At 38.3% G+C, this 72089-nt stretch overlaps 3 protein-coding genes and 1 pseudogene across 5 annotated transcripts in view; 2 read left to right on the top strand and 2 right to left on the bottom strand.

The window, feature by feature from the left end:
• The window catches only part of LOC117424766 (potassium voltage-gated channel subfamily G member 4-like), a 20540-nt gene extending 19824 nt beyond the window's left edge, over nt 1-716 (top strand). For both annotated transcript variants that reach the window (XM_058992553.1, XM_034041466.3), the window contains one exon: nt 1-716. This exon is cut by the window's left edge and continues 1997 nt beyond it. The gene's annotated coding sequence lies outside the window, so the exon portion shown is untranslated.
• A 13913-nt stretch (nt 717-14629) lies between these two features.
• Nucleotides 14630-50677, bottom strand: LOC117424230 (solute carrier family 66 member 2-like). 2 transcript variants are annotated; one of them, XM_058992552.1, is made up of 5 exons: nt 50607-50677; nt 43925-44194; nt 37649-37782; nt 26727-26943; nt 14630-16379 (listed from the first exon to the last, which is right to left on the bottom strand). In XM_058992552.1, exons 2-5 carry the CDS (start codon nt 44140-44142, stop codon nt 16205-16207), a joined length of 744 nt encoding a protein of 247 aa, XP_058848535.1. In that variant the 5' UTR covers nt 44143-44194; nt 50607-50677; the 3' UTR covers nt 14630-16204. The 2 variants fall into 2 exon arrangements, with proteins under 2 accessions (XP_058848535.1, XP_058848533.1); XM_058992550.1 differs by lacking the exon at nt 50607-50677 and adding an exon at nt 45388-45452.
• Nucleotides 50678-55440: 4763 nt separating this feature from the next.
• LOC117974081 (heat shock factor-binding protein 1-like) lies at nt 55441-64338 on the top strand. The gene is made up of 4 exons (XM_034928506.2): nt 55441-55657; nt 61458-61524; nt 61950-62047; nt 64035-64338. Exons 1-4 carry the CDS (start codon nt 55613-55615, stop codon nt 64044-64046), a joined length of 222 nt encoding a protein of 73 aa, XP_034784397.1. The 5' UTR covers nt 55441-55612; the 3' UTR covers nt 64047-64338.
• Nucleotides 64339-68783: 4445 nt separating this feature from the next.
• Nucleotides 68784-72089, bottom strand: part of LOC117424821 (DNA topoisomerase 1-like) — a 19868-nt pseudogene continuing 16562 nt past the window's right edge.

The following is a 72089-nucleotide window of genomic DNA, read 5'->3' as shown; positions in this document are numbered from 1 at the left end:
TTTGCTCATGTCTGTGGGATCTACTTTCTCTGTGTTGTTGAATAGTTGCACACGGCTCTAATGCAACTTATATAGTGGATCACACCACATAAACCTGTAATTATTGCACAACAGGGGATTATCATTATTTTTGTCTATCTGTGTGACAAGTGCCCTGCTATTGGTCAAATAACGGATCATTTCCTTGGTAATTTTTTGGTAAAACTAAAATAAAGGTTGACCTGAACTTTTGAAAAAAATCATCTGAATGTTACAGTGTTTAAAGTGCACTTTGAACGATAGTACTCTTGAAAACCAATGACCCCCTGCCGAATCTACATGCACAAAAGGGCATTGGGCTGGAGAGACTTCAATGATAAGAATAAAAAATGATCAATAGAGCTCACTTACCATGAAAGTAATTGGTTTAGATCAAACTGAACTAGAACAGAATGTGCCTGGAAAACAACAACCCATCCTAAATGATCTGACATAACGCAGACAGTGTCACTGCAGTGACAATGCAGTGTCGCCGCAATGACATCACAGACAGAGAGTGTCACTGCAGTGACAAAGCAGGCAGACAGTGTAGATGCAATGGCAACACAGACAGTGCCACTGCAGTGACAACGCAGTGTCGCTGCAATGGCAACGCAGACAGACAGTGTCACTGCAGTGACAAAGCAGACAGTGTCGCTGCAATGACAACACAGACAGAGAGTGTCGCTGCAGTGACAACGCAGACAGGCAGTGTCGCTGCAATGACAACGCAGACAGACAGTGTCGCTGCAATGACAACGCAGACAGAGAGTGTCGCTGCAATGACAACACAGACAGAGAGTGTCGCTGCAGTGACAACGCAGACAGAGAGTGTCGCTGCAATGACAACGCAGACAGACAGTGTCGCTGCAATGACAACACAGACAGAGAGTGTCGCTGCAGTGACAACGCAGACAGGCAGTGTCGCTGCAATGACAACGCAGACAGTGTCGCTGCAATGACAACGCAGACAGTGTCGCTGCAATGACAACGCAGACAGTGTCGCTGCAATGACAAAGCAATGGTTCTGTGCTAAGAGACAATGGTAGAATAAGGGCAGCTATGGTTTGTTGGGGGGAAAACATATGACATACAAATTATATTCCCTTATGTCTTTAGGAAATAGCATAATTGAAAACTTATTTGCCAACATAAATAGACATGCATTTAAAATTCTTACCCCCAAAATGTTAAGTCCTAAATTTTTGTTATTTGGCCTGGGTTCCAGGTAGTCTTGGCAGTGAAAATCAGAATGGGATGATCATCACTGAATTTAACCCCAAACTGTTGAAATATGTATATTCCTGACTACTTGGAAAATGCTGGTGGTTATGAATCTGAATATGAATTTGGTTTCAGGCTCAGCCCTAGTTCTGAATGTATTTTTACATTTCAAAGACCTTTTTTTATCACAATTTTTTGCTCTCATCTGATTACCGGGGGCATACAGTTGCAAATACTCACAAATAAATTCCCTGTGGTGATGGGATCAATACAAGACAAACACACAGTTTGTGAAGTCTTGGCTTATTTATAAATCCAACATTTCAAAGAAGTAGATGGCAGAGCAGACGTGTATGAATCCTATATTGTTAAAACATTTGTATTCCTCCCTAAAAAAGTTTGTTTAATTAACATAATCCTTTGTGTTCAGATTTGACTGCTGAATTCTCACATGTAAAAAATTATAGTTTTTCAATTATTGATGCAACTTTTTAAATGCTATGTCAGAAAAACGATCTGCAAAAAACAGCTGTAGTGTGGGGCTGCCACGGTTAACTTTGGAAAGTAAAAAAAAAAAAAAAAAAAATTAAACCTTGATTTAGTGTTCTGCAACATTCCACTTGTCTCATTTTGACAGCTAGGACGGGTGCAGCAACAATCACAACGGTCAGGGACAAGGAAAAGCAATTTATCAGACATTACAGACAACTTTGAATTCTCTATTTTCAAAACTCCTTTATTTAAGTGCCTGGAAGTACCGTGAACTCTTGAGTCTCCAGGAAGACAGAGGAGGTTCACAGTAACTGCTGCTGAAAATGGTGATACATAGCAGGTACCAGGGAGCATAGGTTTAAACTTTAAATTTGTAGTGTTGTAAAATGTCGAATCAAATAGTACAACAGAAGTACTGGGTCAGTGGTAGTGTTGCAAATTAATAAAGTGTAGAAGGCAATAATAGATAGATATTATAATTAGGGTTTTTGTATTCATTTTTTCCCTTTTTTGTGTATTTTGTAAATGTTCGGGATTTTTGTAGATGGTCAATATGCAATGTTTATTAGGGCACTTGCTTTTTTAGATGGCTTGCTATTGCCCCCCAAAATACTTTTGTTGCAACAAAAAACACCCACTTTGGGGTTCTACTATCCCTATATCACTTGTAATACCAGAGATGGTGTGCACTCTCATGCTTTCAATGAAACAGTGCTTTCTTAGGGAATAAGACTCACTGAAGTATACCACTAAGTAGGTATTTACCCCCATTTCTCTTGTTCCCACATTGGGAACATCTCTGCTCCATTATTATTTGACCTTCCAAACAGCACTGTACTGCCTGAGCCTGAATAACTTGACCATATTCCCCTTGAGCATGGAGAGCTGTCAGACTGATGTTGTGTTCTTGTCTTATTCTGTGTCGGGTTCCAGTATTTTAGCAAACATGCTACATTTTCACTTAAATTCAAGGGTCACTGATTTTCCGTTTAAAGTAAAAGAGAAGCTTATGAATTTCTAAGGTGTCTTCCTTTGAGCTTTCAGCTACTTCCTTGTATCAGACAGACAAGCACTCAAGTAAAGTGATAAGTGACAACAAGAACTTTGACAGTAAACTATTTTTAGTTGATTGTTGTTCTGAACTCCCCAAAATGGCTTGAAACTCAGTAGAAACAAATAATGTATTGCAGTGCAGGTGACCTCCTTTACTCAGAATGCAAACTGAAAAAAACAGGGTTGACACACATTGTGTACAGTGTTTTCTTCCTAGAGCTAAATCCACAGCTGGCAATTGACTTGTAAGTGTCAATTTGACTTGTCATGTCACACAAACAGTTTGGGATTAGAATGCAACCTGATAAAATGATGGTAATCTTCCTATTTTACTGAGGGGATCATGCGGTAACTCAAAACTGCACATACAGTACTTGAAAATCAAACACGTCAACGGGTCGGGCTCATTTGCATGTTAGCTTCAGATTTATTTTTTCAGTTAAATTGTTTTCAGATTTAATTGCTGAATGATAACAGATTTATCGCTTAGGTAAATGTTGCCAGATATTTATTTGGGTTGTCTCTGCCGGTTCTCAATGTTCAAGAATGCACAGACACAGAAAATGTTCCTTTTTTTTTTTTTTTTTTTGTTTTTTAAAGTAAACATTCAATATTTTTTAACTATCTATCTGAAGGGAGTGACACAAATAGTTGTGTCACTCCCTTCAGATAGATAGTTCAAAAATTATTACGCACATTATTGCTTTGTAGTGATAGCTTGAATTCTGTACTGCCCTTTTAGTTGAACAAACGTTTAAAGTATTTTGTGAAGTTCTTACAGTTTTAGTTCATGAAATTGACACTGTGCTTTAATTAAGCATTAGAACCCTGAACTGCTTAGTTGCACAATTAGCTTTTTTTCTTTAATGAAGGTTCTATTACAATGAGAAAATGGTAAACAAGCCCAGCTACATGGATATTCACAAAACTGTCCCAGACTGTTGTTAAACCAACAACCATCTAGAACATTTAAATGAATATCAAGCATTGTTTAATAAATCAAATGCAGTTTGACAAAGTTTTTTTTTTTTTTTTTTTAAGAGCATCCAACTATTTAATCAAGCCAACCGAATTTCCAACCAGCTGGATGTAGACAAGCTGCAGGGTCTAATCTGAGCTCACCGGAGCCTGACCAGGAGGGTCCAGTGAAGAGAAAGTCTGTGTCTGTTTTGTTTTCTTAACCCATGCCAGACTGACTGTATCACTCTCTCAACCCTTACAGCAGTGTAGCATGCTAAGGCTGCAGTTTTCCCATATTTTCCCCATGGTTATAATATGCATTTACCATAGTTTACTATGGTATGTCATGGTTTTAACATCTCAGGACTTTACAATGCTTGCCTATGCTTTACCATGCTTTCACAATTCCTTACTACACTTTGCTATTAATTTGTAATGATACACTAATATCGCAATACGATATGTATCACGAAATGCAGGTCATAATACAATTATGTATCATGATGCATGTGACAGTCCATATTTACTTGTGTGATGCATAATAAGATCAAATAATTTAACGATGGAAAATTGTTAAAAAAATAATTAAATGAGATAAGGAGGGAATCTAATCATACCAACTATACAGCATACTTCATTCAAGAACCAACTGGTCAACTACAATGAGCCAAGTTGTGGTTTTGTTCTGGTATCACAATACAAGCGATATGATATATAATTTAAAGAAAGTATCATGATTCATTGATATGTGATGAATCGTTACACCACTAGTATTTACTACAGGAAACTTTTAAAAGGGAGCACACTGTGTTTGCTTTCCCTGTGGTATTGCACACATGAAGCATGGCGTGCAAGTTATCTAAATGATTATCAGGGAACAGTGTCAGTACTGTATGTAATACAGCATATGCTTTCTTCCTGTCCTTTCTTGAATACTAGAAAAATGGGTTAAGAGGCTTAGGAAAACTGCTAAGTTAAGAGGTAGAAACTATAAATAATAATTTAAAAATCTGTGTGTTCACTGCTTGTGGAAGATAATACCATAAGGGTGTGTGACCTCAATTCCTTAAAACAAACAACAAATGATAGAAATACGTCTCAAAAACACATTCCTATGGCTTTGGGAAATTTAGATCATACTCCCTAATACCCACAGTGAAGATTAGATTGTCCCAAATCTCCAAAACAAACAGAATGCTGCAAATTAATAAAAGACTTCCCGGTATATCATAGGGCAATGTTGTGAGACTGAGTTCTGATGGTCTATCTCCAAACTTTTCACCCAGCATCAGTAATCAGTTGGTAACAAACTGAATCTTTAGGTCCAATGGTTGTTTTACATAAGAACATAATGACATGCTAGGGAAGTATAGATTAATTTTATGTAAGACATGGATGAGGCAGATGTGTACATGTTAGCAGATTTCATATCTCCACAATTTATCAGTTGGTCCTGTATTTGTAATTATCACCTTCCAAACTTATATGGATTTACGTTTAGAATTCAGTTCAATTTCAAACTGTAAATTATTCTCTTGATCTTTTGAGACAAAGGGCTTGAAGAGCAATATTAGATTTATATTAAATATAAATATTAATGTGTGGTGCTACTCCCCTTTAAAAGGTAGAACACTTAATGCCACTTCCCCTGTTAACCACGACTGCCAGCAGATCACAACTTTGAATGAATGTTGTTCATAATATTGAAATAGATGGTGTTGTCCATATTATTTGTCAGCGCCCATATAGTGAAGCTGCTTGCAACAGATTTTGATGGAATAAATAGTGACCATACATAAGTGGAGTATGGTGGACACTTCATTGACAAAAATATCTTTGCATTCCATATCACCCTGCAGTGGTTTACACAGTACATGATGAAAAATGATTACAAACAAGGTATTTATGAAACATTGAATAAGAAAATTCTTCTTAGAGAAAAAGTTAATCTGTTCTGCTATTTGTAGTTCACTTTCACAGGTGAAACCAATTGTCTTGCAAGTTAATGGAGTGCTTGAGGTCCTCTCTACATCAACTTCCTGTATAACAAGTAATAGGACCCCTCCTGATGTCACAGTTTATGTGTACCACTGTGGCAATGTGCCCCGTCCCTGTGTGCATTTGTGTGTTGCGTGCGTGTGTTAATGTTGGTGTATAGATTGGTACACGGGATATAAACGGGTCTGTGTTTCACGTGTATTTAAAAAGGTAGATTTGTATTTAGGCACGAGGAGGGCACAAATCACTTCACGTGCTGGTTAAATGTAATATGTGAGCACGGGCTTGCACAGAATTAATTCACGTGCTGGGATTCAAGTGAATAATTAATTAGTAATTGAATCTCAGCACAACAGTATATATAGATGCACATTTTCATTCAGTCGGTGTTGGGTGTTCGAGAGTGGAGAACGGGAGAGAGAAAGAAGGAGAAAGAAAAATGTAAACGTAAAGTGTTTGTTCTCACCGTGTTTGTTTGTCTCCGTGCACCGTTTGTTAAGTGTTAGTTCGTTTTGTTCGTCTATTTATTTTGGCCTCAAGTGCCGTGTCCTGTTTTGTGTTGTGTTTAAAACCTTTTATTTTCTGTTCTGTTTATTAAATGCTGAGCGCGATCACGCGCTGAGCCTCACCAAAACCCCAAGTCTCTGTTGTTTATTTCCTGGCTCTGGTCTGACGCCACCCACTCCGGCCGTCTTTGTGACAACCACCCAGAACCAGAGTGTAAGGCTCAGGCAGGGTTCTATTACCTGTAACACAGGAAGTGAAGTTAGTGTTGTGGTGTCTGGAAAAATTGGAGTCACCGTAGAAAAAAAAGTATATAAAACAAAGGTAAAAAAATGAAATTTTTTTTTAAAAAGTGTAGATTTATATACTTTAATTAAATGAAAAGTAGCATGGTAACAACATTTATATATATAAAAAAAATACATAAATAAATAAAACGCAAACCATGAATAATATTAGTCGATTTTGTGTTTGTAACATTGTACTAAAGACAGCTAATAGCCCCACAACTACCTCCTATTATTTTGACACCCAATTAAAAATGCATCGATTGCATCTAATGGAAATTTGTTTTCCAAGAACTGGGCCTAGCACTTTCACTGCTTTGGCAGAGCCCCATATGTCTGAATTAAAGATTAGCCTGGGTGACAGAAGATTTATCTTTATTATTCAAAAAGCCACGCGGGCTGGGAAGTCTGAGAGAGACAGACTTCATCTGGGAGCTAATCTGCCACGACAGTGCCACTCTACCAGAGCAGAGCTGGAATTAGAAACCTTCGCTGGGACAGAGGGCAACAAACGGGAACCATAAACTGAAGAAGAGACCTTCAGTCATGCATTACTGAGGGGGAGCAGGTTCTCTGAGGAAAGGGTGCAACAATATAGACTTTAACTTCAATCTAGTGTCACAGCAAAATAAATTTAAAAGGGCCAAAATAGGTTACCAAATAAAGTGTGTTTATTACCACTAATGGTATCAGAGAGGGATTCAAAGCCAAAACAAAAATGAAACATAAATAATTCAGGATGGCAATAGTGAAAAAAAAACTAGTAATAACAAAAAATACTTATAGTCCCAACAAAAAGAATCAAGAATCTCTCTCTCTCTCTCTCTCTCTCTCTCTCTCTCTCTCTCTCTCTCTCTCATATATATATATATATATTATAATAATCAATAAATCAAGAACACAGTCATGGAATGTATCCAATTGCCAAAGTGCTCAAAAATAAAAATACAATCCAAAAAAAAAACCCAGAGAAAAAAATGGACAAAAAACTAAACATGAATGGCCATTCAAAAACTGTAAATCCCAATAGAAAAGGATGAAAAAATGAAGTTGATCTCACCCAGACTGCTCCAATAAATCCAGGTGCTGATCCCTTTTCATTGTAGTTTGCAGTTTGTAAAATCCTTGGATGCAAACAAACTGACAAAAAAAAAGGAACCCTATCCAAAAACTTGCAGGGGAATGTGGATGAGCAATGCAGCCTTAAAACATTAGATCTGTTGCCAATAAATTACTTTGGAATACTTTTAATGAAATTAGAAAACAAAAGAAAGAGATACCAACCAAAAGATCTAAACAAACAAAGGTGAGCCTAACCTCAAAATGGCTTCCCTCATTGCTTCCTTCTTCCACTATTTGAACTAACTGCAAACTGGAAACAGCCACACCCCAGGAAAAGCCCATCCCCTTTAAGGTAAGTAACTCTAGTGAAAAAAAATCCCCCAAGAAAGCATTACCGTAAAACCCTGCATAGACAGGAAACAAAAGAAAAACAAAAAAAACCCATACGAATATATATAAGCCCTAGAAGTTCTAAATAAGAAACAAGGGCGTAATAAAGTATACAATAAGAAAAAGGGAGCTGTGAATATTAAAGAAAAAGGATTGCCTGGCCAGGCTCTCTGCTATTCAATTTTAGAATAAGCAGGTGATGTTTTCACTGCATCACATTATGTGGCCACTGCCTCAAGGGATGTTTTCAGATTCCACAGTTGAGTGTACTTCCTGTTTTATTTTCTTGGAGGGAGGGTATTCTGATACTATTCCTTGAAGGACAGTGATTCTGTGGCTTTCTTCTTGAATGATAATGTTCACTGCAAACAACAACTCCCATGTCAATACTTGCATGTCGTTCATTCTTAATGTTATGCATCCCCCTATACTGAGATTCCTATTACGTGCCTGTGAAATGGCTGATTGAATTGAAGGCTTGCCATGGTTCTAAAAGACACTGTGCCAAACTCTCAAAGCTTCTACTCCAAATGATTATTGGTGCTATTTTTAGGTAAGGTTCCTTTCTGAAAATATGTGCCATTGATGATTTTGAGCATATAGCTTTGAAAATCTACCCCACAGAGACAACTATACTGTACCCATGTTTTTTAATCCTCCCTTCTCTCCAATACATTCTAAAAGTAGTACAATTCTAGTTCTGTATTTTAATTGCCCCCCTTTGTGGCTCCATCAATGTTCTGACACTGATGGATTCAGTTCAACTATAGATTAAAGAACCAAGTCATCAAATCAGCAGTCAAAATACATTTCTTGGAATTTACAGGGAATATAGATGGAAAACACAAAGCAATAATCAGTGCCTAAGCATTAAAATATTTTTGCAATAAAGTATAATTGTTCAACCATTTTGATTTCTCAGTATCACATTCAAACAGAAGCTTAAATTGTATTTCATGGCTTAAATCCTTCAGCCTCTAGTCTGCCAGGGACATTATGAAATTTGTATCAAACTTTTATCCATGTAGGTCTCTAAGTGATCTGTCAACCATGCTATCTGAGTTAATAGCACCCTGAATGGCAGCCAAGATGAAGGATTTAATATCAAACAAATGAAAAATGTCCACTGCTTGGGCTGCTGATAATTCTAGTCATTTGATAGATTTTGCCTCATAGATTTCAACTCTTTACACAACTGGTCCAATTCAATAATAGACACACCATATCGTGCATGTTACATGTATTGTGAGTGATAATTTAATGTGCGCGATAATGTCAGAGACTTACCTGTTACCACCGTGATATCAAAAGCCCCAGCAGTCTTTTGGTCAGTAGCTTATTGTGAAGGTGGAGGTGGCTCACATTGACCGAAAATGAGAGTTCAACAGACAAAGCACTCAGCAGGGGACAGGCAGAGGGACCATAAAGTGAAACTGCACTTTTTACCTTTTACTTTTACTATGTATTCCTTGTCTGATGTAAAAAAAAAAAAAAGCATTTTTCCTTTCTCCTATAATGCATACAGCCCGTCCATCAGTTTCTAAAATTGCATTGTACTGTACCTGCCTCTCTAATATAACACACATATTCAACATGTGTAGTCTGCATTGTACGAGTGACATTCCCATTAAGCCAATCACAGCTCACAGAAGTAGTAAAATAGCCAATCAATTAGCACACAGGATCCATTTCCTCACGCACACAGCACACACAATTTTGATAAGGGTAGCGAAGCGAAGGCTTGTTTAAACTATTTTACTTTGTGTAAAATTTTAAATCAGTAGCAAAAAAGGAGTTGGAGATGTCATGGAAGCGAAAAGTGAAGACGGAACACAGAAGATTCCAAAATCGTTAGCCAGATGATTATTTGTTCAATTAATAATTTTGATGGAAGGCAATATGTCTGATTTGCAGTTATGGATGCAGTTATGAAAGATTATAACATACAATGTCACTATGACATGCTGCACAAAGCAACATATTTTGAGTTTACTGGAAATGAAAGAAGCTATGGAGTCAACGAAAGGTTTTTCTGAAAAGTGCTGTGGATGCCATGAACAACACAACCACAGGAAAGGACTCTTTTTTAACTTCAGGAAACCACAGAAAGTGCAGAAATACCTTGGAAGACACCAGCTGGGATTACAACATATGATGGACAAAAGAGTGGACTGGCTAGCAGTGCTGGAAAAAAATCAAAGAAAGAAATGCAGAAGTACTAATTTTCTTTCACTGGATTTTGTATCAACAGGCATTATGTGGAAAAGTTGCAGAATTAGAACACGTAATGAGTATTATTATCAAGTGTGCCAGAAAAGAAGTGCCATGTGTCCGTACAGAAGTCATAAAAAGGTACATTTCATAGGGGCGCTGTTCACTATTTTGCATTTTTACAGCTTGTCAGTATCTTTTTTTTCAGTGCTGTTAAAAATGTTATGTTTTGGAATATAAGTTAAATATTGAGACTTAGTGTTATACATTATTATTATTTCTTAGCAGATGCCCTTATCCAGGGCGACTTACAATTATTAAAGATAACACATTATATTTACATACAATTACCCATTTATATAGTTGGGTTTTTACTGGAACAATCTATGTAAAGTACCTTGCTCAAGGATACAGCAGCAGTGTCCCCCACCTGGGATTGAACCCACAACCCTCCGGTCATGAGTCCAGAGCCCTAACCACTACTCCACACTGCTGCTGCCTCTTTTTTTTTACTGTTTGATATTTCCATTGAAATAAAATACCTGTCTCCCATTATATTACATTTGTGAGTGAGTTTTTTTTGTCTGTTCTCGGAAAGCTCTTTCTAGTTATATCTGCCTAGTTCTGTACTATAAAATACATTAATATGTTGATTAATTGATTGAATACATGCCTGCATACTTATTGATGACTAGGAATCGTGCAGTGGGGGTAATGTGTTTTGAGTAGTATATTTGAGTATTTTGGCCTACATACAATTTATATAGACATGTTCACGTAATCTGGCTGGAATTTACATTGCTGTTTGAATCGTTGTTGAAATAGGTAAGTGGATTGTAGTTTCTTTTTTATAATCGTTGCTTGCTTAGGGAACCAGCCTGCACTTAAATTAAAAATTTAAAAAAGTAATTAAGTGATCCAGACTGTGTTGGGCTGTGTTGAATTGTGAGGTTGATGCAAATTTAGTATTAAGTATACAGCTCCAGGCCTACAAGATAGTATACATTGGCAATCAGTGTCTTAGAATGCCAGCCGTTCTAAGCACCAGCCAGTCTAAGGGCCACAAGTCCAAGGGCAGTCTGAGCTGTAGCATGTCCGAACAAGGACAGGTAGAGCGAGGACCTTTTCCAAATTTCTCCCAGTGGCTACTAGAGGCCTCATTCCAACTCTTTACATTAGCTATATTTAAGTAACATTATTAAGGTGGTGTTTTAATTGGGTGATCCACTGTTGTGATTAGTACCTGGTGAGTGTGCCTGCTATAGATAATATAGGCTAGATCTGCCAATATGTCTTTATATTTGTAAGCGCCACCACCATCTAGTGCACTGCATGTATTGTCAGCAAAACTGAAAAACTTGTTTGCAAAATGGCAGGATGTCTCCCACTTCTATAAATACACGATGGCTGACCAATTTAGGTTACATATATCCTAAAGTTAACTAAAGAGCAGCGCCTGAACTCAGGTGAATCGTCTTCACAAAGATGTGCTGTACAAAAAATTAAGAAAACACAGTATTTTAGTAATTGCAGTAAGGGTGAACAACTCAGCAATTCTGTTCACACGGTTTTATTATTATTATTATTATTATTATTTATTTATTTATTTATTTCTTAGCAGACGCCCTTATCCAGGGCGGCTTACAGTCGTATAAAATCATCATTTGTATGATCATTTGTGTTTATATAAATCTTCCTTCTGCTACTGCCAAATATGTAAAGACTTAACACACAGCCTGGATCAGCACAGTCAGATACTGCGTATGAACAAAGTGAATGCCATTTCACAACAATCAATAGAAATGTCTCAATTGCCATTGAAAAAGAGTGCTGTCGTCTTGAAAGCTAGGAGTTTTTAAACTCAATAATGCTGATTTAATAAAAGAATCACAATATAATTTGTGCCTCCACATCAGAAACAATATAGCTTCAGATTTCATTTTTACTGCCCCTTATATTTGTATGATGTTTGCAGTTATTCCGTGTGGTCCTTGTTGCTACTTCTGCATTAAGTCTGCTTTAAGGCAAGTTTGGGAGCTGTTCTTTAGTTCTGGTTTCCTGTCATATTGTCCAGTAGCACATTCCACCAAACAGTTTATGTATTTAAGTTTCATTCTGTTCAGAGATTAAATAATCCCTGTTTATTACATAACACAATCTATGTCTTATCTTTTTGCTGGTTATAAGGCTCAGATATCTCTATATGACTTCATATAACTCCTGTATACTTTACTGTATAACACTAAGTAAACATTAATCCGATTTATAATCACCCTTGTGGTGGAGCATGTTGTCCACGTATTCACTCGGTGTCTTGATTGAAAGGCTGAACAAACGCCTTACTTAAATAATACCTATCTGAGATGGTGCAACTCTAAACTGTACATTAAAAGCCATCTTTGCAAGCCATCAAAAATCATTAAATAGTCATGAATACAAGAGTAGACAATGTCCCAGAGAGTTGTAAAAGGCACTTTTTAATTATAGTACCGTGGCACTTTACAAAAACACATTTGTAACTGTCTCAAAGACACAGACATTTATACTTAAATGCCCTTATGAAAAATGTGGTGAAATAAAAGCAATGATACAACAGACCAATAAACCATTTCTCTCTACAACAGTTTTACAGTTTCATAATCAGAAAATGCTTTGTTATTTCATTCACTAACAGTAAAGGCTTAGTCATATATATATATATATATATATATATATATATATATATATATATATATATACAGACGTGCTCAAATTTGTTGGTACCCCTCCACAAAAAACGAAGAATGCACAGTTTTCTCTGAAATAACTTGAAACTGACAAAAGAAATTGGCATCCACCATTGTTTATTCCATATTTAATAGAAATCAGACTTTGCTTTTGATTTTTTATTCAACATAATATTGTAAATAATAAAACAAATGAAAATGGCATGGACAAAAATGATGGGACCCTTAACCTAATATTTTGTTGCACAACCTTTAGAGGCAATCACTGCAATCAAACGTTTTCTGTAGCTCTCAATGAGACTTCTGCACCTGTTAACAGGTAGTTTGGCCCACTCTTCCTGAGCAAACTGCTCCACCTGTCTCAGGTTTGATGGGTGCCTTCTCCAGACTGCAAGTTTCAGCTCTTTCCATAGATGTTCGATAGGATTCAGATCAGGACTCATAGAAGGCCACTTCAGAATAGTCCAATGTTTTGTTCTTATCCATTCTTGGGTGCTTTTAGCTGTGTGTTTTGGGTCATTATCCTGTTGGAGGACCCATGACCTGTGACTGAGACGAGCTTTCTGACACTGGGCTGTACGTTTCGCTCCAGAATGCCTTGATAGTCTTGAGATTTCATTGTGCCCTGCACAGATTCAAGGCACCCTGTGCCAGGCGCAGCAAAGCAGCCCCAAAACATAACCGAGCCTCCTCCATGTTTCACTGTAGGTATGGTGTTCTTTTCTTTGAAAGCTTCATTTTTTCGTCTGTGAACATAGAGCTGATGTGACTTGCCAAAAAGCTCCAGTTTTGACTCATCTGTCCAAAGGACATTCTCCCAGAAGGATTGTGGCTTGTCAATATGCATTTTAGCAAATTCCAGTCTGGCTTTTTTATGTTTTTCTGTCAAAAGTGGAGTCCTCCTGGGTCTTCTTCCATGGAGCCCACTTTCGCTCAAAAAGCGACGGATGGTGCGATCAGAAACTGACGTACCTTCACCTTGGAGTTCAGCTTGTATCTCTTTGGCAGTTATCCTTGGTTCTTTTTCTACCATTCGCACTATCCTTCTGTTCACTCTGGGGTCGGTTTTCCTCTTGCGGCCGCGCCCAGGGAGGTTGGCTACAGTTCCATGGACCTTAAACTTCTTAATAATATTTGCAACTGTTGTCACAGGAACATCAAGCTGCTTGGAGATGGTCTTGTAGCCTTTACCTTTACCATGCTTGTCTATTATTTTCTTTCTGATCTCCTCAGACAACTCTCTCCTTTGCTTTCTCTGGTCCATGTTCAGTGTGGTGCACACAATGATACCAAACAGCACAGTGACTACTTTTCTCCATTTAAATCGGCTGAATGACTGATTACAAGATTGGAGACATGTGTGATACTAATTAAAGAAACTAATTAGTTTGAAATATCACTATAATCCAATTATTTATTATCTTTTCTAAGGGGTACCAACAAATGTGTCCAGGCCATTTTAGAATATCTTTGTAGAATAAGCAATAATTCATCTCTTTTCACAGCTTCTTTGCTTTATTCTATGACATACCAAAGGCATGCAAGTATACATGATAAAATAGCTTTTAATTTCATCACTTTTCAGGAGGAATGAAGCATTATTTCAATGAGCTGTAAGGGTACCAACAAATTTGAGCACGTCTGTATATATATACACACACACACACACACACACACACACACACACACATATATATATATATATATATATATATATATATATATATATATATATATATATATATATATATATATATATATATATATGTATATATGTATCTCTGCTTGGAACAAAAGCTCCAATGTTTGTTACTGACGACAGAGGTGTTCTTTGTACCAAAGGCCTGTATGGTGCAATATGTTTTCTTCGAGAGCCTTACTCTGGGAGCAACAACTGTAGATCAGTGGTTTTATAGGTCAGGCAATCACACTTCCTGAGAACATACTTTTTAAAATTCGTGGAGAAAGATTTTGTGGTAGAGTGGCTTTGATACTCTGTATTGGTTATCCTGCTATACCTTTTTAATGGCATCAATAACACATTAATGTGCACTTTCTTTGCTTTATTTTTTTTAAATGTACAGTGCTTGTAGTGATTGGCACACATTATATGGCATATATCATACTAAGAGCAGTGACTATGAACTGTACAGCAGTTTTAGTAGCAATTTATATTCTAGGGCATGAATAGCCATGTAATTACATTGTAATGGCTCCTGTTCTTAACTACTGTGCAATTACTTGGCACATACTTTTTGATGCAATTATACACTTATTTCACCAGTAGTTACCATGTGATAGCAAAAAACATTTACCCAGTTATTACCATGTTATTACATGGTGATGTTTGCCACGCAATCTAAAGTGCTACCACATTTTCTAACCGTGAACAAAAAACATCAAACTGTACAAAGTTACAAAAACTCCTTTGTTTACCCTTGGTTGTACAAGGTTGTATTTGGTTGTTGTAAAAAGAAAATTATTAGGAAAATAAATATCTGGCAGTGCAGGGCCCTGAGATAAACCTATATTAGGTACAATACATACAGGGGCTGGACAAAAAAATAAAAACACCATCTGTAATTACTAGTTCTGTGACTGATTAATTAGACATGTATTCTGTTATATATAAAAACGCTCAGACTTTGAATGAGGGTTGTTAGTAGATGGTCAGTTGGCAAGTATTTCCCTATCCAAGACATCACAAATGATTAATGTTTCAGACTATACACCAAGACAACAGAATTACACCCTGCTGACACTGTTATGGCAGGTTTTTCTACTTTTTTGGCCATTCCCTGTGCACATGACCATGACATGAACACATTTAAAGAAAATCTACGGTCACGCTTTATTTTAAAGGACGTTTTTTTGTTTATTAACTGTTAACAAACAGCTAATAAACATGTTAATGTACATAATTTATTTTCTGTTAACTGTTAGTTAATAATAATAATATATAATAGGCCAGCTAATACTGCAAACACCATAACCCTATGGTTGATCAATACCCAGTCAATCGTATGCTTGAAATCGGTTCAAATTGTTACTGTAGTAGTGTTTAGCGAATTAAATCAGGTTTTTATTAACCCTAACACTAACCCTAACTCTAACCCTAACCCTAACCCTTAGCTAAAATTTAACAGTTTTTGTTAACAGTTAATAAACTAAAAAAACGGCACTCAAAATAAACCGTGACCAAATCTACAAGCAAAGTTTTCAGACTGGTTTGCCGACTATAAATGATGTGCAATGTCTTTAATTTGGTACTTGGTGCTGTCACCCATACTTGGTGTGGGTCTCCTGTCCGTAGACGGACACCTGCAGGAGGATGGCTATATCAATGCAGATCTGGGTTATGCCACACAGCCAGAACTGGGATGGAGCCTCGTTCACTAGGAAATAGGTCGTCTTGAAAAGGTCCCCTCCTGTCCACAGCAACACCATCTTTATGCTAAAAGATAAAAAGATTGAGTTAGTGGTTTTAAAGGGGAGGAGCTTTTTAATATGTTTGTTTTTTTAACAATTCCACTTTTTTCTTTTCTTTTTTTTTTTTTACAAAACAGGTACAATGAGCAGAGCTTAATTTGTGCCTGTGCTTGCTGGGGCACAACGCCGATACCTCTGGGCTTGCCGGGACACAGCCCCGGAACCTCTTCAGTTATGAAAGTTAAAAATCTCATACAAAATTTTGCTCTCAAATGCATTTTCTTAATTTTCAACACAATTCTTGCATCTGCGCTAAAAAGAGACAGACCATTGTATAACATACATATCAGACATGTAGTCCTGTAATTCACAGTGAGGGGTGGGGCAGTTGCATTGTCAGTGGCAGTTATTTTGCATTTCAAAGGTGGCAACCCTACTGTGTATGCAGGCTTTTTTTATTTATTTATTTTTTGTCCAGCGGTTGCCTTGAATTAATTTCTGCACGTACCACTACTTTATATATGAGTGATGTAGAATATGTGGTTGTAAACATCTAACACTAGTACATACAATACTCTTTCAAATAAACGTGCATGATTTTGAATGTGCGGTTCTTAATCCTCTATGGAAGTGGTTCTCAATCTGTGGTCCGCTGGCTCCTTTCAGGTGGACCATGGAAAGGTTACATAATTATGGAAAGGAAGCAGCAGCATAGTTTATGGGGAGATGGGGAGCGACTGCGGGAGGCCTACGCATTGGGGAGGGTCCTGGGACAGGTCATGGAGGAGGGGCTCTGGGGCTCCAAGAGCCGTCGACGGTCCAGCCATAGAGGACGCGGAGCTCGCCGTTGTGCTCCTCTCCAAACAAGCTTCTTTTACCTGGGGCTGAAAAGCCTCACAGATACTGCTGGCCACATCCCTCTCAAGGGCCAAGGTGGCATGTTGGACGCCCAAGCACCGCACACAAAGGGTATATTTATCCACTAGCGGGATATTGGCATTGCAGGCCGTGCAGGGGTGGAACCCTGACTTGCCTGACATGGGCCTGGTGTTTGCAGTAAATACATTATACTCTCCTGAAAAGCACAATTGTAAAACAATGTGTTGTGCATTATACTGAAAAGATTAAACAGTAGGATAAAACCCTGCTTCGTTAAAAGGGCAGGATGTCTATGCTTTGTAATTAGAGAGCTTTTAAAAATTGATTTTTTTCTTCCTAGTAAGTGCATGCTTTTATGTTTCTAATTATAACACAAGAGAAATCAATGGTCTAAAAACCAGAAGGATGCTCTGATAATGCAATCCTAATTGACCTTGAGAATCATGCTTTAATCTGCTGGATTAATCATCACATGCAAGATGCAAGTTGAATGGATGTAGACAGTTGTTCATCTGTACTTCCACCTGTTATTTAAACGTGCAGTTTTGAAAGAAACACATGGTATAGTAAACCTGTATTTACTTATTTATTTTTTAACAGGTAATACACTAGAGCAATCTGTTTGCAAGCCATGCTTTCAGATACAGTTGCACTTCCTTGGCCATTTCGCCTGGAGAGTGAAATTGTCCCCACCGCTTTAAAGGCTTCTTTCCTGTCACTAGCCAACCAGCTGCCTCCCCTTCTGACTGACATGCTTTCAGATACTACAGAGGTGAAATGACTTGGGAAGTGAAGGAATGACAGATTTCCTGTTAGTAAGAAATGTCTTTAACCTAGGGTAGTACCAGATACATATTTTGAAAATGAAAATACATACAGTATGCTTCTTTCAAAACTGTACATTTGAGATCTATGTAGCTAATGGATATGCCAAATAGATGAGATTTATGGAATTCTTTTGTTAGCTACGCATTCAGAAATACTGTCTTCTGGTATAACATGGTGAATTAAATGGGAAGCACTGGAATCAATTTAACAGTCCCAGGTGGAGGGAGGAAGGAGTAGACGTGAAAGAGCAATCATGTAAAATGGCACTTTTAAGATTGTAGGACTGAGAATTGGAACATCTGTCATAGTGTCTATAATAATGGATGGCATTCCTTGTGTTGCCCTGTCCTATGAACATGATAAACAGCCTAGTCTGAGGTGGCCTCCAGGGAGCACAGTGAGTAACAACAGGCTTTTAAGATGCTAGCTTTTTATAATTCTCTTCATTTGCCCACTCCTATAAAGTACAGACTCTATGAGTCATTTATTACAATTGATGAGATTTATAAAACTCTATTTTGTTTTTTGAGGGGGCTGAATGTAAAGTTGAAATGTTGCAGGGAGGAAACTTTACATACACCTTCGAAAATGGTAATCTGATTGACAGGAAAACCCCTGCAACCATCACCAAATGTTCAGTAGACATTGGATCAATTCCTGCCAACCTTCAGTCATTGGCAGCTACCAAAAGTATTCTAGCCTGATACATTAAAACCAGTGCCGTACTTTGAGTTTACCTCCCCCACCCAACTACCTCATGTCAACTGGTTTTGTTCTCTAATAAAATGTCTTAAGTTGCAAGGCTGAATTCAGTGTCCATGAAAGATGGGGGAGAATGGCACAGCCACCATCACCGGGTGTAGTTTTGTTGTGAAAGGAAACCACACCAGGAATGTTACAAAACTGTGAATTAAACATCAATATTCAAAAGATATATAAGCTGTCTATTAGAAAACAGTACCACAGTTTATTATGGTTCAATAGTAGCCATTAAACAATAGTTCAGTGCTTTATAAATTTGGGCAGCTCTTTATGTTAAATTAAACGGCCTTAGAACCATTGAGCTTTTCTTTATACTGATCTTCCCTTAACTGAAATCTTATACGAATATTTTCCATCATTCATAGTCTTTCAAACTGTGATATATAGGCCGGATACATAAAAATGTATTATACCAGTCTAACCATCTAGATCAGTCTTAATCCGGTCACTGAAGCTGAGGGAACATGAAGCCATGGTGGTTTGAAACTTGGTTTCAGGAGACATGGGGAGACTTGGGGTTTCATACAGCAAAGTCTCCTGGTCTCTTAGAACCAGGCTTCACAGCACTGTTCCTGAAAAAGTGGCTTTGTGTTCCCTCAGCTTTAGACTAGTCTAATACAAGTTAGCCAGCTGCATAAAAAGTTAGGCAGACTAATTCTCAGCCTAAAATGTTAAAACTCCTTTCACCCAAACTAACTCACGGTTTTACCTTAGATACTGCTAACTTCCAGACAAATCATGGCTTCCTATCATGTGCTAAACCCTTGTGCCAGAATGCCTTGAGGGTTTAGTTAGGTACTGTAAGACTCAGCTAAGACCAGCCTAGAGTAAGCCTATTTTATGCAACCAGCTTATCTGTGTGTCTTTAGCAAGACTGACTTACCAGTAGACAAAGCCTTCAATACTAGTCTGTCTTTATGCAACCAGCCTCTGATTTAAACAAGTTAATGAACTCAGATAATCCAGAGATGTCAAAGACATCAAACACAATCATGACTGCCCTCTTCCAATTCTAGACTCTTGTGCGGCTGGGGGGCGGAGCATTGTTGCATGGCTGACTTTAATGTGCTTTTTAACTTCGATTAGACCTGGCACAGTGCCGGAGGTTTTGAATTGGACCTTACCAAATGGAAGACCGGCTAAGGCTATGGTTTACTAAACCGCAGACTGATAAAATGATTTTTTTATGACTGGAATTAATGGGTTCATCAGGATGGAAATTAGGCTACTCCATGAAATGAGTTAGATCCAGAGGAGGCATTAATGTCAGCGAGCAGGTACATTGTCAGGGACCACTGAACTGTTTCTCAGAGTTTCTAATTTTAAAAGAGCATCACGGACTGGATAAATCATAGAAAATAATACTGGGGTATAACATTCTCCTGCTTAATTCTCATTCTGTATTGCTAACGTGTTGTGACATACTGTACAGGGCAAGGCTGAATAATTGCAAATATTTCAAATATCTCTGCAATTTTAAAACTAAAAGAACATGCTGTCCATTTGGTATTAGGTGTATCACATCCATAAATACAGGATAAAAACATGTAATTGTAGTATTTATAGTCATACAAAAAGAAATGCTTGGCAAAGGTTTCATCTAGAAGTATTTTATATGTTTCTTTAAAGTGGTTGTTGCTGATAAAAAATGTTTTAAATCTTACCTGTCATGCAATTTCATTCATTGTGGAGGTCTCAAATGTGTAGTTTTGAAAGTACATGTATTTTAATTTAAAACATGACAGCCGGTACTACACTGGGTTAAATACATTCTTATTTGGGGGAAGCAGCTGGTTGGTTGCTGACAGGAAAGAAGGCCTTGAAAGGGTAGGTACAATTTCACTCACCAGGTGAAATGACCCAGGAAATGCAAGACAGTTTAAAAGCATGGCTTGTAAACAGAATTTTCAACCTAGTGTAGTACCAGCTATTATGTTTGCTAGAACTGCACATTTTCAGACCAATATAGTGAATTTATGAGCATGGCAGTATAAAAATTGAATTTTTTTGCTAGCTACAATCAAGTCTTAAGTTACAGGGTGTAATGTTTGTCTACTTGTCTCCGGGGCCTATTTTTGAAGCCATTACTCCATTCTAGAAGAGATAAAATGTTAAAGGGCCCTATACCTTCAGAGTTATATCAAGTCAGTTTAAAGTCAGACTTTACAAAGTTTGATATTCATGAAAGTAGACTATTGTTAACTCCACAACAAAGAACAACAAATAAATATTGTATTTCTAAAAACAAAATCCAATGTTAGAAAAAGAAAATTAACTGTTGAGACCTTGTTGAGAATTAACCAGTGGTAAAGGTCTTGAAAATATGCCTTTAGTTTCTTATAATTTTACCCAGAATTTATGATTAAGTGTTTGAAGTAATGGATAAATATCACTTCAAAAACAATATTTCCCTGAAGAAATAGAGACACACTCAATCACTTCTATGTAATTTACTTTTTTAAAGATAAAACATATGTGTTAAATATTATAAAACTACAACCTAACAACTCAATAGAAGAGGTTCTGTTTTACTGATCTAATCCAAGGTTGCACAGTGGCTTGACTCTCGATTTTAAAACAGTAACATGGATTTTTTGTCTTTCAAAAGAAAAACATGAATGACAGACCCAGAGAGGTCACACAATTCAGGAGCGCAAGTTTATCCTGCATTTATTCCCAGGTGGGATCGCTCACTGAGGCCAAACTGCATTCATCTTGCATTGCAATGTGAATGACAACACAGGGTAATAGTTTCTTAGCAACACTTTCATTTAGAACAAGACCCCGGCTTGCTTGTTTTTTTTTTTTAAATAAATGTAACATTCCCAATTATTTGACACTGATTTTCTCCTATTTTAGAATGTTCAGTTATGTTCTCCTTTATCGTTACTACCTCACACAACAGCCCAGGAGAACGGAATGTCAGTGGGCAGCATCCAATCCCAGCCAAATCCCTCTTTACACCCAGGAGTAAGACAGATGGAAGACAGCTGCTAACCCTGCAGGTGTTTCTTTGAGCTCACCGGGCATCTGGCCAGTAGTGGCTGTAGAGCAGTAAGGAGAAACAGTCCCAGTTTGCTTCTGAATCCCAAGGGAGCTCCAGAGCCGATATGATGCTTCCTGTGATGCAAGCCTGCACTCCCCTGGCACCATTACCAGGTGAGCCACTCTATTTTTAATGCCAGTATCTCTGAGGCAGAACACTTTAAATGGTGTACCATTCTAATCCCTGGAATCTGTCAAAGACAGTGCATTCTCTCCATGCTGTGTTTTTATCCATGGAGGCACCGGAGGTTTATTAATAATCCTGCTGCTTTCCAAGTCCTCGTTTCATCCATCGCCGTTCCAGAGAAGCAGCAGTCCTGGCCTCAGATTCAATCATCACTTTCATTCATCTTGATGAATGAGTCATCAAGAGACCATTGTCTACCATACGGGAGCAATTTATCCTTACGTGCTAGTGACCTTTTGACAAGGGGCTGCTTTACAAATACGATTAAACTGTCATTACAGTTTTATGAATCGTGAGAACTGAAATATCAGGACAAAAGCTCTCAACTGGAAAATGGTCTGGAGTCAACTCTGTGGTGTAGTGGTTAGGGCTCTGGACTCCTAACGGGAGGGTCGTGGGTTCAATCCCAGGTGGGGGACACTGCTGCTGTACCCTTGAGCAAGGTAGTTTACCTAGATTGCTCCAGTAAAAACCCAACTGTATAAATGGGTAATTGTATGTAAAAATAATGTGTAAAAAATAATGTAATCGTATGTCAAAATAATGTGATATCTTGTAACAATTGTAAGTCGACCTGGATAAGGACATCTGCTAAGAAATAAATAATAATAATAACTGTTAACCCTTTTTATCTATAGTACACAGATTATTGGTGTCATGAGACACCATAGTATCTTATCTGTACTACCTAAATCAGGGGTTCCCAACTCTGGCCCTTGAGTTTTGCTTCACTCCTTAATGAGTTAACTGACCTTAAGCCAGTTCAATTAACTCATTTATAATTGGACTGAAATGGTTCTTGAGAACATGTGCTGAAACCATGTGATTGCCATTCACTTAATTTACAATCACATTTTCAAAAGGTGATGATCACTCATTCATTAAGTAGTGTAAATAATACCATAATCACATACCTAAATAATCTGTGATTGTGTTTTTATTGTGCATTATTGTGGTAGTCGGAAGGGTATAAGTTGTGTAACTAATAAAATATGTATTTGTAGTACTTATTACAGCAGCCACTCAAACGTTCATACTAAGTTAATAACCTTCACAATAGATTCTGAAATCCATTGTCAAATCTGATTATCTGAAGCCACGCAGATTAGTGTGGTTTATACTAGATTGAAAACATGCATGCAAGTTATTCTGCAGGAACATTTAAAAGGATATTCTGCTGGCTGGATATTTAGAACGTAGTTTTCTTTAGGGATTTATGATCAAATAAAATCCTCATTCATTTGCATAAAATATGATACAATACATATGTGACTTTTCATGTGAGACATTCAGTACTTTTCAATTGTGAGTAAACTTCCTATTTCATTCTATGTAAACTCTGCTGCAAAATAAGGAAAGCGCAGCAAGCTTTCAGCTCCCTAGTTTTTTTCAGCGTGAGCATCGTGGAAACCTTAGAGGACAAAGAGAGAAGCAAAGGGGAACCCTCTGCTCTTTAAAGGCTTGCAGGCTGAAGCTGGACATCAGTGTTGATGTTGATTTTGGGGGCATTTGTTTTTTTAGCATTACACTGCATCACTCCTGGATAAACCAATGTACGTGAATACCATTAAAGAGGTCTCTTAATCCCCTGGTTTTAGATCAGATGATTAATCAGCTTGGCGGTTTACCGAGATTAACTCTGTGGACAATGGATTAAAAGGTGGCAGAAAAGACCAGTGACGCTCATGTCCTGTACTTTGCACCGGGACATTCATTACATAATGGAAGCACATGGCGAAAAAAACAAATCAAATAAAAAGCTCTTTTACATCACGTTTTTATAGTCCCCTGTGGCGGAGTGTCCCGCCCCTATATATATATTTATTATTATATGTATTTTTGTTTGCGGGCGCAGATCAAAGCGCCGCGTATTTGTTATTGTTTTTATAATTTAAAAACCCCGTGATCAGCTAGTGATTTATCCGGCTAGCTGACAGTCACGCATCCTTACTAAACTCGTGCAGACTGTGGCCAATGGCTAATAAGATAATTAACAGCTAGTTAACCCCTCGGCCAGAATAAGAACCTGCAGCTGTCCGCACTGGGGGGGAGCGTGTACAGAGGAGTGTACGAGAGAGTGAGGAGAGAGCGAAAACTGAACTTAAAAATAACTGCTAAGCGTGCTGGTTTACACCAGCATGATACTTATTTGTTTATTTGTTTGGCCAACGCGCCTTTTTGTTTGTTGTTTTGTTGTTTGTTTAAATCTTTTGTTTATTATTTAATAAATACGCTGAACGCTGTAGCGTTCAGCTTCACCCGCCCATCCATTGTTTTGTTTCTGGTACTTCCTGGTTCGTGACGTCACCACACACGCAACTCAACGACAGCGCTCGGACACATCCCCCAACTTATCACTTCCCTCATTAATATAGACCATACGACATCATACTAGCTTACAAAAAAATTCAAAGTTGGCATCCCTTACTTTCATGTAGTCTGTTATACTTGCACTTCCTTGTTTAAATTGTCATAACTGGAATCAAAGTGAAATTTGTATGGAAAATTAAATAGAGGACATGCCACTAAAAACCGCAACATCCAGCATTTCTGTCATGGTTGGAACATGGCGGTAACATCCAATAACAAAAGAGTCTCTGTCCGCCGCTCACCATGACAAAGCATACAATTGACTACTACTTTCGTGACATGACGTAAAACTAACTCACATGAATGGTATAATTTGTGTGTATCAATAATAGCTAGTCACAAAGTTACCAAGATCACACTGTTAAATGTAACTACAGGTGCTGTCAGGGTTTGTCTCTGTGCAGGCTCAAGTCTTTACCTTATGTACTAATCACCATTATTTACTGTAATAGATTGGTAAAGTCCCTATTATATATACAAAAAAGTGTGCTCTTTTGGCTCCAACTGAATCAGCAACAGGCTGTGCTGTGAATAGCAGCCTTTGTGACATTTTTTATATGCTCAAAAAGCTTAGGGGTACTGCCAGCAGGAATGATCAGTAAGGACATGTTGCAGCCGAGGATGACCAGTGATAAAGGTCTTGTTTTCTGCAGTAATTTAACTTCTCTCATATTTAAAGACAATCCTCTCCCCCTCTCTGTCATGCGCTGAGAATGACTTTTGAAGCCCTGTTATGCAACACCTCAAGCTGGCTTGTGTAACAAACGTTTAGTGGATTCAGACCTAAATCCATTTCCTATTGTGTAAGGAATAACAGCAGCTGTGTCTATAAAATACTGCTCACACAACATCTGCAAGTGTTATAAGGATATAGGACTGCGAACATCTGTGTATGGCCTCGGTCTGTTCACTTCTGCTCTTGACGATATCCCCTCAAACACAGACGTCTGCTGTCCTTATAAAATCCAACTCTGTGAGATACTGGTAAGATTCAGAGGTACGGTTTCAGTAAAATACATTTGAATCCGTATATAGTGACAAACAAAGGGACAAAATGGTCCTAATAGATCTTAAGCTTCAAAGTCAGAGTTTTCTGTCTCGAACCATGGTCAGGTAGTAACCCACATCTTTTATCACTGATAAGTAACATTTGCTGTATTTGTTCTGGATTTGGGAAAATCCTACATAGGCAACACCGTTTGTAAGATACTGGACTGAAGGACAGGGTGAGTGTACTGGGCAGTCAATGGGATACCAAACCCAATAAAGAATATCACATCCTGAACCCAGAACCAAATCCAAACCCATATTGAGTTTACAGTCTTCTGGAACCAGTAGATTTTAGAAGATGTGCCTTCTCTTTCTCATTGATTATGATATTATATTTATAAACGAGTCCTTGGACACTCAAGAACTGTTTTTTTAATGAAATGTAATGTTGCAATTGCTTCTTTTTTAGAATGTAAATTTCCCCATGTGGGATGTGCATCTTTGGCATGCAGGTTGTGTCTTGAACTGTGACTTTTTTTTTGCATTATAACGCTGCAGCTACCAGCAGGATTTTCCTGTGGCTGACTATTTGCAGCCCAGCAGGTTCTTTCTAGTATTAAACTCACAGTGGGTTACTATTGAGGTTCCTTGAATAACGCTTTCTGTTTGTTTTGTTATTTTTCATAAAATTATACTATTGAACTGTAAAGATACTTCTAGACTGGGAGTAATACACTGAGAATTGAGACAAGTTTTTAAACATAATTTAAACTAAAAACTTTGTTATGATAAAAAATTATGTCTGCACCTTAAGGAAAAATGTAATTATTACCGACAGTCTTTTGTGGACTCCTGATAGTATGGAATTCAAAAGAGAACCAACTCTCTGCATAAATGCAAAATGGCATTATTTTCCAGGGTTGCTTTGTGTTGAATACCAAGCTGCTTGCATGCACCACCCTAGTGTGCTGTATTATTTATATATATATATATATATATATATATATATATATATATATAGAGAGAGAGAGAGAGAGAGAGAGAGAGAGAGAGAGAGAGAGAGAGAGAGAGAGAGAGAGAGAGAGAGAGAGAGAGAGAGAGAGAGAGAGAGAGAGAGAGAGAGAGAGAGAGAGAGAGAGAGAGAGAGAGAGAGAGAGAGAGAGACACACACACACTGTTTTGTTAGACTGGTGACAGGTTTCACAGACCCTGGTTAGAACTAATCTCTTTCTTATTATAATCCAGGACCTGAAAGGAAGTCCAGATCACTTGTCATGTAACAGCTATAATAACTTTACAAGCAGTGCCTACCTCATGCCCCGTGTTGACTTGTTCTGGAAGTTCTGGAGCAGCTGTGGTAACCCCAGCATTGCCTCAGTGAGCACAGCCAGAGACCCAAGGCCCTCCACAAACAGGACTGAATCCAGGAAGAGGAAGGTGATGAGGGCACTCAGCACCGTGAAGGAAAAGCAAAACAGAAGGTAGTCCTCAAAGCGAGCCCAGCTCCAAAAATACCTCAGGTCCAGGTCTGAAAAGTCAAACAAAAAAGAATTGACATGTGATGAACTCTTTTAATGGCAATTTGGAATGCCCAATTATTCAACCGCTCACCGCTGCAACTCCTGCACTAACTCCTGAGAGAAGAAGACGAACACTTGTGTCCTCCGAAATGTGTGCAAGCCTGCCATGAAACCATTACAGAACTACAGCGTTGGAGGACCACGCAGTTCTGAATTGCACACAGGAAGGCCAGCCACAGGGGTCACTGGTGAGCCAAGGATTCCCAAGCCGACTTAAACCCTCCCCACCCGGGCAGCGCTTGGCCAATTGTGCGCTGCCCCCTAGGAACTCCCGGCCATGGTTGGCAGTGGCATAGCCTGGATTTGAAATGCCGATCTCCAAGCTATAGGGCTCATCCTGCACTGTGGGCGGAGCGCCTTTACTGGATGTGCCACTCGTCAAGCCAGTGCATTAGTAAAGATGAAAAACTTGGGGGAAAATATAACTATCTATTAAATGCTACAGAATGAATAAAGTATATTCCATATCTTTGGGGAAAGGTTACCCTTAGGAATTTTACTGTGTGTTACCATTTCATTTTTTTCAAGTAAAGTTGGCAAATATTTTGGCTACTGACACTGAAAAGGTATTAGAAAGCAAAACACATAAAGCCCAATACCTCTAAGATTATTTGCTGTTCGGGGTTTTAATCTTGACCTTTTCTACTGATCGATTAATCATCCAATATTTGATTGATTAATCAATTTATTGCACCTGTGGGCTTTTATTGATTAAAAAACAATTGATCGATAGTGTGGTGTCAAAAAACGGTGTATGAAAAATTCTTGAAGAATGGCGGAGGGTACTTCCAAAGATATTATATTAAAATAGAGGATACTTCCATCATGTGGCATACAAGGGCTCATGGGATATTCATCTGTGTCTAAGGAGAGGGGTCGGATTGGGCTGATTTTCTCAGGGTTTCAAAATTTAAAAAAACTTTTGAAGTCTGTTTGGCTGTGCGTTTTTCTTGAACATCTCTAACACAAAAAACAATAGGCATTTTTTCCTTTTAAAAGTTTTCTGATTCTGAGCTTACAAACTCTAAAGAGAAGGTTTTGGATCAAACCTCTTCTGAACTTTGAGCATAAGAAAAGTTATGAGGGAGAGAAGACCATTCAACCCATCCAGTTCCTGGTAGCTGATTTATCTCAAATCTAATCAGTTCTTAAAGGAATGATTCAGCAATGGCTTGTTAACCCATTCCGTACCCTCACCACTGTGTAACACATGTCCCCTACACTCTGTCTTAAGTCTTTCCACACTCAATTTCCAACTGTATCCCCTGGTCCTGGTCTATGTGCTGCACTTAAAAAAAATAACAAGGGTTAAAACTCCTTTTAGTATTATAAAAACCTCAACTAAGTCACCCCAAACCATTCCTTGTTTCAAGCTAAAAAGATTCAGTACCCTCAACCTGTCTTCATAATTTATACCTTTTAGCCCTGGATAAGTTTGCTTGCTCTCATTGGACTCTTTAAAGAGCAACAAAGTCCTTTTTGTAAAACAAATACCAGAACTGAACCCAGTACTCTAAGTGCGGTCTCACCAGAGTATTATTCAACCTCATCATTACCTCCCTTTATTTGTGCTCTACACGTCTGAATGTTAATGAGGTTTTTGTCAATGGCTGTTTAATAAAGCCATTCCTCATCATTTGACTTCCTTTTTCAGCTTCATCTCCAATGTAGGATGAAAATTAAACCTCATTGCCAAAGTGGGGGTTTAAGAGTTTGATGAATGCTTTTAATTACCCAGGTAATATATACATTGCAAGCCTTTCCCGGTGGAATCAAACCACAGCTTTATTTTTAAAAAGTGTATACAACTCAGATAGTTAGATTTTTGCCAGTAATATTGGTTTCCTTTGCTCTAGAGATTAACAAACTGTAAAAACAGCCAGTGACTTTTAAGCATTAATGTCCTACACTGCAGGGTACACCTGCAAGATATTTGACCATGGCGACAGTTTGGTATAGGCACTTAATGAATCTACAGATAATGACCGCTGCTGAGGAGATTAATGCTGTTAGAATAAATGTCTTTGTGTATACTGTGTAATTCTGAATCAGGGACAAATCACGAATCATGATTATCTTTGCATGAGGTCAGAGTTTTTGAAGAGCTCATCTGGAGATAATGCAGAATATCCAAAGTCCTACTGAACAGTTGTGCTGCAGAGTAGAACACATGTCCGATTTTCCCTTCTGGTTCTAGTCCTGGCCAAAATCCACGCACCCCTTCATTCTATATGTCATGCTTACATTGATTGATCTCATCTGGTATTGACAGCAGTTTATTTATTTAGCAGATGCCTTTATCCAAGGCAACTTACAGAGACTAGGGTGTGTGAACAATGTCTCACTCAAAAGATGGAGCACAAGGAGGTTAAGTGCAGTCAGGTATAATGCATTGAAATTGCATGCAGGCATTACCACAAGCTTATCTGGTTTTGAAGTGCTGTGTCTATGAGAGGTACATTGCCTGGAGATTGGCCTCAGGCACTAAGGGAGGGAGAAGTTTTGATAAGCCAACTTTTTGGCTTTACTTTTTTCTAGAACAATAGATGTTCCAGCTCTAAAACAAACACTAACACTATGCCTTCACCAGGCAGCTTTCTTTGTGGTGCTTTACCATTGTATAATACAACCACAACTTTCAACACTTCAGCTTGAACACTGAAGTAATTCTAGTAAGTCTTATCCTGTGTACTGATGCCATCCAGTATGGTACAATTCAAAAGTTAAAAAAGCAACAACACTTTTTTATATTTTGTACATTCTTGTTAATTGTCAATTCCGATAAGTTACTATGGCATGTGAAAGGTGCCTTTTATTATAAAAGCCATTATTTAGCACATTTTGACATCCTATACACAATGCTTCAAATATTCCCTAAATCAACAAATCATTTTATCAGCAGAGCTTTCTCTACATGCTTTTGTAGTCTTACAGTTTTGTCTCATGGTAAACAGCAGTAAGTTAACAGTTCTAAAGGAAAAGAAAGTTTATTGAAACCCAGCATGTATTTTAGTTCCCTCCAGAGCTTGAAAAGCAGGATTGCTATAATCATTTATTCATCACATGCAAGTGTCTTACTTCTGATGTTTGATGATTTATTGAAAGTGCACAAGTGATCTTTCTCTGTAATGTATTTGATGTGGGCGCTGACTGCCCCCTCCAGGGACACTGAAAAACAAGGTGTCCTAAATAACATGCAATAAAAATAAAATGCAAAATAACCCTGGATAAAGAAGGCCAGTCTGTTCTGCTCTTCTTGTATTGTTTATCTTTGGTAAGGCTTTTTGCAGGTCTGTCAGTTTAGAATTTCCAGGGCCCTCCACTTATAAGGTATTAAGTATTTTAACTGGCTCAATTACATCTATGTGTAAAACCTTATTGTGACACACTGCTGTTTGCTTACCTGAAGGCAAACAAACACAACACAACACACAGCTCTCAAGGAACACCTTGTTATTATTATTATTATTTGTTTATTTAGCAGATGCCTTTACCCAAGGCGACTTACAGAGACTAGGGTGTGTGAACCATGCATCAACTGCAGAGTCACTTACAAATATGTCTCACCCGAAAGACAGAGCACAAGGAGGTTAAGTGACTTGCTCAAGGTCACACAATGAGTCAGTTGTTGAGGTGGGATTTGAACCGGGGACTTCCTGGTTACAAGCCCTTTTCTTTAACCACTGGACCACACAGCCTCCTTTGTTATTGTGTAGTGCCAACAATCTCCACCAGAGGCCACTGTAAGCCAAGGAATGAAGAAGGGCCACTGCACCATGCTCTATTAAAAAAAAACAATTCAAAGAATTGAAGGTCTCAAAAGGGTTTGGCAAATGAATAGTTTGTGACCGATTTTGTAGTTAAACTACACTTTGGAGGAATGAACTACAGCTATGGCCAAAAGTTTTGCATCACCTAGAATTTTAGGATTGAGACATAATAAAAAATAAAAATAAAACTATAGGAAGGCTTCTCAGGGCAGGTTGACTGAGCACACAGCTCACCTCAAAGTAGGAAAAGACATCTGGGTGAAAATCCTCAAGGGCTGAAGGTCAATATCCTCAACTTGTGATGAGTGATGGAGAACCAACATGAGGCAAAAAAGAGAGAAGGCTTAAATATGTTTTATTATTATTAGCAGTAGTCATAGTACTATGGCCAAATGCTTCGCTTCACCTACAATTTTAGGATTGAGACATCACAAACATAATTTAGACCTTTTATTTAACACCATGTAATCAAAGAAACTATAAAATGATATTGCAAAAGTCTACTGGAAGCCATAATAGTAGTATAGTATTTCATGTTAGATTTCGAAATGTCTCATTTTTCAATTTTTGTCAGTTCTTCATTAAATATATGGAATACTACAAAGCGGTATGTAATTCAGTATGTAAATGTAACATTATTCAGCAGGTTTCAATCGACTTTCTGAAGCAAAATTAGTTAATTCTATAGGGTGATGCAAAACTTTTGGCCATAGTTGTAGGTTTACTCCTATTAACATTTCAAGCATGCACACAGCACAAGCCAAGTCTATGAATACAATCTTTACATATTAATTATAGAAAAGTCCCAAGTCACATACATGATCTATTATTAGCAAGCTTGTTAACATGATTCCTGTAAAAAGTAGGCCAACTGCCCGAAATATACAGTATATGAATATAAACTATATGACTGATATTTCGGTTATGTTGTGAACTGGCTTGAAAATATTAAACATAATGTTACTTTAAATGTTGTCAGCCCTTTAGCTGATGATCTAGTGTAGAAATACATTGTGAGTTATAAGAGAGTCATGTAGTTTGGGCACGAGGACCGTGAAACCAAACTGAGCTGCTAAAACTGTGCAAGATGATGTCTCTTATAATAAGAGACACCCTACACACAACATACTGTAATCAAATATTAGAAATCACAAAAATAAAGCACTTGTACTACGAAGCCTTGTTTACTGCTAGGATTTCAGTCCGATGATCACACGGGTATACTTTTGGAAAGAGATTCTCCCCGAAAGCTGCATTCATGTTTTTTTTTTTTCCGGTCCCTGATGAGTTTTAGTGATTTTTCTCCCCAGTTTAGAATGTCAAATTATGTTCCCTCGCCGCAGCAACTCCCCACACAGCTCAGAAGAACTGAAGGTCAGTGGATGTTTTCCGATCCCACCGCCACGTCAACCGCACCGTTACACCAGGGTGAGCTGCAGGTGTCTGCTTGAGCTCACAGCTAGCCTGGCCAGTAGGGGGCACTGTAGTGTGGTGAAGTGGGCAACAACAGGAGTGAAAATCAGTAAAGTTTTTTTTAAAAAAGAAAAGGGTTTACTTATTATGGGATGGTATTGGACAATACTAAAACATTCTGCTTCCCTGGGTCTAGGGACTACACTAGTCAAGAGTAAGATGGAAAAGGGAACAAGAAGGATCAAAGCAACAACAGAAGTCACTCTATACTGTACAGGCATTTCTGGATGTGCACCAAAGACCTTTCTGTTGAGGAAAAAAATATAGCTGTTGTATGTTTTAACAAGTGGAATCTATTAGAATACTGTGAACTTCTCTCTAGCTAACCTTGCTCCCCACAAAAAAAAAAAAAACAATCTTAGATTTAAAAATCGATACTCAATTATCACATTATAAAACACCAAGTCTGACCCGGCCTTGCCCTATTCACTCTACTAGTTCTGTCAGCTCACACAATTTAAACACTTCACTGTAACTGTATAAATGTCTATAAAGCACATTCTAGAGGTTAATAAACTGTAAAGTTTGTATTTTTATCTTAGCATTCAGCGCTGTCAAGATAAAATGAGAATGGCGCATGAGAAATAAGGTTACCCGGGTGAGTGATCCAGCACAGAGGCCTGAGTCTGCCACAGGAACTGAGCTGTGCAGTTTTACTTGACTGCACTATTTCAAACCTCATTGCAGTTTGAAGGGTAATGTATCTGTTCAGCTTCCACACATTGTTATGATTCACATTCCCTGTAGTGCTGCTAGCGTTCTTCCCTTCCCAAGTGAATCAAAGGCTTTTAAAAAACATGTTCATTAGCATAACAACTTTCTAGCAAGGCCAGTACCTTTTACTTTGAAAGGGGTGACTTGCTTTCACTTTGCACAGGGTGCAAGGGTGCAAGGGTGGAGATTCACTCTCTTTGTAACCCTAAAAACTTCCCTTTGCTGCAAATAAAACTTTTGGTGGTGATTTGTAGGATACTAATACCTGCTGCACAGGAAGTGAATCTATGGGTTAGCAAATCACATACAATGAGCACAACACACCTGAAACATGACTTGGTAAAAAAGACAGAATTAAATGATGTCCCCTTTGTACCCTACACAGTAGCAGCAACATTGTGCCAGCAGGAAAATGAAAGGAAAACATAACAGTCAGCTGGGACTACACTCAGTTAAAGAAGTTCCTACTGTGCTTGCCTTGTTCATTTTACCACAGCAGTGCCTTCTGGGTCAAAGCAAGCTGCTGGCTGAAAGTATGTCAGTCAATAGGGAAATCAGCTGATTGGTTATTGATAAGAAATAAGTCAGTGAAGGGTTGGGGACAATTTCACCCTCCATAGCGCATAAAGCCTCGGTGTTCAGTGCACTCGGTGCGTACGGTGCTGTGGTTCCTAAGTGCACATAGCGCCTCGGTGCATGGTGCACGCGGTGCTCGGTGCGCTTGTGGACACGGTGCTTGATACGTGCAGTGTTTCGGTACCTCGGTGTATGCGGCCTTTGGGCACTCCTATGCTTTGCACTCAGTGCAAGACGGTGTGCAGTGCCCAGGGTTATACAGCTAGCATGTCCTGTAGGGTGAACATGCCCCAGGAGGATGGCAATACATTGTGTGTGCGATGCTTGGATGTCCAGCACGCCACTTCAGCCCTAGGGGAGGAGACATTCTGTGACATCTGTGCGGCTTTCCAGCCGCGGCTGCTTCGCAAAAGGCTTGACAGGGCCATGCGGATGGAATGTTTGTCCCCTATGACTGAGTCGTCAGAGGCCCTAGGAGCCCCAATTCCCCCCTCCCCGAACTGTCCAAAAGCCCCTCACAGGGTATTCCATGCGCACACACTTCGGCTCCCCGCCCTCAGCCCTTCCCAGCATTCCAGGACTTCATGGAGGAGGTATGCTCCTCCTGGGATAGTCCGGCCTCAGCGCCAACATGCTGAAGCAAGCGGCTCCGCTCGCTTCCTTAGAAGGCGTGGACAAGCTGGGCCGGGGGGGGTTTCCCCCAGTGGATTCCACCATTACTGCCTTGGTCAAGGCTCCGTCAGTGGGGAGCTTGCCCAAGCACCCTGCGTGCCTGAACCCGCAATGCAGGGTCACGGATATGCACTTGATGCGGGCTTACGCAGCGGAAGCACAGATTACTCGCCTAGCGAATATGGCGAGTATCCTGACCACCTATATTGATGGCATACTACGGGAAGTTATGCCTCCTTTCAGGCACGCTGCTCCAGATCTCCGGCCTTCAAGTGCAAGCCCTAGGCTGGAGCCTGGCAAGCCTGGTGGTGGCTTACAGACAGCTATGGCTGTCACAGACGAGGATCCCCGATGCGGATAAGACGGCGCTGTTGGATGTGCCGATATCCCCGCAGCATACCTGTAGAGGAGATCCTGCAGCGCTCCCACTGAGAACATGAGGCGTCTTGGCAAGTGGCTGCACTAGTCCCACCCCGTGCTACAGCGCGGGGCAGGTCGAGCCGCTGGCAATCTCCCCAGGCACGCACGATAACCAGGACGGTCCAGATTCTCCAGGTTCTGACCCTTAGGCAAGAAGTACAGAAACCACTTCTCAAACAAGCCATCTGTCTCGTAGAACGCACCTCTCAAGAAGAGGGGTTCTACTCGATGACATCATGTAGTCTAGTGCCGTGGATAGGAAGTTACCTCCCCCCAAAAGACAAAGCTGCCAAACCATGACTGGAAAAAAAGAAAATGATGAATGGTTAATGCAACAACTACAGTGGCGCAATGCCACCTAGCGCCAAAATTAGGAAAAGGATGAATGAAGAGTAAGCAGGTAAGACAGGGTCCTACCCCCCCCTGTGTATGAAATGCACTTAGGGAGAACCCAGCCTCTCCGGCCTGCCACACACCATGCAGAAACTAAATACGAACTGCTCGGCACTCAAGTAAGGAAAAAAACCCTACTTGCTGGTACGATGAAACCTTAGGGAATCCATGGCTGAGGGTAGCCCTTCCTCCAGGCTCTAGAGACGACAGTCTCCCTGTTTGGCCTTGATGCGCATGACTGAGAAACCAAACAAAAAGAAGCGACATGAATGCAAGCCACACAGAGTTTTTATGGAGCTTGCCCAAAGCAATATGTAATGATGGGTTCAACCAAAAATTTTGCTAAAAAGTAAAGCCACAGATCCCATTTAAATAAGTGCCATAGACTTCTGTTTTGAGATGAAGCCCTGGCATCTACTTGCTGTTTGAATAAGACTTCATTAGTTTTGCTGCGTTTCATTTAAATGCATTTAGGCAGGGAAATGGAAACCCTACGATAGAAATGGATCTAAACCAAGTAATCTGGCACTAAATTTCAGCTTTTTTAAAAAAATACACTTCCTCTTTCTGGTCATGTGTGCTTTTGATCTTAATGTTGAGGCATGTTTAAAAGACAGATGAAAAAATGATTTGCAATGTCGTCTGTATATTTCAACGCTCAGAAAGCATTGATGACAGTAAATATATCCCTTAGAAATATGCCAAATACATTTAAGAAATAATCTTTTTACAATATATTTTGTTCTATATAAATGAATGGGCATTCTACAGGCAGCCTCACATTGGTTCTATTGCTCCTGTGGGTTAGGGAGTGAAACACATCAAGGAATGAGTCACCTAATCATACTACAGCGGCCCCTAGTGGCCAGGTGCCCTGTGAGCTCAAAGCACACACAGGTATGGTCTTGATCCTTATATTCATCCACTGTAAAGAGGAAAAGCTTCAGTTCTCCTGTACTGGGGGTTGCTGCAGTGAGGCACATAATTGGACATAGTGCATTCTGCAAAAGAAACGGGGTAAAATAAAAAAAATAGGCCCATCCTTGACTTTCGCCTTCCTCAGAGTAAGAGTAGAACCAATCCATTTTGGATAAAAAGATAAAGAACAAACTTGGTGCCTGTTATTTTTCAAGGCAATCCATTAAAGTCTATTGTCTTTCACAAGGCAGATACTATGACAAAGTTGTCTGTGTTTATGGCAATGCTTATACATCCTTCAAGTTGTTTTTAGATAAACAGCTGCGACAGTTTCTAAGAAATGTTGATACTGCCTTGGACTGGGTCATTGGAGAAGCATGTGAATAATGACGTCCGCTGGGGCCTTATCAAAGTGTGTTGTACAAAACAGCTGTTTGCAGCGGCTGATTACTGTCACCCTGAACCCTGAAGAACACTCAAACAGAACCATTAGCATACACCATCCTCATTCACTAACATTACACACTTTTGTCTATCTTGGCTGTCCCTGGTGTAACTCATTCATTTATAATTTAACAAGCATCATGTATTTAAGCGATAACTGACAGCCAGCACAGGTTTACCTGCCTGCCGCGCACCACTTTGCCCAGGTCATCATACAAATTATTCAGCATTGCGGCTGTCTGTTTACATGGAAATATAAAATTAGCCAAGCAGTTATGATTTGTTCAAAATTGAATTCTTAATCAGCAATGTACAGCAACGGCTATACATTTTTTCCAAGAGGAAGTAAAGGAAGGGGGAATCATTTTGTCAAGTGTGGTTTATTCTTGTTTGTATTTTATTTAGAAGTTTTAGGTCTGCTTAACTTTACATACAATTTGGTTTGATTTACAAATCTTCAAATGACATATTCATGTGTTTTCATGATGTCATTCTGAGCGGTTGTCATTTCAATGACTCAAATACTATGTTTTGTTTACTTTTTCAGATGGTCTGTGTTATGGAGTTTTAGTTGTTTTCATAGACATGTGTAATACAGGCTAGTAAAGCTAAAGTGGCTTTATAGAAGTAAAAGCCAGCACCATCTAGTAATCAGCTACTTTGGATCAAGTCTCTTGTTGCATTGCTGGCAATACAAAACTGTGCACTAGATGGTGCTCTTTCTTACATTTAATAGTATTTCCCAAGTACAACTTTGTTTTTGTGATTTATAATAAGTTAATAGAGACAGATAGAGATGAGACCCAACACAAGACATATTCACATTAAAATTGGGAAAATACCCAGGGTACAAATACCAGTTAATTAATTGACTATACCCATACTTTAGTACTTGTATATTCATTAATGGTTACTGGCGTGCTTCTTGCCTCCAGCAAATAAACAACTACTTGGTTTTAGACTCATACAACCTCAACATTATATTCAGTGTACAGCTGGCTAGTATACTTTCAACTTCTATAAACATTCCATCCAAACATCACATCGAGACTGAACATTCAAAAATACCCCCCTATTATAAAACACAAAAATCCCATTCTGCTAATGTAGCACAGCAGCACTGACCCACTTTCTTCCAATAGCAAATGCAATTCCATATCGCCATTACAAACAGCCCCTCAGGGGTTGTTTTTCCCCCTCTACGGTTAGGTTAATGTTGAAAAGCTTTCAATGAAATGAATGGAGAAACACTCCAAAGCAAGGCAATAAGTACCTGTGAAGTAGTGTTGTTTGGCGGAGACGCGATTGGCTGTTTGGACTGAACAGCAGAGGCGTAGCATAGCCAGCATTGTAAGGATCATTACCATGCTCTGGAACAGGAGAGGGGATTCAAACTGCTTTCCAAACCTGGAGGGGTACAGAAATAGACAGACCTCTGTTCAGTGTTGACAAGACTTGCATTAGCAATAGACTTGAGGTTGTTGTAACTAACAAACTCATTCTTACCTATTTTGCACTTCCATTAGTTACACATACCTCAAATGTACAGTTCTGAAAGAAACACGTAATTGCAAGCATGTATTTATATTTTAACCCTTTAAGGTGCAAGGGACATATATGATGCAAACTGTCTTATTTTTGCAATGAGGTGCACAAAACAGGGTTTAAAATGAACTAACAGGTTGGATCTGGTCTTCTTGTGATACTTGAGTCACTCTCAAGTGTATTTTAATTCGCTCAATTCCTTGTTTACCTTAAGGGGTTAAATTATGATCTCTGGTACGACACAAGGTAAAAGTATGTGTCCAAACCATACTCTCAGAAATCTGTTCCTAGGTCTTCTGAGTCAAAGCATATTACTGGCTGAAAGCATAGTCTGTCAATAGGGGAAGCAGCTGGCTGGTTAATGACAAGAAAGAAGCCATTGAATGGGCGGGGATGACCAAATAAAATCTGAAAGCATGGTTTGCAAACTATAATCTAACATGTGTTTCTTTCAAAATTGCACATTGAGAATGAAATTGCACAACATGTATTTTTATAGAATTATTTTGTTAGCTATATTTTGTGATCTCGACATACCAATTTATAATGTTGAGATCCTGGGATAAAGCATATTTTATATTTTTAATGAGCCAGATTACAACATTACCTGCATTAGCACAATAATATGCATGCCATTCTAATATGTTTTAAGTGATTAGTTCATTCAATTGCATAACATGATTAGCACTGTTTATAAACTGTTTTTAGGAAGAAGAAAAAAATAACAGCGGGGCAGACAGTGATTGGAGAGACCATGGCGCCGAACTGATTGCAGGGAGTCCGGTAGTACAATGGGGGCACAGATACGTAAGTACAGCCCCTTGCACTGAAGGTAACATACGACCGGAGCCTTCAGTTTCATTTTGTTATGTGTTTTTGTTTATGGGTGAGTTTGTAAACTCAATCTCAGAGTGTCAGAGCGCACTCTGACTGTTCGTAAACTCCTGGAGTGCTCTGTGGTGTTGTTCGAAAACTCAGAGGAGATGAATTTCGGAGGGCTCGGAGCACACTCTGGCCGCCCCAGCTTCAGATCTGGATTCTCGAGCGCTCACTTTCAAAATGCCTGGGTTAAATCAAACTGAAGAGCACTTAAGAGTTGAAAACTCATATAAAAAATATATAAATAAAAAAAACGGTTATATCGGTCTAAGAAAAAGCCATTAAACGGCGCAACTGCATGATAATCATAGTTAATAATAATACTATCAGTATTAAATTTTACGTGAACGACCGGCTTACATTTTCGTCCTCACTGTCAGATTGAAGATCTTGTAAAACATTACCAAAAGTGTTTTCAATCATTGAGAAAACCATAACTTTTGTGTTCTCGCTGACGGCTTCCATTTTCAAACCGTCATTCTAAAACTAAAGGAAAATTCACACTCTGAAGCACTCCAAAGAGATTTCTCGGACGCTCTTTCAGAGCGTGAGATTGAATTTAAAAATGTACCCTATGTGTTTTGCAGAAGGAGAATGGTACGCAGGAGCTGCCGCCACTGAGCCAGCACAGAATCCCTGAGCACTACCTTCACAAAACAAGCACTCAACACAATCATGGATTTACAAGAGCACAGTTTTGTGCACCGTGGATAGGGATTGTTAATTGTTTCTGTATATATTTGTTTTTGAGTCTGCAAATCCGCCATGTTCCCCCCAATACCATTTTTGGTAGCAGGGCGGTTTATTTGTTTTTGGATTTAATAAACACAGACTATTTCAAAATATAACAACTGTCTGGACATTCATATTCCCTCAACCACTCACATCCTGTTCACAGAAAGTCAGTGTGCTCAGACTTACCTACCAGAGAGAGTTGATTTGTAGACCTCTCCCCCTTTCTACAAGTATTGTACAAGTACACAGAGCATGTGGATTTAGGCCATACCAACTTGCAACCAAGTATTTCACACCTAAACTACTCCAACCTCACTGAAGAACCTCACTGTCAATGTGTGTTAGTCGGTTTTTCTAAGAAATGACTGTGATTCTGTCAGATGAGTGCATCCCCAGGCATCATTGGACATTGGAAATAAATGCTAGTGGATCTTAAACATATCAGGATTATGCTGTATAGTTGAGTTGAAGGTATCCCATTAGGTCAAGCTTCATTTGAAAGAGTAACACATCCCCACTTGTTGCTATAACTGTTTAAATAGAGTACCTGTAATTTTTCTTTTCATTTTTAACAATTTTTTACAATTATAGCTTTAGAGTCTGTTTCAAAGCTCTTTTCAAAATGGCCGCTCTAGTGCACTGATCGTGTAAGGATTATTGCCCACACTGTCAAAAAGGTAACACAGCAATAATGATCCATGATGTGGTACGAATAGAAAAGCCACAGCACTCGTTATGTTTTTTTTTAATCACTTTTCCTGCAGTGATTTAGAGGACAGATCTAAATCCCCAGTGCTAAAAGGACATACTAAAACGAATGACAAAACGGAATGCCCATAAAAAACAATGGACAAAACGGAATGCCCATAGAAAACAATGGACAAAACGGAATGCCCATAGAAAACAATGGACAAAACGGAATGCCCATAGAAAACAATGGACAAAATGGAATGACAGTACATATCTTTAAAACCAATAAACAGATCCTAACTCCCCCCCCCCCCCCCCCCCCATGTCCATAACATAAGGAAGTCTAATGAATAACATAAAAGTGGAATGTGGTTATGTGTTCCTTTTCTCTTAGTAATTTAAATTAATTGCATGTGTGGTCTATTAAAGTCATCAATTAAATTAGACAATCACTAATTTGCCTATTTTCCAAGATATTCAGTTACAGTGGTTCGATATCATATGCACAATAAATCAGAACTACAGAAGCTATGGAGTATTTTAATAAATGTGAACACCACTGTACTGTGTATGCTTGCACCTAGTTCAGGAGCTGCTCTTCAGTTCTAGATGCCTGCCAAAGATATAAGTAACAAAGGCTAGATCAGACAGTGTCTTTGCTAAGCTGTGCACTGCAGGTATTACAAGAGGAAATTCAAACTAGCTGATCACTAGATGTTACTGGCTTTTACTTCTATAAAGACACTTTGACTGGTCTAGTTAAATATGTTATGGTAGGCAACTAGAACTGAAAGCAGCTCTCGAACTCAGGTAATAACACTTTGACACAGACTTATCAAAACAATTGAAAAGCACAATATTTGAGAAATTGCAATAGAACCGCTCAGTGCAATAGGAACCACTCAATGCAATATAACCACACATTGCAATAGAACCACTCAATGCAATAGAACGACAGTGCAAAAGAACCATTCAATGCAATAGAACCACTCAATGCAATAGAACCACAGTGCAATAGAACCACAAATAGGAAGAACTCAGAATGACTGTAAACATCATAAAAAGGTAAAGGGACAGAAAAAAAAGAATATTTAATTTTACTCCAAAACTTTAACATAATCCTATCCACTGTCAGTTTGCGAAAAATGTTAGTCCCCCAGCAGGACAGATGCTATTCAAAGGCTGGCGATTTCCATAGCATTTAGAACCTGACTAATTGAAAACCCTTCTGTACTTTCAGTGAACCTGATGCAGTTCAATCAGAAAGACTGTTCAGAAAAACATGTATTGTTTTTTTAGGATCTAGAATATGGCTCTGTGTGGGTAACACAGAAGCAATTCATTTGTAGGGAAAGACACTTTGCCCCTCAACAATTATGTCTTCTGTCATTGTCACTAAGTCTTGTGTTGCCCCCTTTGAAGCATTTGCTTGTGGGTTTGTGATATTGTAACACTCATTGTTTCTTATTGATAAGTACTGAGTATATTTTGGCTTAGCTGAAGTCCCATAAACAAACTGTAAGCAAACAATCTGCAGTCTGCTATACCCAAACAGTGCCTGTGGAATACCATGGACCAATTATGGTCTCAGTAAGTCATTTATGTGAATCATGTGACTTGTATCTATTTGCTCAAGATAAGCTTACTGTTTCCTATTACGCTAATTAAGCGCAACTGGAATGCCAGCAATTTGCATTTCAAAAAGTAAAAAGCAGGATCACAGGTGGGCAAACTTCGCCTTTCCAGTCCAAGAGACTGAAAAACAACACTTGGGTATACTCCTTGCCAAGTTCATCAGCCAATTGTGTTTTATTTTTAGACCTTGCATTTATTGAAAATACGTAATAGCATTCAAATGCATTGCTTTATTATGGCTGTGGCCATTGCTAAGAATATGCAGGGCTTATCTGCCTAGCAACCAGGTATACACAACATGTATCTCCTCCAACAAGTAGCAGAAGGGAAGATTTATGATATAACGGGGGGGGTCTTACTCTAGGGCAGGGGTGCCCAATCCTGGTCCTGGAGGGCCGGCTTCCTGGCTTTTGTTCCAACTGCCCCCTAAATTACTTAATTGGACCAATCAAGCACTTATTAGAAGCTTAATTGGTCCAATTAAGCAATTTAGTGTACAGTTGGAACAAAAACCAGGAGGGACACCGGCCCTCCAGGACCAGGATTGGGCACCCCTGCTCTAGGGGCTCGTTTACATATGATGGCAGCGGTGGGATCGCCAAACTGAAGCAACACAACGCTACAGTACCCAAATATACCAGTTCGGAGAGACATAAACCACACAGATTTCACACAGAACAAAAGGTTTTACACTACCTTTGTTTTTACGCTTGAGCACACTATCAAGCGGGCTCCTATACACACCAGCAGCCCTGAACAGACTGGCTGCTTCCTTCAAATACCCTGCACCTGGCTCTAATTTACAATGATCACCAGGTGCAGGGGATAATTAATAATACAACAATTAACAAATATAATTAAACAATAAAACAATTAAATTAAATTAAATTAAACCAATGCGCATTTGCACATGTTTTATGCAGGAAGGATATTAACCCCCTCCCTGCTGTGTGTGTATATATATATATATATATATACATACACGCACACACACACACACACACACACACACACACACACACACACACACACACTAATGGCAGGGTTTATGTAGTAACATTTTACAGCTAATATTTGTTCTATTTGGTTTTGAGGGATGGGGTAGCTGCAGTGGGATTTATTTTATTTCTGATGCATAATACAAATAACACAAAGACAAATGGATGATTTTAAAATGATCAAAATACTGTTGCTGTTATGAAATAATAATAATAAAACGTGTTGAAGGGGCTAATAGTATTATTAAGGAGTTAATGATAAATAAAAAATAAAAAAAAACTAAAGTAAGGTTTCACTTAAACCACCGTGTCATTTCATTGTGTTGAGTGGTGAAGAAGCAACGGATTTGCGATAACAACTAAATAAATTAAATACATTAAATGAAGTGTTTTATTTTTATTTATTTATTTTTAAAGTTTTTTTCAGGTACTTTTGACTGTTCTGTATATACAACTCCAAAATTATCCCACTCAATAAAACTCTCACAAAACAGCTAGTTGCTTTTTCAAATCACTCCTCTCACACAGCACATAAGCAGGCAGCACCGCAGAAGAGACAGACCAACAGCACAAAGCCAACTGAAACACCCACAAAACCACCTGATTTCTCGTTATCCAATGGCCAAATAAAGATACAAACACGTAACATACAAGTGTTGTAGCTGGGCTTCTGGGTAGTGTAGTTAAACCTTGTGCTTTATACTAAAACATAATAATACTTACATACAGTACATGTAAACTAATTTTCCTATATTTTAAAATGGAGTCCATATTAAGAATTGTTAAGAAACAATTATTGACTGAAACATGTTAACTGTTTCTTTTGGGTTAACGTTTCGAATATTTGTATTGTTTTATGTAAATGATTTACTGTTTGAAGTCTCTGTCATGCTCTTTAACCCATTTGTGCACAATTCTAACATGATGGATAGATCATCTTTAAAGTAGCCATCAATGTACAGCATAGTTAGGTGAACTTTATCTGCTCTTTCTAAATCCATTAGGGCAGTCAGGTCCTAATAAGCAGTCAAGCAGTGCACATCAGCGGTATATTTGGGGTTACTTACCAGAAGAAGATTCGAAGAATGTTGGCCACCAGAAGGACAAGGCAGACACGTGTGGAAAACCCCTCAGTGTTGGAGGTCCTGAGTATCTCCTGATACTGGGGGACATAGGGCACGACCCCCCCAAACACCATGATGCAGGAGGCTAGCCAAGACAGCAGGGGCCAGGAGGTGGTGGGGTCCCCGTCACTGTTCATCTTCATCTCCATCTCAATGTCCATCTTCAACTGGCTCCACTCTGTGAAGCCCTCAGTGCCTTGCTTCTATGGTTCCCTACCAAGAAATACAAACCCTGTTTGCCTTGTAATTTCAATTAGTCCAATTTCCTTATTTCTGGTAGTAGAATCATCTGCATGCTGCTAGGATCATCTAAAGCACTGCAGCTAGACCTTCGATATCTACTGTACCATCCAGATTTTAATTTATTCATGCACCCTGACAGCTTTGGATGGGGAATCCATAAGAATCAGTTAGTGTACAAACCTCTGACTGATGGAAGGGACATATGAAGGCTGAATGGAACGCTGTCAGTTAATTATTTTGGAAATAGTGGAGTGAACTGTATTTGTGAACAAAAAGCAAAGCATCACATAGAGTAAAATATAAGTAACATTTACTTAACAACTGTAACTGAACTTCACAGAGAATCATAGAATACAGCTGTTTACCAAATATGAAGACATTATCTAGAAGTGTGCCGTCTAGCAGCAATATTAGGTCAGATGTCAATGTCACTATTGCATTTAGCACACAATGTTTACACTGCAAATATGAATTTTGTCCATCAAATGATCTCTGAGATATGACGCTTTGACAGTGCAGCTTTCTGACAGTGTAGCTGTTTTTTTTTTATCTTATCACTCACTGATGTCTTAATGCAGTTTGAGCTCTGTAATGAGCAAATGAAGAAAGCCATGAGGAAGCAGTGGCAAATTGTCATCTATGGTATTGAAAAAATTTGTTAGTAGATATGCACAAAAGCTAAAACAATGGAGGAATATATTATTAGCAAACCTAATATGAATATTTATATGCTGGTTTATTTCCTTACTCTGAAATATGCTATGTTGTTCTTGACACATGCTCAGCAATTATAATATTATACAAAGTAGATGAAACAGTATATTGATGATTCCTTTGTTGTAACCCAGTGGGATATGGCCCCACCTACTCCTAATAATGTTATAAAAATGTGTACAAACTGTTTCCATGAACAATGGGCTTATATCACAAATGTAATATAATGGAGGAAATAGAAGAGTATTTTATTTCAATGGAAATCTCAATCAGTAAAACAAAATACTGCTAAGTCTCAATATTTAACTCATATTAAAAAATATAACATTTTTAACAGTAGTGAAAAAAAGACATTGACAATATTAAACAGTACCACTATGAAGTGTACCTTTTTATGACTTCTGTTCAGACACTTTTTTTTTGGCACACTTGATAACAATGCTCATTACCTGTTCTAATTCTGCAACTTTTCCACATAATGCTTGTTGATGCAGAATCCAGTTTAAGAAAAGTGGTACTTCTGTATTTCTTTCTTTCATTTTTTCCAGTTAGCTAGTCCACACTTTTGACCAGTCATATGGTGCACCCTCAGTAACCTTTCTCCAAGGTAATTCGGCACTTTCCGTGGTTTCTTGAAGTTAAAAAAGTCCTTTCCTGTGGTTGTGTTGTTCATGGCATCCACAGCACTTTTCAGGAAAACCTTTCGTTGACTCCATAGCTTCTTTCATTTCCAATAAACTCAAAATATGTTACTTTGGGCAGCGTGTCATAATGATGCTGTATGTTAATCTTTCATAACTGCAACCGTTGCACTGCAAATCAGACATATTGCCTTGCCGTCAAAATTATTCATTGAACAATTATTCATTAATCATCTGGCTAACGATTTTGGAATCTTCTGTGTTCCGTCTCCACCTTTCGCTTCCATGACATCTCCAATTACTTTTTTTGCTTCTGATTTTATATTTGACACAAAGTAAAATAAATAGTTTAAACAAGCCTTCACTTTGTTACTCTAATAAAATTATGTGTGCTGTGTGCGTGAGGAAATGGATCCTGTGTGCTATTTGATTGGCTATTTTACTACCTCAGTGAGCTGTGACTGGCTTAATGGGAATGTCACTCATACAAAGCAGATTACACATGTTGAATACCTGTGTTAAATTAAAGAGGCGGGTTGTTTTAAAGAAGAATTCCAAAACAATACAGGACAAAGCAATTTTAGAAGCTAATGGGCGGGCCATATGCATTAAAGGAGAAAGGATTTTTTTTTTTCTTTTATTGTTATTTTTTTTACATCAGACAAAGAATACATAGTAAAAGTAAAAGGTAAGGAGTTAAGTTCCACTTTCTGTTGCCTCTGCCTGTCCCCTGCTGAGTGCTGTGCCTGCTGATCGCTCATTTTCAGTCAAAGTAAGTCAGGACTGCTGGGGCTTTTGAGATCACATGGTCACGGGTAAGTCTCTGACATTATCATGCACATTAAATTATCGGTCATAATACATGTAGCGTGCACATAAATTAATACATTCTCTGTTAGTAAATGGGGCAGTAAATTTAGATTTATCGTGCATGTTAGGCTTACTACTTTACATGCACGCTAACTCCAAATTTAGTGTCCTTTCGTAAATGAGGCCCGAGGTGTGCAATTAGCAAGCAATCTTCTAATAGAGAATCAGGCAGGTAATAATCAACCATTCCCAATGGCTTGGAGAAGACATTAAAAAGTAAGAAGCAAAATAATATAGACTCTTCACAAGAGTGTATCCATAAGAGACCATTCACACAAAATAATATATACACAGTGAACCCTAAGACTTCTAGTTGAAATGTGTGTCATTGCATTTTAGTTTCTTTCAGTATTTCCATCTTCATAAGAGCCTTCTTCTGCTTTAATCAATATTAATAGTTATTCCTGGTAAACGACAACTCTAATTACTCTACAATTCCTATAAAGTATTGCCTAGTTAAGATAAAGCATGACCTGAATCAATGCTGGAGATTCAATCTAATTTAGTAACAGTGCTGTGCTGGTGAGATAGGAGACATATCTACCCTTATTTTACAGGAAACTCTGGGCTTTCACATTTATCACAGAGGAAGCGCTTGTTTGTTTCTTCCTTGAACAGTGTGCTGCAACATGTACACATATTCAGCTTTGAGTGCCAGCCAAAATTACTGGGTGGGGGAGCCTCAAATCAAACATGCACTGTCCAGTCACAACCTCACAGAACACTAGATAATAATAAACAATTGCATGGTGTTCTTTGCTTACAAACTAGTTATATTTTACTCGACGTTCAGTTTTAGTGAGATGATAAAAGACCAGCTTTAGACCCCATTTTCTTATCTCTTATTAACTTTATTGATATTGTAACAAATGGCTGGCATTGGGACTTTGTTATTTTGTGTGCGTCTCTGGAACTGTGCTTTAACTGTGCTGGACTGCATTGCCTTGCAGCACTGTGTGCAGCAGGACAGAGTTGCACAACTCTGCACCTGTAATTTCCAACTCGCAGGATGCTCCCCTGCTTGCAGAGCAACTCCCCATTCTGGACTATTGATGCAACTTTGACCAGCGCTGACCACTACCAAGCGTGGGGAAAGGCACCCTGAGGATCTTAGAGCGCACCTAGCAAGATCAGGGGAAGGGGCCGGGTAACGGCCACTGATTGGCCGAGGTTTAACCAGTGTTGCAATGTTTATTGAGTTGTGGACTAAGAGGTGTCCTGCGAGCTAGCAGGGGTTGAGGTATTCAAGTGAGTGGAGAATCGTGCTGAATGTCTGTCTGCTTGCCTGTAGCTGAATAAACAAGCTGCCGTTTTTAGAATATTGGCTTCACGCTTCTTTCTTGCTAAAACTCTACTCTATCTTCACTGGTCACCATTTTATTGTGATATAAATGGTTCTTCACTTTTTTAATGCAAATACAGTATATGAGTTTGAGATCTATAGTGCAGAAAGCAACTTCATCAGCAAAAACAATCTCAAATTAAAATATAAAAAACAAGCAATTAACCAAAAGATTTTCATAAGAAGAAAAGGCGAAGCAATGATAATGTTGCTGGTGCTAATGAGAGGTAATGGATTTCAAAGCCTTGGTCCTTAAAAGGGATACTTCAATGCAGGTTATTTTTATCTATTTATTATTCCATTATTTGTGTGCTTGATCACTATTTATTACTGTTCCAGCTCTATAAATATACACAAGTGCAGAAACTGTAATTTATTATAATGAATAATATTAGAATGGGAAAATAAACAGACATAAACATACAAATGTCGGTAACACTTTAGTTAAGGTATCCATTATAACTGATTATAAACAATAGCAACAAAAAAAAAAGGCAAAAGTGTATAAAACTGTATTGCCAAAGCAAAGCAGCATCATACAATTGGTGAGACAGACAGACAGACAGACAGGCATAGAAAGACAAACAGATCTAAAAAGACAGGTAGACACACTGTATTCATTTTAACTGATTATAAACAATAGCAAAAAACAATGGCAAAAATGTATAATAGTCTTATTAGTTCTAATCATATTCTATAATTGTTAAATAGTATAATAACATGTTTATAGATTGTTTATAATCATGTATAACATACTTAAGCTACAAAATGTTACCCGTGTGTGTGTGTGTGCAAATATATATATAAACACACACAACATGTAAAATTGTAAATGGCATAGACAGAAAATCTAATAAAAAATAGGTATAGATTAGTCAAGCATATGCAAACATTGTAAACTTCACAGAATAAAAATGTAAAACACAGTAAGACAAAATGTTCAGTTAGAAGACCATGTAACAGCACATACTTTATAAAGGTTTGCCACAGATAAAAGCAAAGCAAAGTGTGATAAAGCAAAGTGAAAGCATAGTAAAGCCTATTAGTAAGCATATTAAAACAAAACAAAAAAAAAAAAACAACATGGCTAACCATGGTAATCTATGATAACAGCAAAGTAAAACCATGGGAAAAGAATAGGAAAAGTGCAAATGACAGTGCAAATTTACCATGGTAAACTTACATAGGATTTAGAGATTAGGTACCAGACCATTAGCAACATCATAGCTGCATTTTACTGCAATTGGGGAAATATAGACACACACCATGTCATCACTTCCTGAGCTGCAGGTCATTCGGTTTGATAGAAGCTATGGCACAGAGTAAAGCTGTTCTATAGGCATAGTTAAATATTATAAAAAAAAACAGCTGAAACCTTTAAATCTACATATTATACAAACGGGAGACACTTGATATTTGTAAAAAGCGAGCTTTCTGATCTTAAACTCCTGCCTCAAGAAATTGAGGATCACAGAAATAGGGATCCTAATGTGCTGCCAGAATTTCTAGGATGACACAAACAGGTAGGCTCTGCCCAGGCACATCCTCTTTATGTCTTAATACAGCTAAGAACTGCATTCCAACAAGTTGCTTTCTACTTGGTAAGTTTCAACAGTATCTGCTTTTTAATGAAAGCTGCACAAAATGCAGACTTGAAATAATGTTGTTGACACTTTATTGGGTTGGTACAGTGTTAACTGTGAAAAGAAGAGGTGTCAAGAGGAACTCAAGTGTGTCTTAAAGGAGCAGTGTTTAAAAACGGAAGCTGTGATAAAAGTACAGGAACACAGTGGTATGTACATCATATATTTAGTGAGCAAGCAAGGTGTCTTTAGTGGGGTGAAACGGGCTACAAAAGCCTTGCCGTGGGTGTGTTATCCAAGGTATTAAACTTACTTTAACAAAAGGTCCACTGTGAGTCCACTATATCATGCATGAGATAAGAATCACTTAGTAGATACCCAACTTCTTTCATATTGTGAGAGGTCTATAAAGAGTATTAACCATATTTAGTGCTATGAACCCCACATCGCTATCTATCTATACCTTCTAGTGGACAAAGCTGAGAGACCTCACACGTTCCTGAGGGATGAAACCTGATAGTGTCTTTAAATGTGCAGCAATCCCCTATGAACCAGATATGCAGCTAAGAATAGATGGAACATGTCTTATGAAATTATTTGAAGATGAAAGAAATATGCTGGCAACGCGTTTTTGTTTAAATGTTTACAGAATTTAAACGTTAAACACAGCAAATATATATTTCTAAAAAATAAAAAAACACTATCTATACATGTTCATTTTAATACCACAATCATTCACAATCAGATGATGGAAAAAAACTAGACCAGTTACTTTTTTTAAAGATGTAACTGAAATTAGGTGATTGGAATGGAGTACCCGACTCAGTATTATACCTACTTATACTTTTAAAAAAAAAAGCAGTGCTTTATTTCTCTTCTTGAATATGTTCACAATTATAAATTATACTATACACTTACTGTTTAACAAAAGCACTTTTACCATATCATATTTAACAAAAGGTTGTTTGTTTTAACACAATATGATAATATGAACAACAGCTTCTTTGCTGTAATGTCATTGGCTTTCTATTTACAGTACTTTGTTACTTTGCGTCTTTGAGGAAGTTTAAATTCAACTTGTACAAATACACTGTATCGCAAACACGAATTTATGATCCTATTTAAAACTATGTGAAACAAATATTATTCCGTGTTAGCAAATGCATGATTCACTGTGTAGTTTCGCTCGTTATAGGAGATAAAAGAGGTTGGTTTTTAAGAACACAGCTTACCTCCGTCAGACGAAAATTCCTTTGGCAGCTGCAGTGGCTGCTACAAGAAGTGTCTACTTCCTGCAACAGAGGCACAATGATTTTTATTTCAAGGATATATTTGGAGTTATACTGCTCACGCTGTTTCCCTGTATTTAAAAAAAAAAAAACTCAACAGAAAGAGGAAATTAGTAAGATAAGATTTGCTGATATAGACTACGATACAATTTAAACTGTAAACCCTAACGATCGTTTAATTAAAACATAGTGGCACAATTGTTCATGTTAGAGAATATGGTATGATTGTTTAGTTTGAATTATGTTATGATTATGATACCGTGATAAGAAGTTACAACTCTGTTCATTGTACTATTTTGTACACAGCAGAGACAGTACGTATTGCACGTTACATTAGTATTGACACCACCTACTATTGTAATACAATTATTGTTTTAATAAACAAATACTGTAGCGAGCTCGCTTAACGCAGGCGCACCACACAGACCGACGCGATTCTTCTCGAATTGAAGCATAGCGCAGACACAGCTGCGCAAAACAGCCGACTCGTTATGCTTTAGTGCGAGAGGTCCCGGGTTCGCGCCCGCCCTACGTCTGTGTGTGGATTGCCTCGCCCTGTGTGATGCGCCTGCTTGCGTTAACCGAGATCTCTACATTAGTGGGATGCAGCCAGGTACCCCGGCACTCACTCGTCAGACTGTAGCCGTGAGCAAGTCCGGGGCGGACTTGAGGCTAGCTGGGGAGAGTGCAGCGTGCACGGGGGAAGGCAGCAGCAGGACCTGGTAGGTGACATAATCACACTCTGGGACATAAGCCAGATATACGCTCTTTGCAATGACTTGGCTCTTCTGTACAGCGGTATCGGCGCTATGCTTAGCGCGATAGTTCCCGGGTTTGCGCCCGCCATTGGCTGTGGCTATGTTTCCGTTGCAGTGAATTTATTCGCTAAAAGTTTACGGATTAAAAAAATATGCAACAAGCTCAATGGAAATGGGTATAATTTGCAGAAACGTGTAAATTTATTCGATCTTTTAAAAACCCTAGACCTTAGGGTTTTAGGAAAGTCGGTATTTTCAGAAAATGCGAATTAAGGTGCCTTAATGCGCATAACTTTAAATGGAAACAATTTTATTCGCATAAAATAAGCAAATCCCCCAAAGTGCACTGCAGCTCCTAAGGAAGTTCCTTACTGGGAGGAAAAAACAGCAACTAACAGGAACAGGTGCAACTGAGAGACTGCCTGTTCTGCACAGCTAGCCAGCTTATACAGAGCGATAGCGATTCTCTTTTCTGTTGGTATAGGTGATCTTGAGCTGAACTGTTCTGGGGTAATATACGGGTCAAGTTTAGTCCACAGTTCGAGCATGTGCACAATGGCTTTAATTTTCCAGTTTGAACAGAATGTAACCTATTTTAATATCTATACATCACACATCGTGCAAAGGCACTCTCTTGGTGGCAGGTCTTCCAGCCCACACACTGGAGATGGTCCAGGCTCCCTCGTTAACCTCCGCGAATGGCCGCCCCTCCTCCGCTTTTGTTTTCAGGCAGGCAGTAGGTCCCCTACCTCCTGGAAGGGGCAGCACACCACTTGGTGCCCAAACTCCCTGCAGGAAAGGCACCTGCCTTTATCCTCCAGTCCGCCATCCCACCGGTTCCGTGACGGCTCAGGGTCGTACCACAGCCACTGGTCCATCTCCATCTTGTACCTGCTCCTGCTCAACGCTGGATTACTTCCTTTTTTCATCCTACTGCTAACACCGGTGCAGCGTTTCACGCAATAGGCAGAATAGAAGTAGACAACACGCCACTTTCAGGTTCGGCGCTTTATTAATATTGCCACCCACTTCTGGCTGCTTGCCCTGGAACGCCCGCAATGAGCGTGCAATGCCCCCTTTTATAACTTAGCCCCGCCCCTTTATGCTAATCAGGTGCCAGAGTGAACAGCTATCCCATTGGTCCCTAGCCGCACACTAGGACCAATGGGCACACACAACCAACAGCCAATGACAGGGGCCAGAGCGCACCGTGCGTGCAGGATAGCTCGCACAACCACAGGGACACAGCGAACCCGCAACTACAGGTAATACAGACTGTAGGTAGCCTAACGTACAGAATTTTACAATACAAAAAGTATTGTATTCAAGTACACCGGTCAAATATTATGGTTAGATTTTCACCCGAGAATACTGTAGCAATCATGGTTCCCGTAGGCAGGCGCATCACACAGGGTGAGGCAATCCACACACAGGCGGAGGGCGGCGTGAACCCGGGACCTCTCGCATTAAAAGCATAGCGCCGATACCGCTGTACAAAATATCTGACTTGCAAGGAGCGTATATCGGGCTTATGTCTTTGTGTGTGATTACGTCACCTACCAGCCCTGCTGCCTTCCCCCGTGCACGCTACAATACTTTCAGAATAATTATTTTTTTGTGAATAATAAACTGGTGGGAAGTGATGGACAGTAGACTGCTGTTTAGTACACTGGGGTTATTCGCTAGATGTGATACGTCATCGTACAAGTAAAATCGCATACATTTGTAAAGGAAAATCAGGAAAAAGAGTGGAAACTGTCTGTCGCACTATTTTTCTAGCGTATTTCAATTTTCGATGCGAATAACCTTAGCTCCGCCCACGTCATTACGTCGGCCAGTTTGTCCGTTGAAATTGATTTCCAATTTTAGGTTGATTATACGCATTACTTTTGCCCAATTTCAAATGCGCATAAGACATTATTTGCTTCGATATATTAATGGAAACATAGCCATTGCAGTGGATTTATTTGCTAAAAGTTTACGGATTAAAAAAAATATGCGACAAGCTCAATGGAAATGGGTATAATTCACAAAAACGTGTACATTTATTCGAACTTTAAAAAACCCTAGTCCTTAGGGTTTTAGGGAAGTCGATATTTTCAGAAAATGCGAATTAAGGTGCCTTAATGCGCATAACTTTAAATGGAAACAATTTTATTCGCATAAAATAAGCGAATTCCCCAAAGTGCACTGCAGCTCCTAAGGAAGTTCCTTACTGGGAGGAAAAAACGGCGACTAACAGTAACAGGTGCAACTGGGAGACTGCATATTCTGCACAGCTAGCCAGCTTATAAAGAGCGATAGCGATTCTCTTTTAAATTGGTATAGGTGATCTTGAGCTGAACTGTTCTGGAGCAATATACGGGTCAAGTTTAGTGCACAGTTCGTTAAAAGCTTCCCTGGTCATCCTGAAATGGGTACGCCAGCGTTGATCATTAAAATGATCTTGCACGATATTTTCCCAAAATATATTGCAACACTTGTACACCCACTTTCGAGGTGGGTTCCGTTTTGTGGTTGTAACCGCTCCAGGTGATACAGCTGCCTTCTAGATCTTCTCCGTCTCATAACAATACTGATACCTGCTGAAGCAAGCTGGAGTAACAGCATTATTATTTGGCCTTGTTCAAGAACATCCTGAAATTGAGTTTTTTCTGCTAAAACCATTTTGCTGCTGCAAAGTTAACCGCTGTACAGAACACGTGCGCAATGGCTTTAATTCTCCAGTTTGAACAGAATAATGTAGCCTATTTTAATATCTATACGTCACACGTCCTGAACACCAATCTTTCCTGTACAAATAAATTCCTTGCTTTTATGGCATACATTTGAATAAATATTTTATTGTAAATATATAAATAAAATTCAGTAATAAATGTAATTAATTACAAAGAAAATCCAGTGCATTTACCATGTATAGCATTCTGCCTTTCCCCCTTTTTCTTTTGCAATCCACGCAATTTAGAAGTATAGTGACATCAAACATTAGTCTACATAAAACAGTTTGAAACCCCCTTCGTAATGTTCTCTCTTGATTTTATACAAACCGAAACAATTGCTCTATATACGACTGTATATAAAAATCAGTCAGATGCTTAACTTCGTGTTTATTCCCTGTTTATTAATAGAGAAGAAAATAAGAGTGGAAAAGAAAGAAAAACAATATGAAAAGTGTGTGCTTATTAAACGTTTAACATTTCTCATAAATTACAAGAAAAGGTGAAAATGCTCCTATAATTTATGAGAAAATAGTAGGCTACCCTTTAGTAGGCTATAACCAAAATATCAGTTAATTAAGATTCTTATGGGGTAAACACATCAAGCTGTAGTTAGCCTAACGTACTGAATTTTACAATACAAAAAGTATAGTGCATCAAAATAACTATTTAATTAATGGTATGGTTCCATGCTTGGAAAACCCAGATTAAAATAGGAAGAACCGAAAGTATAACATTTAGTTTAGTTACAGTGTGTATTGGTGAGGAGTATTATCATCCAGCCCAACCCTTACTGCAAGATGCTTGTCCTAAATTGAAGTCTGCTGTAAAAAATATACGGTTATTTGCTTACAACAATGTAGCCCCGTGTGGAAACAGTATCAACAGTTAGGACAGGGCGTTAAATGAGGATTTACAACATTATCTCACGTTAATTATTATTAGGAATCACGCTTTATCGTTATAAAATGCAGACTCCTGTGCTTGTGAATTGTCAGAAACAGACTGATCGTTGGCTGTCCAGTTTGTTTACACACCCCCCCCCCCCCCCCCCCCCCCCCCCCCCCCAACACACACACACACACCCCCACGAGGAGTACAAAAACAATTAATGAGGAATACGTGCGTTGTTACCCACTTAGAACAATCCGTTAGCCTTTCTGTTTTTTAGGCAAGTGTTAAGCTGTTCCAAACTTCAACAAGCAAAGCCCATTAGAAGAACTACATTACCCACAAAGCATAGCAGTCCAGTTAAAGTGAAAAAAAATACAGGTTCCAGGAATCATTGTTTAAAAAACCACTTCGTCAGTATCGCGAGAGACCATGCTGGAGCGTTCTATCGTTTGCCGTTGGTCTCCCAAAAGCAGAGCTAGGAGTGTTTGTGGTTAGGAGAATTTTGTAAAAATAATAAATACTTGTAATTATTTATACTATTTAGAATTTCAAAAATTTTAGTACCAGAGCCGCGGAAAGGATGTCAGAGACTGATCCAAAATCAGTGCAGGATCTCACAGGTGTGGTAAGTGCAAAAATACCTACAATTCTAGTAACTTATTTATTTATGTTTACTAAGTAGGCCTTGTTGAACATCTCTTTACTGTGTCGATTAGGGTGAGGAAGGTGCTCTAAACTAGGTTCATGACATTTGAGTCTGCAGCAGGTGTATGTCTTGTGAGATTATTGTTCCGAAAAATAAAACCTGTCATGTATATCTGTACCTAGCTACGGCACGTAGCTGGATATGTTTGTGTAAATGTCATTATTGAAACGGTTCAAAATCGTTTACACACGTTTTAATTAATACGAAAACGTGGATGTAATCCGATTAGGTTTTGAAGGACTGGTAGAAAATTACAAACGCTATACATCTAATCTAATGGTATACCATCATATCAAAAGCAAAGTGTTCTGCATAGCATTACTAGCAGGGGGAGTACTACGAGTAGTGGCAGCTACCCGTCACGGTGTTCTGTGTAAGCAGACTTTTTAATACTTTGCATAAGTCATGTTTTCTGTCATTAATTGCATTAGTTGAAATATCGGTACAGCAATGATAGCTCTGAATCTCGGTAGCTACAGCTGTGTTTGACACTAGGACACTTACTTTGCTGTTTGTTAGTTACCATAACTTCCGCTTGACAACCGATGCCCTTTTTAGCCATTTTGGTGTTAGTGGACCGAATCTGCTTTACGGTGTTTTCGTACATCGGGCAAAAATGAGTCATTATGTGCTCCCTCCTCTGAAACTCTCCTACCTCCTCTAAAACTCTGAAGCGCTAAGGACTTTTTAAAAATGTGTGTGTGTGTGTGTGTGTGTGTGTGTGTGTGTGTGTGTGTGTGTGTGTATATATATATATAATATTGTTAAACACACACAGACACACAAACGATAAAAAAAATACCTACTAGAAATATACACATACAATTAGTAGGTTCTTAGAGTATTTTTTAACGAGTGTGCATTTATGTGCTTTTTTGGACTTGCTTTGCTTGTATTGAAATGTACAATTGCAGTCATTTACCTCACGAAAACTAATTATTAGGCTTTAGATATTGACATTATTATTATTAGTAGTATAAATGTTACTTTTTTCAGTTCTCGGTTGAATGTGTTTAGACAGTTAGCTACGCCCCATTCAATTACGTAATTGGTCTCCCGGACAATATGACTAGCATTTAACCTAACCAATGGAAACAGTTCTTTATTGGCTGCTCTCTTCAGACAAGGTATGACGCAGGCCAGGTTTTTGGGATGGAACCGCATAACAGTCTCGCGTTTTGATTGGTCCATGTCTGTCACATGAATATGTCGTCACACGAGTGGAAAAGCTTGCAGGCATTTTTATCATTGTGATCAGAGATAGAGATCTGCTTTCCACAACCTTTCCATTAAAATATAATGTGGTATTACGTTGTACTGATATAACAAACTATGGGTGATTACTTTATACGAATTATCATGTTATGCACAAATATAAGAATTGGCTTTCTGTGGTGGTGTACTTTTTTCTTTCAAGTAGCATATATCTATAATCGTTTTTGCGATATATTTTAATATAAAATGTATACTCTATTGCAGTTTTGTTAGAGGATACATTAGTTCATCTCTAATGTAATCACAGTTTTACATATAGACTGCCCCTGTTTTCATTTACGTCGCAAATTCTGGGCTGCTTTGCTTTTCAGATAATGTCCCAAATTCTGGGCCGATTTGGTTTGCAGATAACGTCCCAAATTCTGGGCCGCTTTGGTTTTTAGATAACGTCCCAAATTCTGGGCCGCTCTGATAACATCCCAATTTCTGGGCTGCTCTGGTTTTTAGATTTTTGAATTCAGGCCAGTTTTTGAGATATTCTGCTCAGCTGACAGCCGAGTTTCTAAGTCATGCATGCACAGTTTACCATAAACTGGACCGTTAATTCATTTAAGAGTAACCCTTAGTACATGAATCAAAGTTAATGTATTTTTTACTGTCCCCAGAAATCTTTTTTTTTTTTTTATGAAAAAACAGAAATAAAATGTAAATGTAAATGTTAAAAAAACGTATTTCTTATTACATGTAGAAACTACATTGCACTGAAATAGATACGTGAAAATTAATTAAAGCAGTCGTTTTCCTTTATTAAAGACTAATAGTGAAAATAAATTATTGTAGTAATTTCTTTTACCCTACCCTTCCCAGTCTTTTCCCCGCCCCTCTTTTGCGCAAAACCTGCACTCAAATTCCCCTCCACACACGTGTACCACCATGCAACCCCCGCACGCACACACCACCATGCAACCCCCGCACGCACACACCACCATGCAACCCCCGCACGCACACACCACCATGCAACCCCCGCACGCACACACCACCATGCAACCCCCGCACGCACACACCCACCATGCAACCCCCGCACGCACACACCCACCATGCAACCCCCGCACGCATACACCCACCGTAGCAATTCTTTGCAAAATATATTATCGGGTATTCAGCCCCATTCATGTCTACGGCAGTGTTAAAAAACACATTTTCAGTCATATCTCTCGAACCAGAGCACCTATAACCACCGTTCGAAGGGTTCTAGAACAGCCTGAATGTAATATGCTCAGTTTCGTAGCAACAGAGTACAGAGTACCTCTGGGTATGAATCCAGATGCTCGCAGTACCTGTTCTTAGATGTCCGAAACCACTGTATCGCTGTATAACTGTATACCCTATAAATATCACTTTTTATTGTGTATTTGAGGTACACACCAATTACAAACTTCAATTGAATTGCTGTGCTATCAGAATATCAGTGTATAACTTTGCTGGGTATTGCAGTGTATGCTGGGTATCAAAAGGCCTTCACTTTTACAAAAGGCTGTCAAAATTTAAAAAAGGCCGTCAAAGTTACAAAAAAATAGGTGTGCTCCTAACCCAATACTTGTCTTTTTTTAATTCTTTGCATTCAAATACTTGTAGTTAAAAGTTTTAAGAATTAAGCCTACTGTTTTTTGTTCTGTCCTAAACTAGCAGTTTGTCACCCAAATTTATTAAATAAACAGGGGGGGGTCATCAGATTATTCTCCATTTTATTGTAACTGAGGTACCGTTCAGTTGAGCGAAAATTGTAAAGTGGTACTCGAGCTGAAACCTCCAGATAGAAGGGGTACAATTTCAAAAAAAGGTTGAAAACCCCTGACCTGCAGTATAAACTATCAGGAATAGATAAGGGAAATGTTGACTAATACAATACAATAGGATTTATTTGAAGTTGTTGAAGGGCACTGGTCTCTTAAACCCAGAAGTTCTGATAAACCCCGACGCCTCACTATATATTGATGGACATTACATAAGCAAATGAGATGTCCTTTTTTTTTTTTTTTTTTGGTATACCATGTTCCTAAATATTTTCTGGGGAGAGTAAAAATACATTAACTTTGATTCATGTACTAAGGGTTACTCTTAAATGAATTAACGGTCCAGTTTATGGTAAACTGTGCATGCATGACTTAGAAACTCGGCTGTCAGCTGAGCAGAATATCTCAAAAACTGGCCTGAATTCAAAAATCTAAAAACCAGAGCAGCCCAGAAATTGGGATGTTATCAGAGCGGCCCAGAATTTGGGACGTTATCTAAAAACCAAAGCGGCCCAGAATTTGGGACGTTATCTGCAAACCAAATCGGCCCAGAATTTGGGACATTATCTGAAAAGCAAAGCAGCCCAGAATTTGCGACGTAAATGAAAACAGGGGCAGTCTATATGTAAAACTGTGATTACATTAGAGATGAACTAATGTATCCTCTAACAAAACTGCAATAGAGTATACATTTTATATTAAAATATATCGCAAAAACGATTATAGATATATGCTACTTGAAAGAAAAAAGTACACCACCACAGAAAGCCAATTCTTATATTTGTGCATAACATGATAATTCGTATAAAGTAATCACCCATAGTTTGTTATATCAGTACAGCGTAATACCACATTATATTTTAATGGTAAGGTTGTGGAAAGCAGATCTCTATCTCTGATCACAATGATAAAAATGCCTGCAAGCTTTTCCACTCGTGTGACGACATATTCATGTGACAGACATGGACCAATCAAAACGCGAGACTGTTATGCGGTTCCATCCCAAAAACCTGGCCTGTGTCATACCTCCTTCAGACCCGCAAAAATGATATGGGAGGGAGCATGGAGCATGACGGAGGGAGGAGCGAGTTTTGAGGAGGAGAGAGTTTTAAGGGCCCTGTCCACACTATGCCTTTAAACCGTATTAGTTGCATTTAAGCCGGCTTAAAAGTGCTAAATACGGTTTGCATCCAAACTACGCAGCATTTAATACCGTACTCGAGACCACCTCAGGAGGTAGTCTCGAGTCCGGTTCTAATTAGATCGCATCAGGTAGTGCGGTTTATCAGAAGTGTGGACGAAGTAATACCAAAATACATTTTTTGTGTATCCTCAAATATACCAAAATGCTTTGTGGTATGTTTGGCGAAATACTCAGAGCAGGCGCATGAAGGACTTGCTATCGGTGTACACTGCGCACTAGGTATTCATTTTTATGCTTCAAAAAATCTGTCGAGACATCTCTGTTAAACTAGTGGGGAAAATAACAAAAACACAACGTTAAATTAGGCGACTGCAAAAATGAAATGCGAGTTAAAAGTAGGATCGGGGATGAACAAATTACGTAATTTGTCAGCTCTGTTTGAAATAAAATTAAGAGGACCAGAATTAGGCTCAGGCAAGATATGAAGGTAAAAACAAAGATTGTTTTGTAATTAACAGCTTTTTCTGAGTTTAATTATAAAACAGAATTAGCTCAATTTGTTTAAAGGGACTTCACCTGATTAAAAATAAAACCTGAAAACTTCAAGCCCTACGTGTGTGTGTGTGTGTTCGTTCGGATTTCCTTTTTCCGCAGTACTTGTTATATTTAATTTATGCAATATGGACCTCTGTTAATATGGGGCATAACACATTATTTTAAAATAAAATACAGTGCATGGTTGGATACTATCGTATTAATTTCCACGGTTCATTGCGCTGCTGGGAATTGTAACTGAACTATTCTAATGGTGTATGGACACAATAAGCCTGACTACAAGAAACGGTACTTCAGTGTGGATGCTTTGAGCTGTATTAATTCGAGCGGTTTCGAGTACGGTTCTCGAGATCGGTTATGTAGTGTGGACAGGGCCTTAGAGGAGGGAGGAGGGTTACAGCGGCGGGATCACTTAATGACTCCTTTTTGATGTACGAAGATGGCCTAATATGGACACCGTACTGCAGTGTTCCACGTTCCTTTACTCTTTTATGCTATAGTCTGATTATTGCATCTCCCCTTTTGAGGTAGTACTAATATAACATTGTAATAGAAATCTGAAAATAACACCTCTCAGTTCTCGTATTTCAAATTATGAAGGCATCAATAGAGACATGACTGCAGATAGATTATTTTAGGAAAGGTTGTGTACACTGGCTTAAAGTATTAAGTGGTTGCATTTCCATTGGTCTGTGAGTGTGTCAGCGGAAGAGCTCTGGATGCGTCGGGAGCTGAGCAGTCCAGAAAAGGTTGCGGGTCCACATCCAGTGATCTCCTGTATTTTATTGTTGAATGCAAACTGTATGTTTAAAATATGACGTCCACGATGGAAGGTAACTAACAGTTGTTTCATAACCTACCAGTTTCCACATCGCGGAGGACACCAATTGCAGACAGTTGCTTTGGCTTGGAATATTTGTTTGTTATATGTAATACATGCATTAGGTTCTCGTCCTTCAGATCTGAATGATTTCACTGTTTGACTGAATATATTTTTCACGGTTTATTGTAGGTTCAGACATTGCTTCAGCAGATGCAGGACAAGTTCCAAACCATGTCAGACCAGATCATTGGAAGAAATATCCTTTATCAGTCTTTACATACATAGAGTGCATTGCATATTTTATTTTCAGGTAGTGTACAGTTCTTTTTTTTTACACTTATATTCTGCAAATGATCATTTTTGACTTGGTTAGGTATCTGAGACAAACAAAACTACCAATCATCCCATGAAACATGGGAAAACCTGTAACAGTTTAAATAATTGTCAAAGAATTTCCCATTTAAGTTTGCATACATAATATATGCCTAATGTTTCACAGTTTGTGATTAGCACTAGTCTTGAACTATCATACCAAAGGTAACCTGAAATGAGTGCTAATCTAGGTCTGTGAAATCAGATGATCTCTGGACATGCCAGTGTTTCCTATGTTGTAACTTAAATGACATTAGTTACAAGGTTAACCATATATTTAAAAGCCATGTTTTTCTTTAATGAAACCACTTGATGAGATGAGCACTCGTATTGATGACTTGGAAAAGAATATTGCAGACCTAATGACACAGGCAGGTGTGGAAGAGATCGAGGGAGGAGAAAACAAGGTGAGTTTCTAATGTAAGGCATGTTTCACAATAAAGGGGACAGGAAACACCCACATATCGAACATTTAAATTCAGAAAATACAAGTCTTTCTTTATAAAATGTATTTATGGATAGTTCCTAAATCCTAATTTGATCATTTTCTACCATATCACATGCATGACATGAACATTTTTTTTTATACCAGCCGATATTTGTAGCAATGACATTTTCAGCTCACGTATTTGCTTAGATTGTAAATTATTTTATAAATATTCTATATTTGTGATAAGGGTGTACAGTATCCGTCACATATCCGCCTGCCGTGGGACCAGAGTAAGGGCGGATATGTAAAAAGGCGGATAAATGAATCCTGTTTTAAATACCATTATACACAGCTGTAACAATTATTATTGTAGCGACCCGGACAACTGGGGGCTCAGAAGACCTGCTGCTGTGGTTGTTGTGTTGTACGTGTTGTGTGTATTGTTAAACTGGTATGCATGAGAGTGTGTATGCGCAGCCGGGAGTGAATGGGGTTAGTTAGATTGCACGGCTCCGTGTGTGAATGGTGGTGGAGGAGCCGTTAAAGTGTGTGACAGTTTTTTGAGTGAGAAACAGTACCTGCCTACAGTGTGAGACTGGAAGCCAGCTACAGTTGTTTGTGGTTAATAAATAAGACACTCACCTTGACTTTATTGCTGGCGCTGCAAAGAAAAGGGACAGCGGTACATTATATTCACACAATTATTGTTTTGAGATTCAGCTTTTATAAGGGAACTCCCCTAAATCCCTTGTTTAGTAAGATACAGGGTATTAATGCTTGTGACAGAGTAGCTGTCTGCAGCGTGGGTGCGTGCATTTGCTGCTGAGTGACAGCGAGACGGATTTATTTACATATCAAGGATTTATTTACATATCAAGTCAACACACTGAACAGCTCACGTGACACTTTCAGCAATGGTTGCGCACGGAGCACATACAACACAGTATACATAAACTCTGGTGGATCTACAATCTCTGAACTAATCTTTTCTGTTCAATAATAAACTAACGTTGCTGAAGCGATTGATCATGGCGGGTAAACGGGCAGGGCGGATACGTGACGGATTACTGTATTCGTTAATTTTACTGACAAAACTGTTAAGCATTATATAGTCACTGTATAATTGGTTCCATTTCTATTAATTGTTGCATGTTTTAAATAACATAAAAATCCACAGATTACTTTGGAAGTTGTAAGGGCAAAGAAAACATTCAAATATTTAAATAACCATATTATGGGGATAGTTATGATTTGTTGTATTTCTGGCCAAATAAGTATTTATACAAAAGAAAAAGAGAAGCCTCTAAGAGAAGTAGTAGAAAGGAATATTTTGTGGGTAAAAATCCTTCTTGGCATAATGATACACAATGAATATTTTATTTTTTATTTTAAATTGGCCACTCCAAGTACATATACATATTGTGAGATCAAGTTTAAAAGTAGCTTTGAATTAAAGTGCGTTTTATGGTGGCGATCAGTTATTTTGGATATCTTTCCATTTTGTAGTGCTGGCAAAACACAGCCCAGCACTAGGTGATGCTAACTTACCAAGTTAGATGCTTTGGCTTTTGGCTGATCGAGCCTGTGCTACATAGGTTTATTGCAGGAAACTAGAACTGATGAGCAGCTCCTGCTCTTGCAACTTATTTTAAAGCTACTTGCTCTTATTAAACTTGTTTCTTTAACAGCTTAGTACTGTGAGTGCACTGCATTCCTAACTAAATAGGCACCACTGTTTTAGCAATGTAGAGCTTTGTTACTGTACACACTTTCTGAATGCATCCTTTGCTTGAGTTGGTCCTTTGCTTGTTCTTCTGTGTGAGTGTAAATGTTTAGTTTACTGGTGAGTGAACATGTTTACAGATGCTTGTGAACTTGGAAGACCTATAAGAATGTTTTAGTCTGGCTCAGGCTTTGTAGTGTGAATCTTAACTTTCTTTGTTTTGGATTTTTTTTTTCAACAGGTTGCCAAATAATACACCATTGCTACTGAATGACTTTCTACAAGATCACAAGACTTCTTTTTTTCTTTTTTCAAATTGCTATGTGTAAAGCATTTTTTATATTAATTCTTGTAATAATGGTTGCATTCCTGACACATTGACTGTACATTTAGAATTTAACATTTTTTCTTAATATTTTACAGAGCTTATTATAGTTATACAATTGTAAACTTCTTAAAGTTAAAGTAGTAAGTATTAACACACTACCAAAATGCCAAGTGGATATGTTTCCATTTAGTTAAATAAAGTTTGTTCCAAAGCTATATGTCTTTTGTAAAAGATAATTTGTATTACTAATGACTTGCATTTTATCTAAAGTTTCACATACCTAAGTGCTGTTGTGAAAGAAGTCTCATACAGTTTCATACAGTTGTTTTTCTTACTTTCCCATTTGGTGCAGAATGATCACACCCTTAGTGGTCCATTTATTCAGTGCGCCTCAGACACTTCAGGTCCAATTTATTTTCACACACGCAGTTTATTTTAGATGCGCTGTTTAAAAGTATTTTTTTTCACAGTAAAACAGGTTTAAAAGGCACTGCATATCAACAGGACACTCAGTACTGCATCTCCAGCCCCGTCCCACCCCTTGTTCGCTGTATTTTTCACATACCTCTTCATAGTTGTGCATACTGATAAATCATCTCCTGATCACTCGTTTTATCACCAAACTCCTCAATAATGCAATCCAAGTCATTATTTTATTACTATATCTAAAAGAAAGCTCTGCAAATGTCTGTGATATTCTTTGAGCGCTGGATGCAGAAGCAGCTATCTTGTTTGTTTATGTCAGTGTTATCTATGTGGTGCTGGGGCTATCTGTATTCATGAGATACGCCCCCACCCCACTCCCCCCGACTAGAGACCTGTTTTTTACGTCTTTTTGATGAAGTCGGACAGGGTCTGACATTGGACCGGAAAGGGAAAATTGCAATGTCGGACCAGGTCCGACATAGGACAGCAAAGGGGTTAAGATCCACAATGCAAAGCAGACCCTGTGGCTTGAAATTGCCTGCCTACGTATTGTTGATCAGAAGCCAGCAGTGCATTCAGTGAAGAATCTTTAATAGTTTTCCTCTCTGGAGGGGTGACCATTAATTTCACCACTGTGGCAAGTGGCCCTGCTTTGGGCATTTCAGCTGCAGAACAGTATATTGCATCTGCTGGACAAGTTGAAATCACAGCTAGTCAGACACGACTGGTACCGGCAGTAAAAATATCTGCTGTTTCTCAACATTAAAGCAAGCAGTAGCTTATTTGAGTAATAAAATCTACTCCTCTTATAAATCGGTTCAAAATATTCAGAACCAATACACACTAGTGTGGTCAATTGCATGTGCTCTTACTTTTAAAGGCTACCATAAAGTTTTATCCAATTCCAATTCAAACATTACAGTGCATTACCTTCATAAACCAAGCCTTATATAAAATGGTTTAACTGGTTGTGGTTTTTAATCCGTACCTAAATAAGAAAAAAATACTGTTTTAACCTTTGCTACAAGATACCAAGGTAAGCTACTGAAGTAAAAGACAATTAAGCTTTTAATTAAATAGTTACTCATTGAATTAAGACATTTTTTCTGGTAAGCTGCTTGATAAATATGCACCTAAGTTTGCTTCAACAGACACTAATGACCATTAATCTTGAATTACCTAATGTTAATTTAGGTAAATCAGGTAGTGCTAGTCAGAATCTGCAAAAACTAATTTATCTTAGTTTAAACTGTTAGATACAATTTATTGTTAGAATTAGTTTAATACACTTTTTAGCCAACTGAATTTGACTAGTTTCTTTTAGCAATGTTAATCTATGACTGCACACGCTGGGAGTGAGCAGACCTGCTATGCCTAAACAGTCCAAGCATTAATCTTCACATCCAGCCTGTAGAATGCACAACTAACATTGAAGACTGTTAAATATTTGGTTTTGAAAGTAATAGCACATATATGAAACAAAAAAGGCTGCTATTACTTTCTCATCCAAAAAAAAGTGTTTTAATTAACTTTATTGAAACAATAATACAAACGTTTTAAAATGGGAGCATTTACAGTAAAAACCTCAGATTATTTTAAAATACTGGCCACTAAATTAGGTATCATATTTTTCATCTGTAAAAGTTAAGAGCTTGAGTTTACCTTGCATGTTAGTTTCCATACATAACTAAATTTAATGTCCTACACTAATTGAATTCTTACCATGCCCTAAACATTTTTTTTTTCTTTCAAGGAAACCTACATAAAATGTATAGGTACTTTGTGTATAAGTAGTAAATATTAAGTTTCAAAAGGAATATATATGAATATGACCAAAAGGCAGGAAAGGGTAATTGCTGATTTCACTAGAAAAAAATAACTGTCAGATTCGTACGGACTCTTTTATTTATATGTACACTCTCTCTAAGCACACTCTTAAACTAGGGAGACGTTCAGGAGGACATAAAGATGTTTTGGACTCCTGTAAGTGGATCGTTCGTGCGCTGGGCTTGCAACATATCCAGATGACTTAATAATCAAGAAGCTCACACAGACTCATTCTATTTGAAGTTTTAACAAATCAGAGTGGTATCAGTACTCCTTTGGTTTATTAAATGCTTAGAAATGGATTGAGTAGTTACAGACTACGTCAAACCCCAACTGATAGGCAATCTGGGAGGTCCAGTGCCTTAACTGGTATGGTAGCATTAATATTTCAATACGTTTGTGGTTATAACTGGGGCAGCAGTGTGGAGTAGTGGTTAAGGCTCTGGACTCTTGACCGGAGGGTCGTGGGTTCAATCCCCGTGGAGGACACTGCTGCTGTACCCTTGAGCAAGGTACTTTACCCAGATTGTATAAATGGGTAATTGTATGTAAAAAATAATGTAATTGAATGTAAAAAATAATGTAATTGAATGTAAAAAATAATTTGATATCTTGTAAGAATTGTAAGTCGCCCTGGATAAGGGCATCTGCTAAGAAAATAATAATAATAATAATAATATATTTTGCCCTTAAGCTATGCATGCATAAAGCTAAAAACGCCCACGGTTAAATTCTAGAGCATCCAATACAGTGGCTCTCAAAATTATTCACCCCCACTGGACTTGTCCACATTTTATTGTGTTACAACATGGAATCAAAATGGATTTAATTAGTTTTTGCCACTGATCAACACCAAAAAAGTCCATAATATCAAAGTGAAAAATAAAATCTACAAATCGTTCTAAATTAATTACAAATACAAAACAGAAAATAATAGAATGCATAAGTATTCACCCCCTTGAGTCAATATTTGGTAGAGGCACCTTTGGCAGCAATTACAGCCATGAGTCTATTTGTATAAGTCTCTACCAGCTTTGCACATCTGGACACTGCAATTTTTGCCCATTCCTCTTTGCAAAATTGCTCAAGCTCCGTCAAGTTGGATGGGGACCTTTAGTGAACAGCAATTTTCAACTCCACATATTCTCAGTTGGATTGAGGTCTGGGCTTTGACTGGGCCACTCCAGGACATTGACTTTTTAGTTTTTAAGCCACTCCAGTGTGGCTTTGGCTGTATGTTTGGGGTCATTGTCCTGCTGGAAGATGAATCTTCTCCCAAGTCCCAGGTCTCTTGCAGACTTCAGCAGGTTTTCCTCCAGGATTTCTCTGTACTTTGCTGCATCCATTCTGCCCTCTATCTTCAAGAGCTTTCCAGGCCCTCACGCAGAGAAGAATCCCCATAGCATGATGCTGCCACCACCATGCTTCACGGTGTTCTCAGGATGATGTGCGGTGTTAGGCTTGCGCCAAACATAGCGCTTAGCGTTGAGGCCAAAAAGCTCATTTTGGTCTCATCAGACCATAGAATCTTCTTCCACTTGGTCTCAGAGTCTCCCACATGCCTTCTGGCAAACTCTAGCCGAGATTTGATGTGAGTTTTTTTCAACAATGGCTTTCTTTTTGCCACTCTCCCATAAAGGCCAGTTTTGTGAAGCACCCGGGCTATTGTTGCCATATGCACAGTGTCTCCCAGTTCAGCCGTGGAAAACTGTAACTCTTTTAGAGTTGCCATAGGCCTCTTGGTGGCCTCCCTGATTAGTGCCCTTCTTGCCCGGATACTCAGTTTTTGAGGACGGCCTGTTCTAGACAGATTCACAGTTGTGCCATATTCTCCCCATTTCTTAATAATGGACTTTACTGTGCTCTGGGGGATATTCAATGCCTTGGAAATGTTCTTATATCCTACCTCTGATTGGTGCTTTTGAAGAACCTTATTCCGGATTTGCTTTGAATTTTCCTTCGTCTTCATGATGTAGTTTTTGTTAGGAAATGTACTAACCAACTGTGGGACCTCCCCGAGACAGGTGTATTTAACCTGAAATCATGTGAAACACCTTAATTGCACACAGGTGGACTCCATTCAACTAATTATGACTTCTAAAGACAATTGGTTGCACCAGAGCTTATTTAGGTGTGTCATAGGAAAGGGGGTGAATACTTATGCAATCAATTATATTCTGTTTTATATTTGTAATTAATTTAGAATTTGTAGATTTTATTTTTCACTTTGACATTATGGACTTTTGTGTTGATCAGTGGCAAAAACTCCTAATTAAATCAATTTTGATTCCACGTTGTAACACAATAAAATGTGGCAAAGTCCAAGGGGGGTGAATACTTTTGAGAGCCACTGTATGTCACTCTTTTAGACTAAAACATAAATCATATACCTTATAGCAATGCATCAAAATAAAGGAGATATAGATTCAAAATAGTTCTTACCTTCCAATATATATATATGGAAGTGTAGGATATTATTTATTTATTTATTTATTAGCAGACGCCCTTATCCAGGGCGACTTACAGTCGTAAACAAAAATACATTTCAAGAATCACTGTACAGTACAATGTAAGACCCCAACAGCAATCAGCTCGATTAGAGATCTTCAGAGCATGGATCACATCAGCTTGTAGTTAGCAAGTTGAGTGACACTTAATTTTACCACATTTTGTTTTTAGAGATTTTGCTTCGCTTTTTACGTCAGAAGTCATAATTAAATCTTAAACGTTAATATGCCTTTACAGCTCATGTCCTTCAAGTGAATAACATTTTCAAAACACCTGGTAACTCCTCCTAAAAGATTAATTGGCCATCTCCAAAATATGTAAGGTGAACTTTTGAACTGATGTTATTCTTTTTTGTAGTTCCTGAACACAGCATGCATGTGAATACAGTGCAAGTATAGAAGAATACATATAGAAAGATGTGTTTAATATTTAACACCTATTTTGGTTGAATGATTCCAACCTGGGGTAAAAATATATTTCCCTTTTTTATGCTTTATTACATATATAGATGTGGTTTAACAATTAACTAACACATATTGGATAGAGGCTGGTAGAAGGCTCATAGCAAACTTCTAAGCCTGCAATTATATATATTATTTTCACTTAAATCCAGTCTATCAAGAACATAGTCAAAATATAACCGTCCCATTTTAGCTATTCAACGCTTTAAACTAAACTTGACCTCCCTCTGTTTTTGCAAAAATCACCTGCTTTCTGGCCAAGGTCATTCATCGTTAACTGTAAACATTCTCCCAGACATATGGCATTCTTACTAAATCTAAATATGGTCCTATGCTGTTGCTCCCCCTCACTTGTTTTACCAGGTCTTCATTAATTTCTATGATTTAATGAAGCCATAGAGAGTTCACCATATACTCCCTTTCATGTACCAGAAGGTATTTTATAAAAAGATCAATCATCATAGAAACCTTTGATTTTTAAACTGCTGACCAGTAAGTCTAGCTTCAATTGCCAAGAGTTATTTTCTCCAGTTACCCACACACCTGGTACCGTTTCGTTTCAAGCAAAGACATGGTAAACAAATTAATTACATTTCTTTGGCAGATCCTTCTGTATGCCTGACACAGACTGGTACCATTATGCTTTGACTGAAGTTTTTACTTTAAGTTAATTTCTGCACTATATTCTCTTAGTTTCAAATTCTTATAATCTTTCTGCTAATAAACTTCTTATTGTTCTTTCTTTACAGTAAAATCACAAACCAGTATTTATTTTAATTCAAGTCCAACTGTCCATAGACTTATTTGCTGTTTTTTTGCTCTCCTTTGCTTCACTGGATCAGAATGCCAAAGAGGCTCCAAGTTTATTTGAGAGATCCTACCTCTTGATAAGAGAGAGGCTCCAGACTTTCAGCATGCTAGCATAATTTTCTAGTAATGAACCCTCTACACAGACTCCATCCAATTCCACTAATAATATTTTTACTGGTGTAACAGAATAAACAGGAATGTAGAATGCGCTAACATAACTATAGGTTAATACAGAGCATATTATAACTTCTTGTATGAACAGTGTGTTTTAACAATTTGTTTAGTATTTCTGCTGGCTTTATATTCTTTAAAACACAGTACAGTTATTGCAACATTTTAACACACATGCAGTTTCACAAATGTTCAATTTGCATCCCAAAGATCAGCCTGCTTCCAGTAGCTTTCACAGTCTTGGGTCAGTTTCTGCTGTCTTTAAAAGCCTGATACCTGCAAAAACTTAAATCTTGTTAGCAGGGCTTCCAGCTCTACATTCCCATTCCCATCATCAGTGGGAAGACTTCAAATAAATTAAACTGTTTCTATCAAAGAGCCATCTATCTCTGCCTCATATACCTTTCACTCAAAAAAGGTGATCGCGCCTTGTACAAGGGAAGACAGGTTTTAGGTTTGTTCGTGACATTTTCATTGTATTGCAGCTAGCTTTCTAATATTCTTATTGAGCGCTTGTACACAGCTATACTGATGGAGGTACTTCAGGAAAGATCAGAACTCAAAGTCCAACTCAAAGTCATATCGATCGCCCTTGCAGACTTGTCTCTCTGTGATTTGTTGTAAATTTTATCCAAAGGCATCCCCATGTTGTTACACCTAAGGAAAACAAAGCTTACAAGAAAATACTGGTTTTAAAACAGATTTAGTTACTTGGAAGTACTTGTTGGGCAATTTTGAGATTTCAAATATTGCTGAATCTGAATTTTCAGCATAGCCCTAAGCAACTATCAAAAATTAACAATGAACAGCCCATACATACAGGTACGACTGACACCCCTAAGTGGAACATTTCTGTAGTGTTATAAATGCAGCTGCCAAACTACTAACTAATTTTCTCAGTGTAATTGTTGATTTCTAGAATAGAGTTTTTTTTTTTTTTTTATAGTAATTATAGTATGCATGTGTAAAAATAGAAAAATACATTAATAAATTAGTTTATAAAATAGTTGGATAGGCAATTATATTTGTTACATTCGTGCATGACACATGTTTCATTAGTTCGGTTTTGTATGTGCTGGTAATGGACACCCCTGTAGATGCATTTAAAAAACTGCTAACCGATTGCAATCATGGCTTACCAGGCTACACTGATCCTGGGGTCGAGGTAATTCAGCTTGGAGGTGCCCAGGGCGATCTGCTTGTTCTCATCTCTGTCCGTCGCCTGCACCTCTAGTTTCATTAGCTGCGCCTCACATCTCTGGAACAATTTCTTCTTTTCTAGAACTCTTCATTCCCAACATATTATCTTCACTCAGTTACAGAAGGCATGGGGTATGTTGATTTCTAATTATAACCTCATAGAGCAGTCATCATGATTGCCTATATACCCTGTAAAGATTATGAGACTTTAGAATTAGATCAAGTACAAATTTGGTTTATAATAGCATTAATATCCTCTGCAGGGTCATTACTTGTAGAATATTGACCTTGTCTTTTATTGCAGCAGCCGAACATTAAGGTCTCCTACACTTGATGCAAGTAGCGTGGTCCTAGTCACATTTGGCTCTCCAGGTCTTTCTCAACCCTGCCTCATTCCCCTCAGATACGTTTGGAGTTTCTCATCCCTACTCTTCTTAGCTTCTTTCTTGACCAGCTTCAGTTCCTTCTTAGCCAGGACAAGCGGTTCTCAACCTGTGTTACACAAAACATGTTTAGTTTAAACAAACATTTTGCAGTTCAGTGATGTTGAAGAGATACTTCTCAA

The sequence above is a fragment of the Acipenser ruthenus genome, chromosome 19 (genome assembly GCF_902713425.1).
Source record: "Acipenser ruthenus chromosome 19, fAciRut3.2 maternal haplotype, whole genome shotgun sequence".
In the NCBI taxonomy this organism is placed as follows: Eukaryota; Metazoa; Chordata; class Actinopteri; order Acipenseriformes; family Acipenseridae; genus Acipenser; species Acipenser ruthenus.
This window is presented reverse-complemented; position numbering and strand designations above follow the sequence as displayed.

Excerpts from the sequence above, each read along its gene's own strand:
- LOC117424230 (XM_058992552.1), bottom strand. The coding sequence starts at position 44,142 with ATGGACATTGAGATGGAGATGAAGATGAACAGTGACGGGGACCCCACC. Across the intron at positions 37,783-43,924 it reads ATTCTTCGAATCTTCTTCTG|GTTTGGAAAGCAGTTTGAAT; the intron begins GTAAGTAACCCC and ends GTACCCCTCCAG. Across the intron at positions 26,944-37,648 it reads CAAACAACACTACTTCACAG|ACCTGGACCTGAGGTATTTT; the intron begins GTACTTATTGCC and ends TTGACTTTTCAG.
- LOC117974081 (XM_034928506.2), top strand. The coding sequence starts at position 55,613 with ATGTCAGAGACTGATCCAAAATCAGTGCAGGATCTCACAGGTGTG. Across the intron at positions 55,658-61,457 it reads TGCAGGATCTCACAGGTGTG|GTTCAGACATTGCTTCAGCA; the intron begins GTAAGTGCAAAA and ends GGTTTATTGTAG. Across the intron at positions 61,525-61,949 it reads AGACCAGATCATTGGAAGAA|TTGATGAGATGAGCACTCGT; the intron begins ATATCCTTTATC and ends TAATGAAACCAC.